This window comes from Rhipicephalus microplus, chromosome 7 (assembly GCF_043290135.1).
Source record: "Rhipicephalus microplus isolate Deutch F79 chromosome 7, USDA_Rmic, whole genome shotgun sequence".
Classification (NCBI taxonomy): domain Eukaryota; kingdom Metazoa; phylum Arthropoda; class Arachnida; order Ixodida; family Ixodidae; genus Rhipicephalus; species Rhipicephalus microplus.
In genome coordinates, this window is record NC_134706.1 from 4464235 (window position 1) to 4536323 (window position 72089).

Here is a 72089-nt window from a genome sequence, read left to right on the forward strand (position 1 = left end):
AAACAGTGCATTTCAAAAACGTTCTCACTGATGACGCTGTTTCCCTCACATTGGGGGAGGAGGATAAGCGCGCGTCGATAAGACCACGAAGCGAAGTATCTAGATGGACGGTCGATAACGGTGAGGGGAACAGTGCCGTCATTGAGGGCATTTTCGAAGGGAATGGTAGATGCGCTGTTTGGTGCGTCAGTTTTGGTTTCACCAGCTAAATTAGCTAGACTTCATCACTTCGAGGTGATTACCAGTGGCCGCCTTCCCAAAATTTAAAGATGACTACAAATTATTTCCAGCAAGAGTTTAAATTTGCCAATTTAACTCAGCCAGAAATTCGCACTGGTTGACTTTGAGTTTGAGTTTGAGTTTATTCAACCACGTGACAAGTACACGAAAATACAATGTATACGTGGTTTGGTGCGAAGGGAAAAAAGTTGCATTTCACAGCTCGACTGGCCCCTTCACCCAGAAAAAAATCTAAACTACAAATATACAAAAAATTACAAACATTACAGGCCGCGGAAAGCGAGAAATGTTAATTGTGCTAATTTCTATAATCGCTACTGTAATTATTGTTTGTACGCACCTGGAAATGAATTCAGCCTCAGGACAGAGAACGTCGCGAGTAGCATGGAGATGCCTGCTTTCTTTAATTTTAAAATAATATTGGCTACGTTTCTTGAATCACCCTGTATGTGCGAACGCTCCGTTTCAGTGCGAGCTCCTCTGTATGGAATTGGGAAGTTCGTGTCGTGTCTGTGACTGCCTGTAGTTTAACTCGAACCCTTGTGCGGTGAGAACCGTCGTAGAAACAACCTGGCCTCTAGTGTGACATGTATCATAATTAAACTGTGGTTTCGACATCATTATTGGTATCCCCCCCTCCCGGTAATGCGAACACCATGGGACTGCGTCCTCATAGACGACAAAGAACTGATCTCAGCAGATAGTTTATTTTTTTATCTGTTTTCTTTTCAAGCGACACGTGTATTGACTGACGTGTGAAGCTGGACGTGTCCCACAAAACCCTTCTCACTCTTACCTTGTCGCACCGAATAAATACTAAAAAAAACAAAGCATATTTTATTTCCGGGCGTTGGGATTTGAGCCATTGGTTGCCGCGGACCGAAGGCGAGCGATTTAAACACTGGGGCACGCGTCCATATTTTCCCAATGAGAAGTTGACTGCTGCATCAGAACGTGCTTTGCCTGACAATGCAAAATAAAAAAACAAAGACAAACACAAACAAAAACAGAAAAAAGCAGTAGGCTACCTCTCGCAGCCTGATTAAATTGTTGGTGGACTGAAAGCCATTACCTGGACAATGCACACGATTCATATTTGCAATTGTGCATCTGAGAAAAATAATTCCTAAACCACATGTGCAAGATGGTCGAAAAAGCGACAACTAGAGCGAGAGATAAAGAGAAAAATGAACAAAGATAGAAATAGCAAGAAAGAGAGTGAAAGAAATAGGAACATAAAGATGTAAAAGTACAGGAATCAGAGGGAAAAAAGGAGAAAAATGAAGAAAAACAAGGAAGGCCCGCAGCTCAGCTTTTCTTACAAGCAATGCATGACTGGTGTGAAATTTCTTTTTGTTTTTTTTGTTTTTTGATTTTTTTTGTAATACGAACACTGAATATATAAAGTGAATGCGAGCAGCGCAATAAGCTTTGCCCAGAAAGTTCCAGGCATAGTTGGCACCTCTCCAATTCTCCTTCTATTGACAGACTCGACTGCTTTCTCTGTTTCCGTTCATGTCTGTTAATGTCGTACGCTCGCTAAGCTTTTCCCGTACTGCACCGAAATATGCGAAATACGGCGGAAAGTGAAGCTGAGAGGAAGTGCCGTCATCTCGCGTGCAAATTTTAAATTGTGAGCGTCGCCTGCAGGAAGCTCTTTTTCGAGCGAATGTATTTTTGCTGTATTTTATCAGCCTTCTCGGAGTTAGAAAGTCATAAATTACGCCCTATATACTCCAGCTACGAGTTCGCATTACACTTTTTTGTCTTTATATTTTTTTATAATTATGCTTTTTTTTCTCTTCTCGTTCACAGCTTCTAAAATTTTATCGCACGCCTTACGCTGCGTTGGTAAGGTGAAAGCCTTATATGGCTTATTGAACGTAATAATAGACCATCGTCAGCGTCCCACGTCATAGGTGTCAACGTGAGTGTTCTCAAAAGTCATCATCACTAAATTCTTTATATTCATATGACATTTGTATTTCATCTTGAAAGCTGCATCCGGTCTATCACTTTTTTTTTGTATCGTCGTCACATTGCTAGTCTTACCTTTACCCTTATTTCATCCCCATATGACGTCCTAGACATATATAGGTAATATAGTGTCATCGACATACGTATTATGACGATATGATGTGACGCAACGTATGACGTGCCTTAATATTTTATGACTTACCATGCGACGATATGTAGGCGCTGATATACGTCACCTTGTGACGTATACCAGCGTAATGTGACTCCACGTATCGGCAAAATTTTAACATTCATAAAGTCGAAAAAGTACAAAGAAGAGCCGTTCGCTTCATATATAACAGTTATGGACGAACCTCGGTAAATGAACTGTTAGTAAGAGCTAACTTACTTTCACTTTCAGAAAGAAACCGCATATCCCGATTGAAATATTTATATCAAATAATTAATGGGCATTACAAGATAGATATTGGAAAAATTATTTCATTTTCTTCAGGTTACGCCACCAGACAACGCCATGATCGTACAATAACTCCCTTTCGTACCCGCAATAACTGCTTCAAGTATTCTTTTTTCCGCAGAACTGTGCAGGATTTGAATAGTTTAAATAACCATCAAGTCACAACACAGTCTTTAGCATCCTTTGCCGCTGGTCTGGAACAACAGAGAAAATAATTTTACTTGTGTGCTAGTTCTGTTTTCGTTTTCTTTTCTTAAAATGAGAGTGATGTGTCATCGGTAAAATTTTGTTATGTTTGTTTACGTTGTAAAACGCAAGTGATAGTTATTAGTTTGCTTTGTGTTATATAGCTGCCTACTATGTGAAATGTGATAGGCTGTTCTATCTGTTTGCCTGGTGTTATATGCTGATGTTTACGTCTTTTGTACCCACCTGCTAAAATCCCTCCAGGGGATTGCAGTACCAATAAATAAATAAATAAATAAATAAATAAATAAATAAATAAATAAATAAATAAATAAATAAATAAATAAATAAATAAATAAATAAATAAATAAATAAATAAATAAATAAATAAATAAATAAATAAATTCGACATTATGATGTCATCAAGAAGTCACTGTAAAGTCCTTTAGCATGACGTTGGAGGGTGACGCCATCAGGTGGCGCCATTACTTGGTCGAGGATAGACTGGCCTGAGAGGCACTGCAAACGCAGGTGAGGACCACAAAGCTTTCGGAGGGGGTCGCGGGAGGATGAACTTGGAAGAAAGGAAGAGTTGTTTCTTTCAGTGTGTGCATGCATACCATACCGAATGGAAAACATATAGGATGGAAAACATATAGCAATATATATGTCTGTATAATTTTGTTGTCTGATATTTGATGTACATTATGTGATGCAGGTCATACACAAGAAGTAATTTTGGTATATATCTTTCTTGGTATTTCTTCATTATTTTTTTTCGCGATAGTGGAGTTATGGTTGTTTGTTTTTTTTGTTGTTTTTTCTTTCTCTTTTTTCCTCACGTTTATGTAACTATCTTTTATGCTGTGTTTAGTGCCAGGATATTTTTGGTAGCAATGTATATATGCGTGTTTTTCTTGCACTGCATTTTGTTATTTTAATGTTAGCTTATGTTACACAACTTTGTCATGGTTGCAACTGCCTTGTATAGAGTTCACTGGCCTCATCAAGCTGTCCATAAACAGCTTTTAGCCATGAACTTCTCCATAAATTGTTTTTTTTTTCTGGGAAATAAAAATGATTTGATTTGATTTGGGGAAAAAAAGGCGACATTTGCCATCGAGTCAATTGAGGAGGATTTATAAGGGACTCCTTGTATTTTTTTTTTGCCTTGGAGTTATTCTTCTAAAATAAAACAAGAACATCTAAGGTTATAAAGAAGTGCCCCGACATTGCAGCTCGTATTATTCGAAGAATTATTCATGCAACTTCGCTCTCACATCAAGAAGAATGAATTTATTCAGGTGCTTCACTGCACTTATGAATATTGATGACCATGTATGCTCATCCGTGAAGTAATGAGTGTTAATGCGACGCTGCTTCCGATAGCTGAAGCTAGCTTACCATTCGTCGCCCCTTACCACCCCCCAAAAAGAAAAAAAAATACTTTCTTTGAAACGTTCCTCAATAAACACATTAACCTATCAGCGAATGCATGCCGGCGAGTTCAATAACGCCCAGAACTACTGCACGATGCGGAAGCTTGAGAAGTGTGCGTAGGAATATCGCAATTTTTATTAAAAGCTAATATAGCTGAACAGCGTTGAAATGAAAACAGCACGCCTTTTTCACAGGAACATTGGTCAAGGATCTGTACAATGACAGCACTTGCTCGTGTTGTTTTGCTTCTGCGTCCGTCTGACGGACTTACGCTGCCTGCATTTCAATATGCCAAACTAAAAAACGCTTCATCTAACCAAGTATATTGATATGCAAAATATTTGACCAACAGTAGAAACAAAAGAAAATCTGTACTCGGCTTTTTGAAACTTTATTGTTTTTCTTTGATAAATGAAAAAATATAAATATATACAACCTCTTGCTACGTACATGTGAAACATCTGGCGTACGAAAAATCCTTCGCTTGTTGTGGAGTGTTCTAGTATCTCGTCAACAATATACGCTATTGTCTTGTTTATTATGCATTACGTCTTTATTACTGCCGTAATATGTAGCACGAACGTACAGTGTTCGTCTTCAATTTCTTCAAACGAAAAAAAAAAAAAGCTGCGACTGGTGAGCGCGGGCTGATTGACAGAATACGTTTTGTTATCACCGTAAACATGCATGAACACCACTGTCGCAACTCTGGTCGACACCGGCCATCTCTGTTGTTTATACGTGAAACGCGTAGCCTTTAGAAAGGCGCAGTCCGAGACGAGGGCGCCGCCTACACAGAGACACGAATTTACACGTATCGGGCTTCCAGCCTAATTGGGTGGTTGTCGTCTCTCTAGTGTTAACGTGGTTGCTTGGGTGAGTTGGTACGACATTGTTCACATACAAAACAGCACCAATAAGGAGAGACAACAAAAGAAGGAGACAGACAGCGGCACTGCTATCTAGTTGTCTAGCCGTTTACGTTGGGGTGCTCTCGTGGTCACCCCATTTACTTGGTGTGAACCAAAATGAACATGAGAGGGTAAGATGCTTTGACGAATACGACGTGCTTGTCAAGACATGACTAATGTCACGATCATGTCACGTACGTCGTCAAACACGTCCCGTCAGACAGTGGCACATACCCACGGGCGTGTATGTGCCGCTGGTATGCGGGTGTGTGCCAGATGTGATTAACACTTGGTGGAACGACGAGAACACACGTAGGCAACTTTAACGCGCGAGTGTCAAGAAATACCCAATGTCGGTAGCATCGACACGACGAGTCCCAGCTGAAATCGAACCCAAGCATTCTGGGTGCCAATGAAGCATTTTACCACAAAGCTACGCCAGGTCTCGGAACTATTTTTCAAATAGACGCCAATCTTCGTGAAACGTTAATATTGGCTGCAGTGCTGCCTACCCAATTTTATAAACATTACATATGTACTATTTTGATACCGCCGTCATGTCAAGTTAACGTCAGATGTGGTTAGTTGCCATGCGCTGAAGTTGATTTATGTAGTTGATTTATCAAGTTGATTTATGTCCGGGGCCAGCATCTTCGCGAGCATCAGCGCTTCATATCAGCCTCTGGTGGGGCTAATGCGCATGTTCCAGTTGACATCGTTGTGCAAGTGGAAACAACTGGTTATAAAAGATCTCCAATTCTTCAGCATAAGTATGTGCGTGCAACATTTGTACATTATTTAGCGTCACTTCATGACGTGTCGCTCAATAAAAAAATTCAACACAGTCACCTTTCCTCCGCATGCTTCGCATAACGTGGATTCCCAGGTACGTGGAATGTGCCAAATTGTTTGTCTACTATTTCATAGCCCGCAATCCCAGAATAACCTGGCACCCAGCAAATAACAATAGAAAGCTTTAGGTTATAGGCTGCATATATTTTATTTAAGAGCTTGTTGAAAGCAATGTTCTTGTTATATTTGCCCCAATAAAGAGCCTTGACAACACTTAAAGAATCTGTGTACACTATAGACTTTTATATATCGTGTTGTGTAATGTTTTGTATAATAAGCAGAATACCATAGGCTTCCACCATGAAAATACTGGTATGTGTATGCATGGTAATGGTGTCGGAGAATGTTCGTGCGTAGGCTGCACAGGATACAAATGTTTGATATTTTTAGCCATCAAAGAAGAATGCAGCTGAACAATCTGTATCTTCAAGAGCCAATAAATGTTGCTCAGTGAACGAACTTGGACTTTTTTTTTTTTTCGTTTTGAGGTCTTTGAAGGCCCAGTCGCAAGTGACCGGACACTGCTGCCAGGCAGCGAAGTCTTCGGCGTGGTCACTTTCCTGTAAATCATCGAAACATATTCGAAGTTTTTCTACTGCAGGTTCAAGTGAAGAAGAAATGATAGAAGGGCGGTTTCGGTATAACTAAGTAGTAAGTGCTTTGTATGGGTGCTGCTTCAGGGACATGATTCCAACTGCATAGACGACTCCTAGATATGTGTGCTGGTAGTCCAGCGACCACTGATCTGACTCTGCATAAAGCCCTTCTGCTCACCTTCACTTCTCACCCCTTGCCGTAATGCAGCAGTTCACCCTCTCCCTTAGCTCCTTGCTTCTTCCTCAACCTCGCTTCTCTTTCCGACCTCTCACTATAGCATGCATGGCTGTACTTGCTGTCTGCTTTTCAATCTCATTTTGTGTACGTTTCTTTCAATCACTTTATTTTTTTGCCGATTCCTTTCTCTTTCTATCTCTCTGTCTTTTTCTTTCCCTTTATTTTTCTCTCGCTCTACGTCTCTTTCTTTCTCTTTCTGTAATTGTTCACTCGCATTCTGTTTTCCCGCCATACAACTTAGCCTACGTGTTGTGGGAACTAAGCAGAAGATGAAGAGGAGAACGAAGAGAACACGTGCTGGTTTCTGATGGAAGATCTTTTAGGCGACAAGACAAGATGGTTTCGGGATTCAGCGCACACATTAAGTCCGGTACAAACAGCTCTGCCGTTGGAAATTAGCAGATCAGCCGCATCTTATTATTACAAGACAGACATGGTAAAACGTCGCATCTTCCTATTTCGCCATGCATTCCGATGCGCACAGTGCGACGTGTGTAGGTTCTTGAAATTGTGATAAGCGTCTGTAACTCTGGGATTCAGGATGACCCACGTTTACAGAACCAAGACACTCCTACCTTCTAATAATTGCTCAGAGTTTAGACTGCCGACGATCGCACTCACCGCTACCACTGCGCCCGACAACCTGGCAACATAATATACAGAACGGCTGATTGTTAAAGGGTGCAGTCGAATAAGCACCTTTCACATAGCCATTTCCTTATTGGCTTGTTGCTTGTGGAATTATTAAGTGTGGTACTAGTCTCTTAAAAGGAGTCAGAACTGACAACCACCAGTAGCCTTATGCAAATATAAGGTAATATAGGTTTTGTGGAGAGCAAAATACTGTAACGCTCACCATGCAAGTGACCCACCTGTACATATCGCGAGCCCCACAAAAGGCACTTTCCGAGGAGGTATTGATAGGCATCGCGCTGTATAACAGGGGCGTCGGCGGAAGTTTAAATGGTCATTTCTCGCTCTGTACGTCATGGTGAAAAAACATTTCAGGGGGTGGGGGTGTGGAGCGTGGGCTTGGTGTGCCACCTTCCGGCTACGTTACTTCGCAGTATGTGGCCCCGGGAACTAAAAAAAAAGGGAGGCTTCGGCACCTCCCAAGATTTCGCAGTACCCTCGTGATCCGTACACCTTTGACCACATGACTATGTCGCTTGATTACATTATGCAGCCTCACGTAGTACGAAGTCATGGTGAGGTCACAATGATGTCGTGGTTACGTCACGTGTCTCGGTGATTTGTGGCGTCACATGATGGGTTGACGTAATCATGTGACAAAGATTGTTTTGCATCACTAGTGGGCACGTCACTGACAGTGAATTTTCGCGGATGATGAGGCGTTGAAGGCTTTTGCCTAAAAAATAGATCAGATTATGACCGCGATCGACGCAAGTATTCCGCCTCAGCTGTTCTTCGTCTTGGCACACACAAGTTCTTCTAATCGAGAGTTCATTGTTTAACGTATACGCTTCGGGTTTCGGTGTTCATCTTCACCGCCACAAGAAGATGACAGTATAACTGGCTCATAAATTTCTCACAGGTCCCGTACAGACGATTCCCGAGGAGCTATTGATAGTCGTCGCGCAGTAGCCCTTGCGTTTACACCAGGCACTGCCCGGCCGGCCACTCTCCGCAACGGAGGCCATTACCACGACGACCTCGTTAGCCAGGTCCGCCGCCTAAATTGTTGGCGACCACTGTGTTTCTCTAGGCTTGACTATACGGGAACCTCTATCTCCCTGACGGTAAGACACCAATTCTCGTATACATAATGTGGCAGAAGAGAAACGGGATGTGGGGAGGGTGAGGGATGTAATTAGGGCTCTTCACGCCGGGAGTTTATGGCGAGGAGGACGCTGATCACCGCGCGAGGGATGGTTGCTTCATCGTGAAATTTCCTCGTCTCCACTCCCTCCTCCCCCTCCTTGTTGCAAGTATCTTATTCTCTGGCCAATGGGGCAACGCAGCGAGCGGCAATTTCGTTGGCAGCGAGTATCGCTTACTATAGCTTTGCCATTTTGTTCCGTGATGGACTGCGCCGCCCGCCGACGAGAAGCGGTCAGTGACGAGAACTGATCCCAATCTACGACTTCATAGTTGATGCAAGGAAACAGCGAACATGCACTGTTTCTAGGATTCGGTGCGACGGGATTTTTTTCGAATGAGAATACAACGAAACGCTTGTAATAGAGAGAGAAAAGGAATATAAGAAAGGCAGGGAGGTTAACTAGACGTACAGTTTGCTACCCAACACGTGGAAAGAGGAGAGTAAAGGAGTAAAAAATGGAGACAGGAAGAGGGGAGAAGATGCACATTGCACACCACACAAACACACTGCAGGGTTTCACAAGTGGTCGCTTAGTGAAGTTGCCTTCAAGACGCTCGTGACAAAAACCCGTATGGGTGTAGCAGTTGGCAAAGAACGAGGCATTTGTTGATTATTGCCAATTTGACGATATGTGGCAAGGAAGTGTTGTCACTACGCCGAGCACATGACGCAACAACTACCACCTCGCTAGGCCCCCAAGGTCATAAGCGCAGTGTAACGTAACACAGAAAGAACACAGAAACAAATCGTATGCGCATAAAAATTCATATATTGCAATTTTTCAATTCCTAACAAAATATCGCATGTAAATAGGAGCGAATGAATACTTGCAAGCATGGAATTCTCCTTGTCAGTTCTTTCTTCTGTGCCTGTTACTGAGGCGCTACCAATTCAATACAACAAGGGGCTGCTTTATAAGAAACCTGCATTGCAACGCATGCACCTTCCGAAGGGGCTTAGCCCCGCTTTCATCATCATCATCATCATCATCATCATCATCATCATCATCATCATCATCAGCCTGACTACGTACACTGCAGGACAAAGGCCTCTCCCATGTTCCGCCAGTCAACCCGGTCCTGTGCTTGCTGTTGCCAATTTATACCCGCAAACTTCTTAATCTCTTCTGCCCATCTAACCTTCCGTCTCCCCATAACTCGCTTGCCTTCTCTGGGAATCCAGTTAGTTACCCTTGATGACCAGCGGTTATCCTGTCTACGCGCTACATGCCCGGCCCATGTCCATTTTCTCTTCTTGATTTCAACTTTGATATCCTTAACCCCCGTTTGTTCCCTAATCCACTCTGCTCTCTTCTTGTCTCTTAAGGTTACACCTACCCTTTTTCTTTCCATTGCTCGCTGCGTTGTCCCTAATTTAGGCTGAGCCCCGCTTTAGTAGAAACAAATTCAGCTCGCTGCACTTGGTGGACACTGGTGAAGGAGCAAAGCTGTTGTGTAAAGAGGCCGTCTTTTGTGACCATCTTCCCGCGCATTTTCAAGCAATAAATTAAGAGAAATGAAGTGGGTTGAATGAAGTTGGAATGAAGTGGCAGTTATATAGCATGGAGTGGGTGACATAGGTTGCATGAAGTGGCGGGAGCAGAAGAGGGAGTAGCGGTGTGTTGTGGCAGGAAACAGAGAGGCGTGGGAGGGGCGGCACATAAATGCAGTGGTAATTACCTATTTTCTGCGGGTAGTCCTAATGAGGGCTAAGCGAAATTGCGATACAAAAGTACCGCGACACTGTTCCAAAGACTGTTTTGAGTGTGTGTATTTCTGTATTGAAGTACGCTTTTAAAACTTATTTGTATGCCAGTGTGAGAGGGCGGATAAATGTTTCACCCTCTCTATCTTTTTTCCCAATACAAACAAAGACGAGCCGGTGGTCGGCGACATGGGAAGACTCGCGATAGTTTCCCCTTACGCACAGATTGGCCCTTGTGGTAAAGCGCGTGACAACGCTGAAAGCAGAATCCCGTAAGCACTGTTCTTGGCCTCTGAAAGACCACTCAAGGCCAGTGCACCCTGCCTAATTTATTCGAGTGGTAAGCCATTAGTTCGTGGTAAGCCATTTTAATTGCAATTTACACATGTAAATGAATAATGACTACCCCTCATGTACTTTGTAAGTGCCCCCTCTGTTACGCCTTGATGACAATGGGCATCATTTAATAAACAAATCAATACACTGCAAGGTTCAATGCTCTGCAACTTTGCCTGCAACATTGTGTTGCACAAATAATGTCCTTGCGGAATATCCTCACCCCAGCGAACCCATCCCCCCCCAAATAAAAATATTGCTGTATATGCATTGCCGTATCTGTATTCTAGAATAATTTTTCCGACATTTCGCGAAAGTGTCTCTGAAGTACCCTCTTACGTCAACGGGAAATGTCTTTCAGTATCTGTGTTTTAGGCTCCCAACTCATGTATTTCTATATCTGCATTACGGAATGCTCTTCCAAGTATATTTGCTCAGCCTTGTTCGACTTGAATCGACGATGTACGATGGTCCTCGGGCCTAGTCCAAGAACAACTTCGCTGTTTTTGTAAATGTTTTTTTTCTTTAAGACGCTCATAAACTTATCAGAAAACCAAGAGAGGACTGGCGCTAGTGAATAACAAAAGAGAGAAAAAAATAAGAAAGAAGACTTCGTAACCTTACTGCTCTGCGCTACAACCAGACCCCGGCGATGTGTAGTACAGGCTGGATCAACGTCCTTGTTCAGTTTATTGGTACAAGTAATCTGCTTCAAGGGCAGGTCTCAATCAGGTGTGCTATCATCAGCCTTGAACTCAGTGTTGTCGTCGAAGGTAATGAGCACGCGACTACCAATCGCGTTGGGACAGGGAGGCATGCTAATCGAGGGCATCTCAATCAAGGCGGACTCACATGAAAGGACCCGATTGATAGGGGAAGTGAGGAACATATGTATGGGAGCCTTGCGAGCAAAGGCTCTGCTAGGGAGATTATGTCATGTGCCGCATTTCACGCTTCCGCAGCGAATGGGTCACCATCGCCGTGGCACTCAATCCGCCGATGAAAAGAGAGAATGCTGAGAGCATAAATTGGTTTTCGCACAGCTACGCCTCTCTTCCCCTGTCTTCTTCTTGTAGTGGACACTTCGTCATTGTTTCCGTACTCGCCTGGCAGATGTGATATGTGCTTGGATTCGATTACATGTTACGGAACGATTTGCGGCACAGCGTGCGCAGATTGGAATAAACGGGATCGCCAAGGCCAAAATGAGCAGAGCGACATGAGACAAACAGGGTTTTCGACAACACACACACACACACACACACACACACACACACACACACACACACACATATATATATATATATATATATATATATATATATATATATATATATATATATATATATATATAGAGAGAGAGAGAGAGAGAGATATGAAAGTAGATGCGCTTTCACATAACAACCGTTTATTGTGCCGACGTTTCGACGGGCATGGTCAGCGTGGGTAATAGCTTCTTGAACATATTCGGTTGGTATATATATATATATATATATATATATATATATATATATATATATATAGGCAGGCATGGTGGTTGAGCGTTGTATATAGTCCAGTAGATCCTCCTAGAGCGGTCACAACGTGGTTTATTTCGACGTTTCGGCCTAGAGTCTGGCCTTCATTAGGATTGGATCCTAATGAAGGCCAGACTCTAGGCCGAAACGTCGAAATAAACCACGTTGTGACCGCTCACGGAGGATATGCTGGACTATATATATATATATATATATATATATATATATATATATATATATATATATATATATATATATATATATACATTCATTGACCATGGCATTCAGCACGCAATGGTTGATACTGTTGATATAATTGTGTTGGCCGTTAGCGTTTTTTTTTTCGCTCTGTTTTCACGTATTATGCCCTTGATGCCGAAATACATTTCCCCATTGACCCAGCCTCTTTCGAGGAGACGACATCGCATATGGAGGTGACGGAAGCGCAAAAAGAGAGTAGGCCGAGATGAATAGCAAGAGTGGAACGGGAGAGGGGGTTGACAAGAAGTGTTCGGGAAGTGCACGTAATTTCGGAGCCGTGCGAGCGGATGTTGGCGAGAAGCAATACCCACGTCGCCCACACCCCACCAATGTATGTGGAGACTTTTACGCACGTTGGCTCCTTCTAGCTACCTGCCTGTCAGCGTGAATGCGCACAAAATAGGTGTGTATGCAAGTGCAAGTCGCTGGAACAAGCAGTAAGGAAAATATACTAGTTGTGTGCCACCATTTGCAAACAAAACAGCACCGCGAAAACAGGAAACTCGGGCATTATTCAGCATTGGAAGCAATATATAAACGTTCAGGAATGCGCGAAGTCAAGAAATGAGAATTATGAACCCCGCACAGTTGCATCCTTGAAAAAGACAAGTCCGTTTGTCGAAACATCAGCTACAGCACACACCCTATGTTTGCTAGTTTTTTTTTTTCGCATGCTCCCATCTTTCCCTTGCCCTGTGAAACACAATGAAGAGGAACCCATCCACAGCTCTCCCTTACTCCCAGAAGACGACGGAATGAGGATATGCGAAGGTACAGTGGCTATATAATTGGAAAGTGTGACGAACAGCGAGCGGCTCCTATATGCGCTGCACCCTGAAGAGGGGGAACCGCGTGGAGGCGCTCGCTACCGCAATCACGTCACTGAAGCTTGTCCACACCGAAACGTGTTCCATTTTTTTTTGTTCAGGGCCATGTGCGTGCGGTTAATTTTAGGGATCTGTGTTTGTAGAACTCGGAGAATCGTTGGATCTCCGTTCCAGCGGACTATGTCGCACGGTATGCAATTACGTGTGCTCTTCCAAACAGTAGCGCGACTGTTGTAGCGCAATCCTTGCTCAACAACGTTGTTCTTCAGCAGAGTGCATCGTGGCAGCTTTTAACCTACCGTAACAGACAGTTTCTTTCTAGCATCATCAATGACATACTGACGTCTTGCTCGCCAAGCAAAGCTAACAACGGCCTACCATCCACAGGCGAATAGCTTGACGGAGCGGATGAACTTAACCATTACCGACATGCTGGCAATTTATGTGTCAGCCGACCACCAAGATTAGGATTCCGCATTGCCTTTTGTCACGTTTGCTTATAACGCATCCCGGGACGAGCTGGCTGGTTATTCGTCTTTCTCTTATTCGGCCGAAATCTAATGTTGCCTATAGACATGATGTGGCCTCCTTCGACACATCCACCAACCGCATATGTTCAAGAAGCTGTCGCCCACGCTGACCATGCATGTCAACTTGCACGAATTCGATTAACTGACTCGAAAATGGGCCAGCAAGCTCGTTACGATAGCCGGCACAGAAACGCCCACTTTCTTCCTGGATCTCTCGTAACATATCTTTTTTTTTATGCGACTCAGAATTGCCCTTAAGGCATCTTTGGTCTCCAGCACGAACGTGTCCGGCTTCCTGAGAGGCACCTGTTCCCATATACCAGACCATATTGTGTGTGCTGTCAAGTGACCGATTTGACGTATGAAATCGAACCGTTTCCTTCTTCCTCGTCGACGCCTCATCGCACCGACATCACTCACGTTGTTCGCCTGAAGCCCTATCGTACACCGGACGTTACCGACGCCAGTGTATAGTCGCCCTTCTTTTTATCGTCTTTGCGCGGATGCACCGAGTCGGTGCTTTTAGCGCCGGAAGGTAATGTAATGGCTCTAACCAGAGGACGAAGGAAAGGAGGACGTATAGTCTATTGTTTGCGCAATTTTGGCTGTTGCTCTCCCAATCACTTTTATTGTGCAAATACTCTAAGCACAACCGTCTTCTCTTGTCTTCCCGTAATATGTATCAGTCGGCCAACAATGAAGTTTAGAGGCAACCATCGTTTACATCAATTACAAAATTCGAATCAACATTGACACGAGAACATTATTAGCTGCTGTCTTATTTAATGCATCCATGCGTTTGAATTACGCCAAAATGACTCTGAAGCACGCGGAAACTTTGGAAGGCAGTAAAATGGCTGCTTAGATCTCTCTGCGATGGCTCAGACATTAATGAGCATGTTATATTACCTTTATACAAAAGTATTTTTGGTGAAGCAAGGGCTTGATAGATAGATAGATAGATAGATAGATTAGATAGATTAGATAGATAGATAGATAGATAGATAGATAGATAGATAGATAGATAGATAGATAGATAGATAGATAGATAGATAGATAGATAGATAGATAGATAGATAGATAGATAGATAGATAGATAGATAGATAGATAGATAGATAGATAGGTAGATAGATAGATAGATAGATAGATCTAAAGTCTATCTATCTAGCCGTTCACTCATGCCAGCTAAAAGCAGCTAAAGATATCCATATCCCAGACCCGCTGTGAACACCCACCTGAGGAGTGCCAGACTTTTTTTTAATTGTTTTAGTATATTTGTTTTCTTTTTTTCATCTTGATATTTGCCGTTTGCTCAACGTTGCAAACATACCGAGATATACAACTTTTTATTGCTTTTCTGGCATCGCAAGTTTTCTTATGACAGCGCAGTAGTATTGCAAATAGTGTATGTATAACTTCAGCACGGATGAAGACTGAATTGTATGTCGAATGGGCGCAAGCGTCTTATTCGATCATTTCTAGACAAAGACAAGAAAAAAGAAACAGAGCTTCCTGCGTTGTCTGCTCAATCATCGGAATGAAAGAATAATATATGACCTGCACTTCGGAAGAAATGAAACATCTGTGGAAGGAACGCACATTGACGGACCAGCGGCTGCGCCAGGCCCAAGATGTCTTTGTAAGCTGCATCTCTAGCCCCACCACTCCCGGTAAAGGTCGTCGATATGGTTCTCAGCAGTGCTCTGCCAGCGTGGGAAACGATGCAGGCTCTGTTCGCCAAGACGGGAGCTCGTATCAACACAGACAGACTAGGGCAGCACTGCAGACACCTACGCAAGCCACGTGGGAGTCTTCCAGGTAAGCTGCACGCCACCTCAGGAGATCATACCTGCACTCAGGGTCGCGCTTTGACTGCTTGCTTAACTATATGCTGAGCCAATGAATGCTCAGAAGGGAGAACAGAGTGCTCGCGTTGAATGACACGAAAGTCTATATCGCTGTTCATTTTCTATCTACTAAAGCAATAAATTAAGTTTATTTTGTTGCGACACTATATTTCTAGCTTTATATATAAGCTTTGTTGCGTATTACTCATTGTCTGAAGTCTTAGAGTGATAGTTATATTTCTCTAGTTAGATAGTTTCACAATGAGATAAATCACGATTCGTCGAAGGGCAAACACAGGACAGTACTCATCCTTGTTTGGTTGCAAACGCATGTGTCACCCTTATATTTATGATTGTTTGAAAGAAATGTATCATCAACTCACCCAATCAACGATATTGACAACTTATATTTATCCTCTAGAGCACTTAATCAGTGAGCCGCTGCGAGTCGAACGTTCTCATTTACCCTGGAAGGCAAACGCAGCGCTAAAGGTCTTGAACACAAGCATGGTAATGAGGATTCGATGTCCACTATGGCGGATCAGTACAAACAGTGTTCGGCTTCTCACTGGAAGGTCGTCGGTTTGATGCCTGCCGCGATGATCACACGTTGATGGAGTTGAAATGAATAGAGTCCCGTGTGCTGGGCAATATAAGTGCACGTGAGGAAACACCAAATGGTGAAAGTTCCTTGAGCCTCGTAATATGGCGTGCCTCGTAATTAAACCAGGGTTTCGGTACGTAAAACCCAAGATGTTATTACTAACTATGGAGCTGATGCAATGCTTAGAACAGTTTTAGGAAACTTTCGCCTTTCGCTTGTTGCACGAAGGAGAAAAATGAACACTTCAGCAGATTGCTTCTTGCGGTTGTCTCTTCAACTTCAAGGCCTTGGTCGTGAAAGCAGTGCAGTTGCTGGTGTGGAATTGTGGAATGTTATCTACCATGCAACGAATCATTCGCGAGCTTTGAAAAATATAAAGCACAAACAATGAAAACGAATCAGCCAGCGCCTAAAAGGAGGCGGGAGGGATATTGTAATGTCAAGAGATGTTAGAAAATACCGCAACAGATGATAAAAGAAAGAAAGAAATGAAAAAAGAAAGAAAGAAAGAAAGAAAGAAAGAAAGAAAGAAAGAAAGAAAGAAAGAAAGAAAGAAAGAAAGAAAGAAAGAAAGAAAGAAAGAAAGAAAAGTAAGTGGTGTGAAATAAAAGTTTTCTTGGGATGCTAAACGACTTGATCTTTGAGATTAGCCTCATTAGCGTTTAAGATATGATTTTCTCGAGTGACTTGGTAGGGGAAAATGAGAGAGATGGGTAGAAGTAAAAACATATGAAATCTTTAACAATCAGTGACTTGATTTGAACTCAGGCCAGAAGGGAGAGAAGACCACAAAAATAAAAAGACTTCGTTTGCTGCGAGTCCATCTTCGACCAGCGGCTCCTTCGTTCAAACGTCCCTCCCCCTTCTCCCTGCTTTCAACCAGACCACGGGCAATCTACTTGCGTTTTTATTGCAGTTTTTTTCTCTGTACTTTTATCGTTCATCACGCACGTGCGTGAGCCAAGCTTCTAGGCTTGTTCCCTGAATGACTACGACCCCGAATCTCCGCTTTAGCCCAATTCACCGTACTCGACTTTTAATTCAAGCAGCGTTGTGTCTTATCATGCGGAATGAACGTAAGGTCTTCACAACGCTACTTTATTGACATTTTTTTAGAGGTGCGTTATCTCCCAATCTCACGACAAGACCTTTATTCACGAGCAGTACAGCAGAAGTGCTACCAGCATGACATCACCCTGGTCCCCGGCGATCATGTTCTTTAATTAGAGTCGATATATTTCGGTGTTTTGCGTTGTCGAAAGAGTATAGACCTAATGATGAAATACCGTCGTTGTCAGGGCTATTTGTGTCTTTGATATAACGGATGTTGTGCGCATCCTGTTTCCCCCAGAACTCATCCCTTGTCCCAAAGCAGCTGACAAATGAAAAAAAAAAAAACACTGGAAATATTATGCTTTGCCTCAGACATTTGAAAACGAAAGCAACCTGCTTCGTTTATTTACAAGTTGTTGTACGAGTCCTGCCAAGCCTCTCCACACTCCCTACTATGGAAACGTTTTTGCACCTAATGTGGTCTTCGACTGACTTCTGGATTGGTTTACCTTCAACCAAACGTCAATGTCATGTGATGACGTCAAAGTGTCGTGTGACATCTTGATGACGTCGCAGTGACGTGATAATGTTTGGCTGTTTGTGACGTCATGGCGTGATAATTGTGCATGTTGCGTGCATTCTTGTCCGTGTCGGCTTCAGACTGTTTCGAACTACAAGTAACGATGTTTTCATTACTCATGTTGACGACGATGGTGAACTTTCTGCGATTTGGTCGGGCAGCTAAGGCTTAGCCTTATTTTGAAGATGTAACTCGATGATGTCGGCGAGAAAATCATTAGTGCTCAATGAAGGCTTAGTAATAATGCCAGAAAACACATGGCGATCCTAATGAACAAATGAAGGAGTGAAAGAAATAATGTGTATTCTCATTTATAAATAAGTATGAGCTTCATTCACTTCAGCCTCATGCCGCGGTACTGCGGAACTGAAGAATTTCGACAGATCGCGTATGTGTCTTCTCTGCCCACGTCCAACCATCTCTTTCTATTACTGCTTCTTAAAATATAACTGCCAGCACACTTGTTCTCAGTGAGCCTGATCCACAGTAAAGACAAAGCTGTTCGTTAATAAGCGCGCTAATCTGTTGTATCCCGCTGGCTCAGTGGCACAGCAGGGATCAATACAACCATGTAATTTGCTGCTGTCATGTTCGTGAGCAGAGGTGGATTAGTAACCCGGAAGTTTAAGCTATGCTTTCATCTCTGCCAAGCAAGAACACTGAAGGAAGTATTCCGCTTGATTGCGTCGCTTCTACATACATCTCATCGCAGCTTGCCATAATTCCACTTTTCTTCTTGAATTCTGTTCCATAAGGATGCTGCAATCTCAATCTTTATATGGGGATCCTTATTGAGCCTCTTTCCTCTTCTTTTAATCTCTTCAGATCAATGGAACCTAATATACCGATCGAGTATTATTAACAAAAAAAAAGGAAGCAAAAGTAAGAGGCGCATTTTCTCGTGGAATGAAGAGGGGCTCTTAGAGAAGCACTTCCCACGATTCTTCATTACGCGTCGCTTATTCTAAGCCAACTAATGAGTTTTTTTAAACAAGTGAAAAGTAAGGAGGGGGGGGGGAGATTTCACTCTTCCGCGAGGGCTGTAGCGTTCACCCAGCTCGATACTTCGGAGGTTCATTAAGAGAAGTGGAGTGAAGTGGAAAAATTTTTCGCGACGCAGGTGGATGATACCGACCGAACCCCGATGAAGAAGGAATGATATGAAGAAGCTTTTATTTAATCAGTTGCTTTATTGAATGAGGACTCCTGAAATAAAAACTGTTCCTGCTTCCTGCGTGGCAACACCTAGTTAACACCTAGATAGCACCTACTAAACACCTAGTTCTTCCTAGGGCGATCGATGAGTGAACTGCAAACATATACAGATATAAAGCCCGAAAAAAAAGTGTCGTGATATTAAGCGTTTTTAGATTTTGCATTCATATCAATGAGCAACAATTTTACTACCTATGCATTGCCACCGAAGTAAGAGTCTGGTGAAAGCAAGTGGCGCGCTGTTCGCATTTAGTCCCATCTCCTCAATACAGTTAAGCTTTGTACGTACGTACGTGTATCTAGAACATACGGCCTATTCAAAAGAAAGAAAACAGCGCAAAACAAGGGAAACATTCTTTTCTGTTACATCCTCGCGTGCGAGGTACCCCGAAAGTCGTGAACCCCGAACTCACCTGGTTCTTGAACTTTCTTAAGTGTTGCCTTGCATCACAAAGGAGTCAATAATAAGGGAATAGAATGTAAATGGTCAACAAAGATATGCCATCAGTAGGAACATATACAATGGCGTCCTTGTAAGTCTGTTTCCTCCCAGTGCACCGTTTTTACTCTGCTTATAGAAGACTTTACAAAAGACAAATGGACGCCACAATTATGAAGTGTTAATAAATGTATTCTTGTATTTCACGAAATATCGAATGCAGCGACCCAATGATTTTCATTCTAATGCGTCTACCACCGCGCTATTTGTTTATTTCTGAAAAATACAGAACAAAAAAGCCAGGCCTACGCGGAACGCCCAGCACAGTCACAACGATACCTAAAAGCGCGGCCTTTAAGAGCATTTTCTAAACACTATTTGGGTAAGTGCTATAGGTACACTTGCTGGGTACCCACTACGTCATAAATAATAATTTTTGTGTAGTAGGTCAGCATTCACTATGCTATCCTTCACCATTCTTTAGAGAAGCGTGGTATCTGCTACATGCTTGCTAGGAATTTTGGGCAATTTTTGATGCAGTGGCTCACGATCGACGATAAAGAATGATGCCTGAAGTGGGTATGCACCACGGTTAATAGGTGATCCCGTATAATCTTCCATCTAACATCAGATGTTCAGTATATGCTGATAAAAGTGTATGGACGTCTGGTCCGTCGTTTTTGGATATACAACAAACTCTAGAAGAGGGATTGGATTATGTAGACCGCTTTCTAAATAAAGAGGTATGGCACTGAGTCTGGCTAAAACATCCATACTTCCGTTTACATTAAAAAGACCTGGAAATTTCCAGATTATTCTGCAAAATCAGCCTATTCAAATGGTTAAAACTCATAAATTCTTGGGAGTAATTTTAGACCGAAGACTAACATGGTCGCCTCATGTCCAGCCCCTGGAACAAAAAGTGAATCAGGCCATTCGAATCCTCCGGCGTCTCTGCGGGGCCAAATGGGGTGGTACTACAAAGTCATTATTAACCCTACATGTTGCCTGGATACGCCCCATCGTAACTTACTCACTGCCTCTGTTGCACGGACTCCCAGCCTCCACCGAAAGGAGACTTCACTTGTTATTGGCAAGGAGCTTGAGGGTATGTCTGGGTTTACCAAGGTCAACTTCCAGTGATTTAGTTTATGTGGAGGCTCGAGAGCCACCTTTGGCAGTACTCCGAACTAAAGAAACATCTCGAAATTTATTTAGAATTTTCACGCAACATGAAAGTCATTTCTTATCTGGTGCACTAACACAAAGGACGGCAACGAGACTACAGGATACTATATCATCATTTTAAGCAGTAGTACCAGAATTTAAACAATGGAAACCTTCAAAACCACCTTGGACGCTGCCACTTCTCAACGTTATCCGTGAAATAGATGGCATAGAGAAGAAAGCAGACATGGCACCTCTAGTAGCGGCACAGTTGGTACTTCATCAGCTTCATGTAATGCATAATGAAAAAACGAAGATATATCCAGACGGATCATGCACAGAAGAAGCGTCAGCCTGTGCGGTCTTTATACCCTAAATTCAGAAAAATAAGAAGTACAAATTATCGCACAAATCTTCATCGACGACAGCAGAATTGGTGGCTATCTTTGAAGCAGTTAAGCTTATCTGCGAGAATCCTGAGCCACGAAAATAGGTCATATGCACTGATAGCAAACCTGCTCTTCAGCTAATCAGAAATGTGAGATCACCTTACAAAAATGGAGAAATAGCACAATGTATCGCAGAAACTGTGGAATATGCCTCATCGCAGGGTCACAACATCGTATTACAATGGATACCCAGCCACATTGGAATAAAGGGAAATGAAGATGCTGATAGTCTCGCGAAGAAAGCATTGAAGGAAGAACGGGATTGCGCAATTCCTATGTCTGGGGCGGATATTCGGCATTTTATATCGCAAGGAGCTAACCATTGTTTGATGGAGAAGTGGTTTGAGAACCCTAAATCAAAGGAAACGGTACTTTATGAAGTTGATCCACACAGAAAATTTTCCATAGCGACAGACCTCCCACGACACCTAGAGACATTGATCCACCGACTTAGATTGGAAGTAGCATACACAAACAGCTTCCTGCACAAGATACATCGATCCAACTCACCGGAATGCCATTGTGGTCATGCAGAAAAAAATGTTCGCCATATTCTTTTGGAGTGCGTTATATACGTGATTGAAAGAGAAAAATTAAAGAACAAATTAGCAAGTTTGGACAGACGGCCCCTCACAATAAAGAAACTACTTGGGCCATGGCCTGAGATGCATCTCCAAAATAAGGCAATAATCTTCCTGACAGACTTTTTAGTGGAGACCGGACTGGACAAGCGCCTATGACTGACAGCCAGAGATTGGTATTATGTAAAGTGTGGTCATGTATATACTGACATTAGAGTAGTAAGGTGTGCGTGTAAGTAGTTTATGACTTGTGAACTGCGTGAAGAAAACTGTGTATTGGCAGGATACTGGAACTGGTTTCAGTTGCTATTGTTTTTTTTCTTTTTTTCTTTCTCTTTCGTATTGTTAATTTTTGGGTACCGTTCTGTATTATTATTTTATTTTTCGCTGCAGAACTTTGTGATATGGAGTAGCCGAGGCAATAGGCACCTCAAGCTCTCCACAGCAAAACAGTTAAAACAGAACAGAACAGTTAAAACAGAAGATTTCTAATGAGTTGGATAATTGGACGTCCACCTCGTTACGCCATTCGCATTGTGTGACGCCTGTTTTTCACTTTGATGTTCTAAAACGCTTTGTTACGAATATTAACGTGATTCTTTTCCCGATATCCAGCCTGTCTGATTTCGTTTAGGAACGATTTCCAAGAGCCGGCATGGCTCAGTCCTTCTGAGCGACGCTCGGAAATCGTTCGGTCGTATGCGCGTGCGAGGACTTTTCTGACGCCACTAAATGGCACCTGCAAGTGAAAAATGTCGCTGACGAAATGCAGCGTTCGCGTTTCGTGACCTAAGCCGAACAAAGTGCCTCGTGTTGTGCCAACGCGTCTCGCAGCCGCCTGACAAACACGAGATATGCTTAACGTAGAAGCAAAGTATGACTTATCTTGAAAAATTACCATCGCTATGATTAAGTACATATAACTGGGTGCTCTCTTTCGTAACTTAGTGAACGGTACTCATTTACACAGCATGTATTCCAGAAGTGCTGCCGGCGACCACTCGGGTGCTTCTCACCGGAAATGCCGAATGGTTGGCGGAACACCACGAGGAATAATTCGGTCATCAACGCCCGGATTCGCAATGAAGAATGTCTGAACGAGTCAGGCTGCTGGAAATAAATTAGAGCCCGTCGTGTGCCTATAGTTTGCTGACAAACGAGTATGACTCCTGTGCTCCGAAGTGTCATCCCGTTCGATCCAGTTTTCTCGGAATGGTTAGGCAAACACGTGGGTCATTCGCCTCATTAGTATGCATCGTGCTAGCCAACCCGGCCAAGTGGTGCTCTGCCATCAGAAGCTCCAACAAGGGGGATCGACTTTGGGCCATCCAGAGAGCCCACGATGCGGCGGTGGTCCGGCTTAGCCTGTCCGTCCCAAATGGGGAGACGCCCACTGCGCGCTAGTCTTCGCGTTTCTTAGCACAACAAATAAAGTTACTCTATCCACCCATCGACTGCTAGATCGAATCCCGGCCGCGGTGACCACCTTTGCGTGGAGGTGAAATGTTAGAGGCCTGTGTTCTTAAATTTAAGCGCGCGTTAAATTGTCGAAGCTGTTCTATTTACCACAGAACTACAGAACGGCGTTCTTCATGATCATATCGCGGTTCGTGAACCAATAATAATAATAATAATAATAATAATAATAATAATAATAATAATAATAATAATAATAATAATAATAATAATAATAATAATAATAATAATAATAATAATAATAATAATAATAATAATAATAATAATAATAATAATAATAATAATAATAATAATAATAATAGTTATTATTATTATTATTATTATTATTATTATTATTATTATTATTATTATTATTATTATTATTATTGATGGAGCTAGAGCAAAACACTCTGACAAGACGGGGGTTCTAATAATCTTTGTTATTTATTTTATTGCGATAGAATTATATGGACACACTCGGCTGGGAGGGGCGGAACGGGTGGGAACATTCTGGTCGCGCACAGTCGTGGTTTCCAGGGCGCTCTGGCGATTTCGATTGGCTTCACTTCTCAATTGTGAATGCGCCCTTCGGTTGTGATAGGAACCGTCACGTTCAGTTGCCGGGCGCAAAAAGATCATTTGGCTCATTGGGCAGGCACCGTTTGCAAAAAGACATCCCTTTTCAAACACGGCGAAGTAACAATTGGGACACTCGTTAGTTCACACTCATATCTGTGCCTGTGATTACATTTTGTGCGTCGTTTTTGTTTAAACATCAGATTAAGCGTCGAGCAGTAAACGTGTTAGTTGGCTCTCGTCCAGTGTGTGTTGTTTTCGTGGATCATTTATGTGTAAGCAGCGTCCTGCATGTTTTGATGCGCTTGCCGTTCTCAACGTCACATTCCAAGTTGCTGCTATCGCAGTCCATTGCTTCGCCCTTGCGGCGTAATTGTTACTTTTTTTTGCTAGTGCTCCTCCTATCGCGATGTCATGAAATAAACTTTCAATTTAAATAAATGTCAGCGTCCTCTGTACCTTAAAGAGCCCCTGTGATTATTGGTACAGAAAACGTAGCAATTCGTACCGTAACCGATATGAGATACCCCGAGTCTACTTGCGGCGGAACCAGCCTTTCCCTTGTGCTCAGGCATACAAGTGGAGTCGTATCCGTGTGTCTTACACAGTTTTTCGTAGAATTTCTGAGAAAACTGTCTTGGACGCCAGATCATGCGTGATTATTACAGCAACGCCAGGTTCCCTAATTACCTTGGGGCTTAAACTACCGTTATGGTCTAATTTTCTCGCTTAAACTACCGTTATGGTCTAATTTTCTCGCGAAGGGCTTTACCAGCCGAGACCCGAGACGTCAGCCTCCCTCAGGTTAATCATTTGCCGCAACTTGGCTATGTGTGCGACTTGTAGCACGCGCATGTTTTTTTTTGTTATGGTGAAGTGCCCATAAGCATCAAATAAAAATGCAAAAAGCGAGAGCTTTATTCTCTACTGACGTTTTCTGTTCTCGCAGTGTGATTTGTGACGTCAGCATTTTGTTTGCGTGACGCCAGTGTGAAGTAACCTCTCGAATGGTCAATTTGCGTGAGATAACTTTAGTGAATTGTTTCGCACTCTGCTTAACCATGTTGTCGCATGCCCTTTCTGCCTTGTATATGATGACCATCGTGTGCGATAAACAAATGCCACACCCTTGCCACTTAATGTTTTGCTTTCGCGACAGCGCAAACAGAGCGTGAAATATTAAAGCGTGAAATTCTAACTGGCTCACTGCGTTGTGGTAGCATTCAACGTGTTTCATGTAGGAATCAGTGGCGAGGAAAAGATAGCGCTTGTAGGAAGGATAGCGAAGGCGAGAATGTGTCCTGGAACACATTTTCCAGTAATCATGGAAATGATTCACCAGAAAAGCGTATTGCCTCACGAATTCAACGCCACAAAAATTTCAATAATTCATCCAGTACGAGCGGAGTTAAAGATTTGTCGCATGCTGCAATCGCATTCGCTCTTCTCTCGTCCTGACGAAAGAGCTGAAAGCTGGGCATGGGGGGTTGAATGGATTGATTGATTGATATGTGGGGTTTTAACGTCCCAAAACTACCATATGATTATGAGAGACGCTGTAGTAGAGGGCACCGGAACTTTCGACCACCTGGGGTTCTTTAACGTGCACCCAAATCTGAGCTCACGGGTCCATAGGAAATGCGGGGTTGAGTGGATGAAAAAACTTTATTAATGTCCAATTGGTCGTTTTAGTGCCCTAGCCCGAAGCGGGCAGCTCTCACGTTGGGACCGAAAGACCTTGTTTTTCAGCCACTTCGTGGGCCCGTTGGACTGCCCATGATTGTGCCTCTAATGTAGTACTGCGCAAAGCTGCGTCCCATCGTTCTTCAGTATTTTTCTTCTTGCTGCCTAACGCGGAGCAAGATCAAAGCATATGAGCAAGATCTATGGTGTCGTGGCATTTATCGCATGTTGTAGGAACACACAACTGCGAATAAATCCTGTTAATTAACAGAGGGTTCAGTAGGTTCGTGTTTGTAATCGCCTGAGTGTAATGGCCTGAGCTCTCTTTAGTTCACTGTGTGGAGGGGGGAAGACTGTGGCATGGGCAAATAAAGCACGTCACGCACGCCTCGTCACCTTGAGCAATTTTTTTTTCTTCAGATGCGCGGCTTTTAGGAGCGAAGCTCCTTACAGCGGCACCCGTTCGTCCCCCGTAGTATGTAACGAGTATAACATTTTGACCTCCAAGGTGGTGCCGGTGAGAGACTTCTTCTGTGCGTTGTTGAACAAAAAAAAAAGTAGTGCTCAATGTACATGTCAATGGCTGCTAATGGGGAATGAGAGACAGGAACATTGGGCTTTTAGTTAGCGCGCAGGCTGCGATAACCATAAGCAGCCATTGGCATGTACATTGAGCACTGTCTGACAAGAAAGGGTTGCTACGTTATACTCGCTGGGTGTAACCTCCTTAGCTTTAGAAAGATTTAGCGAGCGTTGATACGCAGTGCCATGAATACAATGAACTTGTATATACCATGAATGAACTTGAGGTGGTTAAAAATGGGAAGTAGATACGAAGCGCAAGCCGTAAGAAAGTAAAAGCCGAATTGTCTGCCTCTCATTTCCCATTAGCAGCCATTGGCATGTATATTGAGCACTATCTGCCCCGCCGCGGTGGTCTAGTGGCTAAGGTACTCGGCTGCTGACCCGCAGGGCGCGGGTTCGAATCCCGGCTGCGGCGGCTGCATTTCCGATGGAGGCGGAAATGTTGTAGGCCCGTGTGCTCAGATTTGGGTGCACGTTAAAGAACCCCAGGTGGTCTAAATTTCCGGAGCCCTCCACTACGGCGTCTCTCATAATCATATAGTGGTTTTGGGACGTTAAACCCCACATATTGTTACGGTGCATCATCGACAGGAGCAAGCGTGACACTTAGCGAAGATGAAGAAGACGCCTGTGCGTTAGGCGCTTGCACGAGAGGCAACTCAGCCATCTTGTTCGGCTGCCGATTCTCGGTGGACGCTGTCCTGTAAGCCAAGACCTTGCCCCGTCACATTTGGTGGAAGTGCTGGGCAACCGCCTCGCAACGGAACTTCGCAGCGGCCGACGTTTTAAGCGTCATTCCACAACGATGACGGAGAGTACGGCGTCTGCATCTGCTCCTGGCGTTCCTGCGGCCGGAGATGATGCGGTAACTACATCTCCTTCTGCGACCACAACCTTTGTGCTCGAACCCCCGCGGGACCCTGGCACGTTCAGCGGTTGCGGCAATCCAGATGAAGTTGACGTGGAAGATTGGCTGGCAGAGTACGAACGTGTGAGTACTCGATACCGATGGGGCCCGACTCTTATGCTGGCAAACCTGTTATTCTATCTTAGGGGAACCGCCAAATCGTGGTATGAGAACCATGAAACAGAACTTGTGAGTTGGGCAGTGTGCAGGGAGAAAATGCTAGACCTGTTCGGAAAGCCGATTGGAAGAAAAATGGCCGCGAACAAAATGCTCGCGTCTCGGGCGCAGACCTCGACCGAGTCTTACGTCTCCTATATAGAAGATGTGTTGTCGTTGTGTCGCAAAGCCAATGCCGACATGCCAGAGGCTGACAAGGTCGGGCATATTCTTAAGGGGATTGCGGATGACGCATTCAACCTCCTCATCTGCAAAAATTTTTCTACAGTGGACGCCATTATAAAAGAATGTCGGCGCTTTGAGCAAGCGAAGAGCCGGCGAATTAACAGCGTGTTCACCCGCCTTCCGAATACGGCTGCAACATCCTCTTGCGAAGACCGTGCAAGAACACAGCCACCACCTCTAGATTCATCGGATCAGGTGACCCGAATTGTACGGCGTGAACTTGAAGCCATTGCCTCTGCTCCGGCTCACACCGCTGCAAGTGACACCACCCCACTCACTGCTAACATGGTTCAAGCTATCGTCCGCCAAGAACTCGCCAGCATAGGTATTCCCTCGGTGTGCGCTTTGCCCAGCCCGCAGCGAGCTTCATGGCGTCCACCCTCGTCCTATCGCGAGCAGCAGTTCACGGCCCGATCTCGCGACCCTGCGGCGTGGAGAACCGTCGACAATCGACCAATTTGTTTTCATTGCCACCGTATCGGTCATGTCGTCCGTTACTGCAATTACCGCTGGTCCTCGCCACCTCAGACTTCATCTCAACCTCACTACCGACAGGACAGCACCCGCTTCGCGTCTGCCGTGCAGCCTTCTCCGCAAAACAACTACAGAAGGTTCAACAGCCGATCTCCGTCACCGCATGGTCATCAGTCGCGTTCGCCTCCAGGACGTCGCCAGTCGTCTCGCTCACCGCAGACTCGCAGGCCGTCATCTCCATTCAACCCCGCTCCTGCCTACCCGGAAAACTAAACGGTGCAGCGCCCGGAGGTGACGCTGCATCTTCGACTCCCTCCACAAATCCTCTCTTGACGCTTCCGACGAGACAAAATTTGTTAGACGTTGCCGTTGACGGTGTGCCTATTTCTGCCCTTATAGATACTGGAGCGCACATTTCTGTAATGAGCGCGAACCTTCGCCGACGCCTACATAAAGTGCTCACGCCTGCCGCTTCCCACAAACTTCGTGTCGCTGATGGGAGGACCCCTGATGTTCAAGGGATGTGCACGGCCCGTGTGTCCATTGCCGGTCATCCTACATTAGTTCAGTTTGCCGTCATTGAAATGTGTCCTCATGACCTAATACTTGGTTTGGACTTCCTGTCACGCCATTCTGCGCTCATTGATTGTGCCACTGGTGCTCTTCAGCTTGAACTGCCGCAGTTTGCCGATTTTCCAGCAGACTATTCTCCCCGTTTACGCTCTCGTAACCACGTTCGCTTGCCTCCGCAAGCTGCTACATATGTCACTTTGTCGTGCTCATGTCATGTGCCCGACGGTGACTACCTCGTCACTCCTATAGTCGACGTACTGATGGCCCGAGACGTCGCCCTTGCTCACACTGTTGTCGCCGTCGCTAATAATACAGTGGTTATACCACTACTCAACGTGAGTCTCTTGACTCAAGTTATTCCGCAAGACATGTCTTTGGCCACCCTATCTCCACTTGACAGCTGCAACGTTACTTGTTTGGACACCGATACTACATCCCCCTGTCTTGGCCGCAATTACACTCTGCCTGCAGATGACATTAACAAGATGATTGCTCCCGACCTCACTGCAGTGCAAGCTGCCAGCCTCCGTAGTCTGCTAACATCATATAGAGACGTTTTCGACTTTGACCACCGCCCTCTGAGCCAAACAACTGCAGTGACTCACCGGATCAACACTGGTAATGCCAGTCCTATACGGCGGCGTCCATATCGCGTATCTCACAAGGAACGCCAAGTAATTCAAAATGAAGTGGATAAAATGATTACTAAAGACGTAATAGAACCCTCATCCAGCCCCTGGGCCTCCCCAGTCGTGCTCGTTGAGAAGAAAGATGGCAGCTGGCGCTTTTGCGTGGACTATCGCCATTTAAACAAAGTGACCCACAAAGATGTCTACCCTTTGCCTCGGATTGATGACGCCCTCGATTGCCTCCATGGTGCCCAATACTTTTCGTCTATCGACCTTCGATCCGGCTATTGGCAAATTTCCGTCGACCCCATGGATCGTGAAAAAACCGCTTTCGTTACGCCCGACGGCCTCTACCAGTTCAAAGTCATGCCGTTTGGACTGTGTAATGCGCCGGCAACTTTCGAGCGCATGATGGACTCCCTTCTCCGAGGATATAAGTGGTCCATCTGCTTATGTTATTTAGACGATGTCATCGTCTTTTCACCCACCTTTGACAGCCATATAACACGTCTGTCAGCCGTTCTGGATGTTTTTCGAAGAGCTGCTCTCCAGCTCAATTATGCAAAATGCCATTTCGGACGTCGCCAAATCACCATACTCGGCCACCTTGTCAGTGCCGATGGTGTTCAACCAGATCCCGAAAAGGTGCGAGCAGTACAACAATTTACTGAACCACGCTCAACCAAGGACGTCCGAAGTTTTGTAGGGCTATGTTCCTATTTTCGTCGATTTGTCCGCAACTTCGCCGACATAGCTCGACCGCTTACTGATCTCTTAAAAAAGGACGTTCCCTTCGCATGGGGTATAGAGCAAGCGGACGCCTTTTCGGCTCTTATCCATCTGCTGACTACGCCACCAATACTGGCCCATTTCGACCCAGCATCACCTACAGAGCTTCGGACCGATGCCAGTGGCCATGGAATAGGAGCGGTCCTTGGCCAACGACAGCACGGGAAGGACCGCGTGATTGCTTACGCCAGTCGTCTTCTTTCACCTGCCGAACGGAAGTTCTCCATCACTGAGCGTGAATGCCTAGCTTTAGTGTGGGCCGTGGCGAAATTCAGGCCTTACCTGTATGGCCGAACTTTTTCCGTTGTTACGGACCATCACGCTCTTTGCTGGCTGTCATCGCTAAAGGACCCATCTGGACGTCTTGGTCGCTGGGCTCTTCGTCTACAAGAATACTCATTCGTGGTCCACTACAAGTCGGGACGCCTCCACACAGACGCAGACTGTTTGTCACGTTATCCGGTTGAAACGCCCGACTTGACAGACCTTGATTCAGACCCCTGCGTTCTCTCCATCCACGCTTTGGGTGATATCTCCACCGAACAACGACGTGACCCGTCGTTACTCTCCATTATCGAGCGTCTGACCTCTGCTCCAACAGACCCTTCCGTTCGCCTATTCGAACTGCACGACAACATTCTGTACCGTCGCAGCTTCAACGCTGATGGCCCGGAATTACTACTCGTGCTTCCCCATCACCTGCGTACCAGCGTTCTCGAACAACTACATGACGTACCTACAGCCGGTCACCTAGGCGTCTCTCGTACCTACGATCGTGTGCGCCGTCGCTTTTTCTGGCCCGGACTGTATCGTTCTGTGGTTCGCTACGTCACTGCTTGCGACAGCTGCCAACGCCGCAAGCGCCCCTCTGTGCTACCGTCTGGCCTCCTACAGCCCATTGACATACCGACGGAACCATTCTTCCGTGTTGGCCTTGACCTGTTGGGCCCATTTCCTACGTCCACCTCCGGAAATAAATGGGTTGCAGTCGCCACAGACTACGCCACACGCTTTGTCATCACTAAAGCACTGCCGACAAGCTGTTCCACTGACGTCGCTGACTTTCTCTTGTATGAAGTCATTCTTCATCACGGCGCTCCGCGGCAGCTGCTTACTGATCGAGGAAGGTACTTTCTTTCACGTGTTGTGGATGACATTCTCCGCGCCTGCTCCACTGAGCACAAGCTTACCACCGCTTATCATCCACAGACAAATGGATTGACCGAGCGTCTGAACCGAACGCTGACGCAGATGCTGTCAATGTACGTTTCGCCAGATCACCGTGACTGGGACAAAGCACTCCCCTTTGTCACGTTCGCGTACAATTCTTCACGGCACGACACAGCTAGTTATTCGCCGTTTTATTTGCTATTTGGCCGACATCCAGCATTACCATTTGACACGCTCCTTCCTTCGGCTGCCCCCTTGTCTACTGAGTACGCCAGCGATGTCGTTTCTCGAGCCCATGCAGCCCGTCAGCTTGCCCGTGATCGGCTGCACTTGTCGCAAGCGCAGCAAAAAGACCGCTATGACAGTCGCCACCAAAGCGTGCACTTCTCGCCGGGGTCTCTGGTACTTCTCTGGACACCAAACCGCCAAGTCGGCTTATCACAGAAGCTACTATCACACTACCATGGCCCCTACAAAGTGTTACGACAACTTAGTGACGTGAGCTACGAGATCGCACCCCTAAACAATGCATTTTCGACCACCTCACTCCAGACAGACGTTGTACACGTTTCCAGACTGAAACCATATCACCCTTCTCGTTCGTCGCCGCCGTACTAAGCGCCGTGACGGCGCTTCCGCCACAGGGGAGTGATGTTACGGTGCATCATCGACAGGAGCAAGCGTGACACTTAGCGAAGATGAAGAAGACGCCTGTGCGTTAGGCGCTTGCACGAGAGGCAACTCAGCCATCTTGTTCGGCTGCCGATTCTCGGTGGACGCTGTCCTGTAAGCCAAGACCTTGCCCCGTCACAATATCAATCACTATCTGACTGAAAAAGTTTGCTACGTCATACTCGCTGGGCGTAACCTCCTTGGTTTTCGAAAGGTTTAGCGAGCGTTCGGCCGCAGTGCCATGAATACAGTGAACTAGTATATACCATGAACTCGAGGTGGTTGAAGGTGGGAAGTGGACCCGAAGCGCAAGCCGTCAGAAAGTGTGCGTGTGCCACCTCTCGTTTAGTCCTTGGAATGTCCGCTGGATGGCGGTGCTTCTATATGGGGAATATATGATGAAAAGATGCGAGATGGTGGTACTTGGAGTGTTGAATAGATGGACGAACGGACACATAGACAGATGCATGGATGGACGCATGAACGGACGCAGGGGCGGCTGCATGGACGAACGCAGGGAAGGACGCACGAACAGACGCACGCACGGTCACTCTGACGGACGCATGGACGGACGGAAGCAAGAACGAATGGACGGACGAATTCTTCGCCCCACTCTCCATCATTCACTCCGTGGATATGCTGCCATTTTTTTTATGTGATCGCGCTTGCACGTGTGAACACGTCACAGCCTCCCGCGGCAATCCCTGTAACGATTAAGCGCGCCATGTTCAGATCAGCCAATTGCTGATAGAAGGCCTTCTACGAGTGATTTTTTGGGGGTTTCCTCCGTCACTTGTTGAAAGAACAGAAATGAATTTTTAAATGACTTTTTTAATTTATTGTGAATTGCCGGCCCCGTGCTGCGCTATAATGTTTGACTCGCGTGTTCTCGGGCGCCTCTACTACCCATCGGCACCGTCTTCTAACCATGCTCAAAAAGTGTTGCAAGGCCCCTTTAAACTAGACTGGTATAGGGGCCCTCTAAGGTTATAATCTTAGATACCTCGTAAAACGTAAAAACTGACAGTTGTGCAGCAGCGTTGGTATGAAAATGAGGAGCGTAATAATCATCACGTGATGAAGCCCAATATGACGCTAGCATGCCGTCACAGGTTTGTCACGTACCAGATGCCTCTGCCGATGGACATGTGCGAAGGTTCACAATCCTGCCCAACATACGTGCAGTTTCCCACCTTCCGCATTCTCTGCCTCTCGCGTTCTTAAAGAGCTGTGGCAAGTATATGCATGAGTGTGCAGGTGTGGATTAGGTTGTTAAGGTGGGGAGGGAGAGGCACGCTTTGGCGCTTTTTTCACGACGCCTTTATTGACTGTGTATTACCGAGTACCAATGTTTCAAAACGGAAGTCTGAGATGCCTCATTAAACGGGACATTGAACTGTCGGCATTGATTGATCTGCGGCGTCCGAGACGAGGGATGCAAAAAATGCTCCTCTGATAAGCTCATCGTATAGCTCCTCATGACGTCAGCTATCACAATATTTACGGCTTCGTGACGACATAACGAATTCCGTCGTGTCGCCATGTCATGTAACGTCGCATGATGCCGTTAGGGCACTCTTTGCGCGGCGAACAAAATCGGGGAGCACGTGACCTAAATAAAAGAAAATCAAGATGGCGCTTGGCAGTGGCACGTGACGCCATCTTCTGTTTTTTCTGTTGTCTTATTAAATATCATCTGAGAAGAAAAAGGGACCCTGCGACTCTTTTAAGTACTTGTTTATGTCATTTTTGCACGGGAATCCACTGCGTGCGTGTCCTGGTGTACTTAACCCCTTTACCTACCATAAGCATAAATCAGTATCATGGCGGTAGTCATTGAGACGGACATGTGCTGCTAGGTGTCAATTCGGTGTATCCACGTCAAACCATAATGTAGCTGCCGGGGACCAATATACATACTCCAAGCTCTTGTATGTGTATAATATATGCCCTGGTCTACTCATGATTCACTTTCGCGTTGTACCTATTCGTTTGGCGGAAGGATCAACCACGTTTATTTATTTGTTTACTTTTTTTTCTCGTCTGCTCGCGCATGCGATGTGAGGGGCAGACAATTTGTTCCCGCACGTTCCCGGTGCCGAAACGACATTGCGCTTTCCGAGCTCCTTTCTTCCGAACGCACCGCTCGCTGCGCTGCGTCGGCAGGAATCCTTCCCTGCACACGCCGTCTTCGAAACAGAAAGTTGTTGCGAGAGCTACGAACCATTGGCGGTGCAAGTCAGAATAACATAGCATAAGAGAAATAAGGAAAAAAACTATAGAAGCTTACCTACCCCCGTTGAGCCACGTCCGCGTTGCGTTGCTGAACACTATAGTTCGTTTGTTTCATTCGTGGCAACGGCACCTTCATTCTGTCGAGAGCAATACGAAAAGAAAAAGAAAGCAAGTACAGTCAACAAATCAACACGGATAGAACACGGCTGGTACGAAAATATGTCAGAAGCAACGCGGACGCGGCCGGCATTCATATCTTATCACTGCCGACATCGCCGTGCCTGTGTTTCCTTTGTTCCTTCCTTGCGTAAGCCATCACAGCGGCTTACGCAAGGAAGGTGGGGGAATGTAGCACGCTATAAAGAACTTCAAAGAAAATTTCTCTAAGGTCGATATTCTCGTAGAATTTAGACTACTTGGACTCTCGTAAACTCAAGTCTCGGCAATAGCAGATGATGTTATGGTCTGTTGCTACGGGCGCAGGCGGAACCAATGCTGAGAGGGTGGATGGTATGGACTTAAACTTTTTCTAGAAGCGAATTTTACACCTTGAATGTATAACGTGGATTCCTACGAACACGCGTACAAGGGATCAAACCGCTCACAAAATAAAAACTCACACGGTTCAACCACCCAAAAAAATAAACTCACACGTATCTGCCCAAGGAGCTAAAACAGCATTTTCCTTTTCAGTCGATTGTATTGATCTTGCCCCAATTCCTATGGCTGTGCAAAACATGTTCTGCACCGCTTCGGGTACCAGAAGTGTCAGAGGCTTTCGTCACATGGTGCTGCAGTGCCTCCGGAATAGGCTCAGTTTTAACCAAGCTTTGTTGTCGAGTAATGACGTCTAACCAACGTCATGGTGTCTCAATCATATAGTTTCTCAAAATTAACTAGAGGTCACTCTGGCGCTGCGATCGTTCAGCGACCATGGGAATGATGGGTAGTACACACATTTGCCTAGTCTTCATACTTGCGGGCGGCGAATCATACTTGCGGCTTCGTTTATTGCTGTGTTTCGGTTTTGTTTTGAAACTAAGATTGAATGCTTTTGAACTTCGTAAGCATTTTGAAAAGTAAGTCTAAAAAATGAAATGGTGAAGCGCAACCGATGAACATTTGCTAATACTTGTTTCGTAAAAAAACAGCTCCAAGCCACACAAACACTCACGGAGCCAAAGGCAGGCCAGAAGTACGAATATTAGACAAATGTGTGTACTACCCATCATTCCTATGCTCGCTGAAGCGCCGTGCGTTGCAGCTCCCATAGACACTAGCGCCAGAGTTCCCTCTAGTAAGATTTGTGGGAAACTTTATGGTCTCAATCTTCGGCCATTTGTGGCATCTTGATGACGTATTAATCTGTCTAAGGTGCTGCTTTTGCAAGCACTGAACGAGTAATTTTCCCATTTCGTGACGCATTGAAGGTCACCTGAATATCATTGCTACGACTGCGGCATCGTGCGCAAATTACGTTGACTTCCTGATTTCAAAGTCACCACGCATGACGGTTGTCCAGCACTGCGAATCTTTGGCGAAACAGCAAACGTGACTATTCCGTCCAACGTGGCACTTACATTGAAGCGGGCTGCTACACTGTGTTGCGTCCTGCACTGGCTACGCTTATTCGTCACGCTCGCCCATCCGGACCCACGATTACGCGAATGTCGCACCACCGAAGCAGTTGGCTCACTGGCACGTTTGCGCACCGTAGAAGCTGCATCCTTTTTTTATAATTCGTGTCGCGGATGCCGCAATCTGTGAGTTGCACTTTGATGTATGTTGGAGTAGCTTGGCTACTTGTATTTATTTCGCCCCTACCATGCCCATGGTATCACCTATTTCCCACCAGAGTGCTACTCTCCTAAGCGGCTAGTGTGTAATCGAGCCAGCCGAGAGAAGTGGGAGTGCCCCTTCGTGAATGGCCGCTCATCTGTCTCCCTTCTGCGGACAACTTCTGAGGGTGCACTTGCTGGGTGCTTTCAGTCAAAAATTGCCTAGCAGTGAACATTCTTCCTGGAGAATCACACTGGCTGGTCCGTGTTTGCGTGCGGGTATGTTGTGTATGTCTGTTCGCCTGTATGCCTGTCTGTCTCTGAGTGAGCCTGTTCCCGAGCGCACTTGTGAGTACATATAAGCTTGTGTGTGCGTCTTTATGCGTGAGGCTGTCTGTGTAGTTGTTTATGTGTGTGTCTGTCTGCGTCCCTCTCTGATCCCGCACATGTTTGTGTTGGTGTGTGCAGGTTTGTTGTGCGTGTGACTGCGTTGGTGCGTAGTAGGTGTCTGTCTGTCTGTCTGTCTGTCTGTCTGTCTGTCTGTCTGTCTGTCTGTCTGTCTGTCTGTCTGTCTGTCTGTCTGTCTGTCTGTCTGTCTGTCTGTCTGTCTGTCTGTCTGTCTGTCTGTCTGTCTGTCTGCGTGGGCGGGTGTGTGTGTGTGACTTGGTACGCGTGTGCTGTATGTGTCTGTCTACCTTTCAGTGTCTGTCTGTATGGATGGATGGGTGGGTGGGTGGGTGTATGTGATTTGGTGTGCGTGTGCTGTATGTGTCTGTGTACCTTTCAGTGTGTGGGTGGGTGGGTGGGTGGGTGTGTGACTTGGTACGCGTGTGCTGTATGTGTCTTTCAGTCTGCGTTTTTGTGTGTATATTTGTGTGCTCGATCCTGTGTCTTTCTCTGAGATTGTTTGTGCGTTAGTCTATCTGTCTTTCTTTAGGCAACAGGGAAAAAATGAGCTAGTTAGTACTAATTCGTCCTTAAAAAAACTGAAGCATGACAAACACAAGCTCAAGAACGGTGACACATTCAGATTATTTCTGTCTCTCTCTCTGCGTGTTCATCTAGTGCATATCGAGATCAAAGAAGATCTCACTCACTGCGGTTTAAAAGCCTAAAGTGCCTGCTTTTCGAGGCTCTCTCGCTAACGCCGTCAGTTTCCATCGTTTCTTGTAGCTCGAAAGTAGGCTTCTATTTACTTATAGCTCATACGATGCGTATGCAGAAACATCCACTCCGTAAGAAGCCTGCGTGCGTGCGTGCGTGTGTGTGGTGTGTGTGTGTGTGTGTGTGTGTGTGTGTGTGTGTGTGTGTGTGTGTGTGTGTGTGTGTGTGTGTGTGTGTGTGTGTGTGTGTGTGTGTGTGTGTGTGTCATTTTTGCTAATAGCATCCGTGCGCGTGAGTGTGTGCCAACAACTGGTGCATATTTACCGCCAATACAGTGCATATCGAGATCAAAGAAGAGGCTCACTGTGGTTTAAAACCTAAAGTGCCTGCTTCTTGAGGCTTCCTCGCTTCCATTTACGTACAGCTCATACGCCGCGCATGCAGAAACATCCGCTCCGTAAGAAGCCTGCAGAACAGGTTTAAAACTGAGCTGCGTTCTCCTCGAGACGTCAACTTTTCATCTTATTCCTTCGGCTCACTGCACATAAGCGTGTTCAATCCTAAGCACAAATCATGTTCCTCAAACCGTCTTTCATCTGCCAAATGCTTCAAGTAAAAAGATTACGAGCTAACAATGTTTTTAAGTTCGAATTTATAAACAATAGGTAAAAGAAGTTCCATATTCAATCCCTTTTGAAAAAAATGATATAGTCTTTCTTTAGATACTTGAATGCAGATATCTTCGTCTCTCTGTCTATCTGTCACATGATTGATCCACCCGCCCAAAGCTTAAGCACTTGCTTAACGCCCAGCCATACTGTACTGGTGACCACGTTCATACTTGTCAACATTGGCCATCAAAAAGCAAATAATACGCATGTCTCACGCACACTATTAATATGTAGGTGTTAGATGGTGTGTTTCTTTACTAGTGAATTCATAGATATGTAATTTTAAGGAGCCCAATGTTTGTTACGCTTTGCTGAAAATGTGACGTTTTGCACAAAAAGATGGCTGGTAGAAGGCTGTCGTCTTTCGACGACATTTGCAGCCAAGCGCGCAGATATATAAGTAGCCAATTTTTTCATACGCGCTTCATTGATGATTTATATGCCAGGTTTATATGTCACCAAACCGCCATAAGATTGGTGGAGATGTTGTAGTTGAGTGCTCTGCAAATTATGACCACCTGGGGTTCTTTAACTTGTGCCAAAATCTGAGCACATGGGCCGACAACATTTCCGCCTCCTTGAGAAATGCAGCCGCCACAGCCGGGATTTGATCCCGCGACCTGCGGGTCAGCAGCCGAGTACCTTAACCACTAGACCACCGCGGTGGGCACTCATACCTGCTTCGGGCATACTCGTACTTATAAAGTATTTTGGAGGATGTAACGAAAAGAAAGTAAGTGAACGAGGGGAAGGCTTTCGTTGGGTGGAACCCGCGGTGGAACCCCACGAAGTTATCAGATTATAGAAGAAATATTAGGGCTGAGGGCTAGGATGGCTAACCAGAAGCTTATCTGTAGCTACTTTATGCTTATGGATTAAAGTGAATAATAGGAATAATAAAACAGTAAGGGAAACAAACAAAAAAACAGCAATAAATGGGTTAAAGTTGTCAAATGGGTTCACAATGGTCAGCGCGTCCGAAAAAGCACCAATGGCCATTACTGCTTTGTGCACAGATGATCAATGTGGAGGGTGCTTCACCAGCAACTGTACGAAAATCTGGTGGTGGTCCAGACATAAGACGTAATGAAATAAAGAAAACTGTATGGGATTTATTTATAAACATCACAATAAGGAAAGTGAAAAGCTTAAGATAGAACAACTACCGTTCACACAAGAAAAAGCTATTATTATTATTATTATTATTGTTGTTGTTGTTGTTGTTGTTGTTGTTGTTGTTGTCGTTGTTTTTCCGAGACCAAGTACGATTTTAAAGCCAACCTCTAAAAAGCATTCTGTATGTGAGTGTGCACGTGAGGAATCGTGACGCTCGTAATCCCGAAGAAAACAAGCAGGCTTTGCTAGGCACCATTAAGAGAAGCTTGAGAATGCCTAGCAAAGCCTGCCAAACGCGGCTCCGAAAAGCGTGTGTAACTTCGGCACTCGAAGGTGTGGTATGTATTTGTATGAACCGCTTTACAACAATTGATGCTCTCTCGATTGCGGACTTGTCGGCGACGAGGCGTTTCTCATACGGCAATCTGGTCTTTTATCGGGGTTCACTCGTTGCATGTTGCCCCGTTTCTTCGCTAGCCCGATACAAACGCGCAACCGTCGTTGCTGCCTGTGCAACTGAAGTGTTGCGCTGCTAAGCATTGGGGTGAAGGTGGAGTTTCCGTCATCAAGAAACGAAAATTTAGCAGGAATAATTCACAAGACAAAACAAAGAAAGAAAAAGAAAGAAAGGAAAAGGAAAGGGAAAAACAAAGAAAGGAAAAAGGAAGTAGCTCTTCAGCTACAAAAAGTCCAATCTTTATTTTACCCTAATTTTTCGCGATAGCGCATGGACACCTGATTTTTTAACGTAATTCGTAATAAATCGACGCCTATGTTTGACGTCGGCCACTGCTCTTCCATAACTAAGTAGTGTTCGAGTGGCAGAAGGTCAAGGTAGTTGGGAGGAATTCATCGTGGATAAAGTAAGTGGAGGTATGCATACACGCACTCATATCAAAAAAATCTGACAAAATGAATGGCGTTCGTGTTTTGTTCTCTTCTCCCGTGTCCTCGTCTACACGCATTAAAGGGGCCCAGAAAATTTTTTTTTCAGAACCATGGAATGAATTGTCTCATGAATTAAACACCTCAAAAGCTTTAAGAATCCGTCCAGTACGAGTGGCGTTACAATGACTTGTCACAAGCTGCAATCTCATGCTACCTTCTCTTGTCCCGACGAAAGCGCTAGAAGCTAAGCAGGGGGGGGGGATGAAATGGACAAGGAAAATACGTCACACGCTCCTCGTGACTTTGAGCACTATTTTTTTTTCTTCAAATACGCGGCTTTTTTAGGGTGATCATGCGTGCACATGTGGACAAGTCGTGGCCTCCCGCGGCGATCTTTGTAATGTCCGAACGCGCTATGTTCAAATCAGCCAATGGCTGACAGCCTTCTACGAGTGATTTGTTTAGTTTCCGCTGTCATCAGTCGAGAGAAGAGAAAGCAATTTTCAGATGACTTTCATAATTTATTGGGAAGTCTAGGATACGTGCGGCGCTATAATGTTTGACTCGCGTGTTCTCGGAACCTCACTACCGATAAGCAGCGTCTTCAGACCTTGCTCAGAAAGTGTTGCAGAGCCCGTTTAAACAAACCAACAGATACTATAGAAATGTAGTAGATTTCGGTAGAAGGGCTTCGTGAATTCTATAGAAGTAAACAAACTGTCTCGATACTTTTTGACCCAAACCGTGACAAGGCTTTTCCTTTTGCGCTGAACACTTTTATAAGCACGCAAGTGGGCTGATTGTCCGGCAACAGCTGCACACCCATGAGCCGTGACGTAACAATCTCGGTTTTATGAGTGTTGCGCGTAATCAATTCATTTCACATTTGTTCAGGTTTTTAATAAAATTGAACAATTCGTGGGGGCTGAAACGTTGGTAGAAGACGATGGTTCCGCTCCATGCAACACTGAACGTCACAAATGCTATGCATGGCGACATGGCGACATCCTCTGGTGGGTGTGGTTTAGATTTAGCTGGTAGATTCTGACGCTTATTTAGCGCAGCGCTACTATTTTGGAACACATTATTCATACCAGTACTGAGAAAACAGACACTTTATTTGTATTCCTAGCTGGAAAGCCCAATAGTTTCGGTGACTGAACATCCCCTTTAGGATTGCTACTTTTGCGGCATGCGATGTTTGTGGCACCGATGAAAATATCGAACACCTGCTAAGGAGGAGGTGACCTAAACTTCCCGCTCAAGTGTACCAAGTTTGTTATATCCATTTTGTATGCACGTTCCTGCATCTCAATTACCTTCGACAAGCTGAAGTCTTCTTGAAATTTGCGAACATGACAGCATTATGTAGGTGAAGACTGTCATGTATAGAGAAGGCGACACTTAAAGGCAGCACAAATAAATAAGAAGAAAAATGGAAATTCTAACAACTTGATTGAAAATGGCAGCGTACATCTGCTGTTAAGTGCATGATACGGTAACGAGTTTGTCTGCTGCGTTCCATTCACACTCATGGTTGTGAACCGGCGAGAATTGGGAGGCTCCATACCAGCCTCCTGTTTGGTTTGATTGCGCATGCGCTCACTTACGACAGTGGAGCTCATAAGGTTCGACGTACACGCAGGCAGCTGGCAAAATAATAAAGGAGGTGAGCCGGTCTACCTGTCGACGAGAACGTATGCGAACACTGTGCGCTAAGGCAATATGAGCTGGATATTGGATCTAGGAAGTTCCTGTGCCGGACAGATACGTAACATGCAAGGCTTACATGTGCGCTTTAGTTTCTTATGTACATGAAAGAGAGGCCGCATTCCTGACAGAGCTACAGAGGATGTGGCTAGTGCGAAAATCAGGTTACGACAGTGTCCAGCCAGTAAAAGGAAAAAAAGAAAAGAGATGTGAAATAATTCACAGCCATCCAATCTATAGAGCCTGCAGGTACCAAAATGAACCCTGCACAAAGTGTGCAAGAGAAAAAAAAAAGTACCGCAATAGAGCTTCTCTCCTAGGTACGGTTGAATAATTCATAAGGTTGTTTTCTGCAATTTGACATTATTGACACACAAGCAGCTCAAGCCTGACTTGTTGGTCGGAAACCCCTCGGGAAATTTGTACATCCTCATTGCCATTTGTATTTCGTGAAAATTTTTGCAAATAGTTTTGTACCTGATTTAAATTTTTCTACAACACACGTGGGGAACTTGTTCATCATAGTTCAATACAACCCTTTTCAGAATCCGACATTTGGCGAGTATGAGCTGCAATATGAGCTGCGATTTACAGGTTTACGCAACACGAAGAATTCGTGGTGTCTTATTAACGGTTCGTACAAGTTATAAAACTTCTCTGCATCAACTGGCTAAGGCGTTTGTAAAATGTTGTAAACTGATCAGGTACACAGAGTATGTGGTTTCATATTGCGATACTATTTCGCTGCAGTTGACATAAAAGATGTTTCACTTTCACCCCATTGACGATCGTTCAGTGCGAACTACATAATGGATGGGTTATTACACAAACAACATTGTTCTCGCAACGGCGTTCATTGAAGAGCAGCCCATTTTAGAGCACCACATAGGGAGCAGTAGAGTATTCTATCCGCTAAATAATTGTCAAGAGCACTCAGCGCAGGTACTATATAGCTTTTTAGGTAACGGCCGTGGTCAAAGACACAGTGTTATTCATAAAAAAAACAACAGTTTCCACGATACTCAAAGTTTTACGCTCTATAACAACAATATTGTTCTGAGAGATGCCGTCGTATGGGAGTCAGGAAACTTCCACCATCTGGAGTTCTTTACCGGGCACTGACATCTCACATTGCGATGGTTTCTAGCATTTCACCTTTATCCGAAGGCAACCGCCACGTCATTGATCGACACCATGGCTTTGGGGTCAATAACCTGGCAACCTAACCACTGCTTCACAGCGGCGGACCAGACAACAGTTTTGTATAACCGTTCCTTCGGGTGAGGTTCACATATCTCGAACGCAAAACTCTTAGATTAGATTAAAAAAAACTGCCAGAGAGCAGTTTCAGAAAGGATGGTTGAAGGCTTAAATGAATTGTTTGTGTTATTATGTCGATCATGTTCATTTTACGGCTTCGTTCATGCTATAGGTGCCAGAAAAGCGTTATGCTTTTACAATGCACCATTATGGCGTATCCAAAGTTTTCGTTTCTTGACATGACGCCACGAACTGGTACGTGAAACAACAAGACGACCAGCGCCAATGGATCCCGTACACGCCACTGCGTGTCTTAATGCCATATTTTTCCTCAATTCCAGAGCTAGCACCTACACAATGTTACGGGCTTGTTAGTTCATTTCTTCGCGTTTTTCGTATGTCTCCTCGGCGCTAAAGTATGGGTTGCTACGAACTGAAGTTCGGGCACAAAGTGGCACGTTGTATGAGATCCGACTCGTTCTGCTTCATTGTTTTCAATTCGTTCCTGCTTCTTTCTACCTCTTTTTTTCCTCTTCCCCAAGCTTTGCTATCTTTGTTGTTTTATTTTTCTCTTTACGCTGTTTCTTCCCCATGCATTTTACTTTGTTTTTGTCTCTGCTCCTTTATCTCACGAAAAACTTCTCAAAGGCATACTATAATGTGTTTTCTTTATTACTGATTTATTTTTTGCCTGTTTGCCGTCCATCCTTCTATCCATTCATCTATCCAATCCCATCCAATCTATCTGTTCATCCACTCCCTAGCTTTTACTCATTTCTTTTATTTTTTCTTTCAAAGTAGTTGATTCCTACACTTCGCACCTTTGTTACTTCCCTCTATTGCTCGTCTACATTCCTTTATTTCGTCCACTAGTTCTTTCAAACACTTTATCAAATAATTTCAATCTTTATTTTCCTCGTGTTTTCTTCCTCTTTGCACTTTCTCTCCTAGTTGCTACCACTACGTTTTAGAAACGTGACACCTCCACGTTTCACGATGACAGAAACATGGCAGATTTAATTTCTCTCGCTCGCTGAGACCCACGCAATGCCCCCGCCGAGCCCCGAAGCCCACTTGCCGCAGCATGAGCAGCTCGCTCTTCCTCTTCCTTTTTCTCTCCTGTCCTCTTCTTCACCTTGACGACTGCGTTCATCACTCGTCTGTTTTGCGACTGTCGGTGTCTCGATGGTAGACAAGCTGAGGGTCTTCGCATGTGGTCGCCACTCATGCAAACCCATTCGCCTTTGTGGCTCCCCGGTATTCAAGAGCGTGAGTTGTTAGCGAAGGCACTGCAACCACCGTAGCGCTCATGACTTTAGAGGTTGAAACCTTGGATGGTGTCTCTCAAGCAATGCACATTAGGTGACCACATGGGGAGTAGAAAAAAACAAAAACAAAAACAAATGGTTCACTCTTGTAGAATTTCATGGCAGTTTGAGTCCATAAATTCTATGTTTTCAAAGTAGGAAGGTCTGCTTGCGTTACCGATTTATTACCATGCAGTAGAGGAAATACAACCTAGTTGCTTATAATGGTTGAAAGGAAAGTCAACTTGCAAACACTCAAGAATCTAAAGCGGAAGCTCGAGAACATATCGATTGAGAAAAAGCAGCACACTACAAACTATCAGAACTGATAGTTCAGCAAGTTGGAGTGGAGCCAACCAAAAGTGAAAAAAATTACGAAAACAAAACTAACAAATACTAGTAAAGAACCACAAACATGGGCGATGTCTTGCAACAAAACGTTCATTTTTGAACAAAGAAAATATGTATAGAGCCAAAGAGAAAAGATGGCGCCTCGCAGCGGAGAAGATATCGAGATATCATCAGATAAGCGCATTACCAGCTGGAACGAGAAGAAAAGATATATATCTCTCTTTTGAATGAACGAAACTACCAGTTAAACACCTAGTCACTGAATTCCAAGCTCAATGGCTGCCTAGATAGGCTATAACCCCCAGTCCATGCAGCGAAGCGTATGCTGTGTGGTTGCTTCGGCTAGAAAAAGCGAAGTGCATTAAAACAGATGAGAAGCGTTTGAAAAAAAAAAACGATGAAGAGGGCACATTAAAAGCACGGCGACACATGTGCTATCCGTGTTCATCTGAGCTTATGTTTAAGTGCTCCAACTTTTTCTTTTGCATAAAAACAAGGCCGAATGCCCACACCAGTTCAAAACTAGAGTGCTACCACAATGACAAATAGCAAGCGCAAGAAAAATGGCGATACAGACAGCATGGATTTTGCGGTAGTGAATCGGTTGCAAAGGTATTGCCAAGCCGGCAGAGCATGAGTGTGCGTGTTTGACTTCCGACCCAGGCGGCTGTATTTCTATTCAAGCGCTAAAAAATGTTCACAACTACAATGCTTTTAGGCTTATCGAAATAAACAGACACAAGTACATAAGAACTTTTAGACTTTCTGGCTTCCTCTACGTTTAATGCTAATGCATTTGATGTCAGGCCTTAGAGTTTGGTTTAGTAAGGCTAAGAAAACAATCTTGTAAGTGAAAAATAAATAGCGTTTCCTGATATTTGATTGTACCAAATACAGTCATAACCAAACTTTTTGTAATACCAGATTGTTGGCGAGATGTGCTGTGTGCAATCCACAAGCCTGACTCATTCTAAGATCAAGGTACTAGGTTGTCAATAAAACCTATGTGATGTCCCAGCGTGGTAATCCAGTGGATAAAGTACTCGCCTGCTGACTTGCAGGTCGCGGGATTGAATTTCGGCTGCGGCGGCTGCATTTTCGGTGAAGGCGATGTAGGCCCATGTGATCAGATTTGAGTGCACGATAAGGAGCCCCAAGTTGTTGAAATTTCCAGAGCCCTTCAGTATAGTGCCTCTAATAAACATATTCCGCTTTTATGACGTTAAATCCCCCATATCAATCATACATCCTATGTGATTCAACAAATATAATGTCCGGAAAAAAGCCTAAATGTTTTACCAACACATAAAAGGGATCATCAATGACGACGCCCGTGGAACCATCACAACTTAAGAAAATTTCATACCTCACACTACAATACCATCGCATTACGTCATGGCTTAAGCAAAACTAGAGTGATTCAAGGGGGCGATCAATTCAGTCAACTGCGAGACAAATGAAGCAAGTTCTCTTTGCAGATGATTCATCTTGAACAAGTGCGTAAAAAAATATGCGGCTCTTTCTATTAATTTATTTATTCAGTTTGTTTTTTTTCTATCTGCCTCACATATCTGTTATACTTTCAACCAACAGCAAGAGTCTGTAAACCTACATCAATAATAGCATGGTCACTTACACTTTTTATATATACATATATATATATATATTTCAGTGCCTATTATTTCAGTGTGAATCAGCTGATTCATATCAATCAATTTCTCAACAGAGCTTAACACTTCGTTTCAGATTTGCAGATTTGCAGGCAACTACCGCTACAACTTAGCGTAGCGGTACCACGCTTATCAGGCGGATGATGAATGACATAGTGGCATAGTAGGTGCTGTTTCGTCATCGTCATGACGTATAGTGGGTACCTTGCATGTGCTGTGCTGGAATGGTAGAAAGAGAATGTGTGGTGTGGAATGCGCTTATTCATCATCATCATCATCGTTTTAGAGGGACGATGGCTGACATTGCTCCACCCTAAAAACTTCACTCCTAAAAAAACTAGGCTTTGCCGCAAATAGGCTACACGTGCCGTGAAGCACGCTTTACAGTAAATTGTGCACGAATGCGTTTTTGTGGTGAATATCTGAACAAGGAAAGGAGAACATCAAAGTGAGAACAAGCTAAGGCAGAAAACCTAAAAAGAAGCACAAGTGGTTTACTACTCAGCACTTGAGCCGAGACATAAAGACGTAGGCGAGTGCTTTACTGCCTGTGAGTAAATTAAAATAGGCTCAGAATAAACGGAGGAACCTTGTAAATACAAGAAACTACCTCTCAAATATTTCTAAAAGTTGTGATGGTCCCTTTATGTAAATGGGCTACATATATACAAATCTGCTGCACAGTGCACATGCGCATGTGAACACAAAGATGTTGTCATCAGTGTCTGAAGAAAATAACTAATATTTAAAGTTGGTTCTACCAATGAAAGTTTCGTCGGGGCTAGTTTCTGCTCTGGCAATTACAAGTACTTTCAAAGAAAAGTTTTTTTCCTTTAAAATCCTTCGTTTATAACTTTCCAATCCCAATAAGGCTCGATATTCCTCTGGACTTCTCAGCAATGAGCGTGCAGTTGGACCATGCAAGATAACATCGAAACACTAGCTTCAGTTTTATTATTTACGATCATGAACTGGAAAATGATATGAAATTTTTATTCCTAAAAACCTTACTCGAAAAGTAGGAAGAAATAACCTATTATATTCGCGTATTCTCTTGTAGTATGCCTCTCTGTAAGCATGCCCTTTTTGCAGTGAAGCAACGCTGTTTTAGTGTTGACTTATTTGGCGTGTTTTACAGCGATACTCTACAGCTCTTGCCCACGTGATCCCAAAGGAACAGCAGGGGGGGGGGGATGTTGTCAGGTTGGTGTTCTAGAGTTAGAGCACATGTCATCTGACAAGCACCATGTCAGCTCAATGAATCATCCAATAAACTTTGCAATCACCCTGATGAAGTGTTTAACACTCTCAAACTATAAGCTTGATAGGTTAAAACGACGTCTCTGTTACGTGATCAGCCTTTGTGTAAACATATGCTACTGTGCATGAAAAAAAGAACACTTTTTCGGCTTCATCAAATATTTTTTCAGGGATCACAATCAGCCTAGTTAACGAGTGAATGAAAGTAGCGCAATTCTTTCACACAGCTTGAATATAAGTTATGCATAACTAAATCAATAGAAATGACCATTATGTCATGGAGAGCACATAAGACGCTAATTATTACCTTCAATTTTAATATAATAATTGTGTTGTGAAGTGAAACGGATTAAAATAGACCAACGATAACTCTTTTCATATGTCACACCTGAATCTGGAAGTATTTAATAACGCGTCCCATACACTACCATATGACCCCGACTCAATAACTGCAGGGCAACTGACTCGAAGCTACTACACTGCCAGTGGGCGCAGCGTGTCACGTTACGCCCTTTAGCGAAAAGCTAGTTCTGCTCTCGCTTCCTTAGCCACCAGCAATGCTTGCTTACATTCCCTGGAATTACTCATACTAAAACGTCCAACGAGGTGGATGGGAAAGAGGTTTCCATCGCAGCTCCATTAGTGCAGCATCAGAAGCGTGATGTGAAGAGCGTGGGTTCAAAACCTCACCGACTTAACGGACGATGTTTATTTAGTCCGTATCAATTCAGAAGAATTACGTCGCGATTAGCACACCACAGATAAATACAACTTTTAATACTTTCAGTGCTTTTCCTGGCCAATTTATATGTTTGATTTAGTTACGTGTACCCAGCTAATGAATGTCATATGTCAGCTTAGCATAAATGGTGGTGCTTCTTTTTTCTTAAACCTTGGCTGTCTGATTAAGCTTTGCGACCATGCATATTTCTTACCGCTTAGTAATGAACTCCACGCCCCATATATGTGTTGCATAGGTTGATTCCTCACATTCAATCAATAGTATTATAAAAACATTAACACCGGCTAAGGCGGGCGCAATTAGCACGACAAGCCATCAGTGGCAAGCTGTCAAAAAAACACTGCAACGCACTCGCCGAGGCGTGACAGACAGAGGTAAGCCTGTTTTCACTCTCGTCATGGGAGCCGAGCAAGATGTCGTTAGCGCGAACGTCAAGAGGGTTGGACGGTGCAGCTAAGTCCCTTCGGCAACAACCACCGGCATCTTTCCTTCTCAAGAGCTTCTGGGTGGCGCACCCTCTATCCTTCTATGCGTCTAGTAACCATGTTTTTTCGAAGCTGCGGCCTCCCGAAAGGCAGCACGTGCTGTCGCTAAGTATAGTGACCGAGATGTTGTCTGCTTCATAGCAAGAGCAGACGAAAACAACGCATTAAGAGTGATGCTCTTGTGTACTTACCCTTGACAACTGGTGTCGCTTATAAGAACATACCATGTAGCGTATAATATCTTTCCTGTTTGGCTGTTTTGTTTCTTTACTCTGTCTTCATTTTTTTCGGCGCTGTTTACCTCGACCAGCTATGTATATTATGCCTTGTGGTGGTCAGAACGTGATCACTTGCATCCTGATGAGCTCTTCATCCCTTCCGCACGCTTTGCCTAGCTAGGTTAACATAATATAAAATATTGCTTTTTAGTCTAAAGGCACTGCTAGATGCTTTTTCTTGCCGTGTTTCCTGGCAGTATTCATTTACTCATTTACTAGGTCACCATCATTCTTGTCATTTTTGACAAGAATGATGGTGACCTCATCATTATGATGGTGACCTAATCAATGATGGTGACCTCAAAAAATGACAACATCCTTGTCATTTTTTACGCCACTGCTGGAATGCTCTCGCTTGGCATGGACCGTCCACATGAAGGGAGCGACGTAATAGGAAAGAGAGAGAGAGTGAAAGAACTGGCAGATAGAGTGAAACTAATAGAAGGCAGGGAACGACTACAGAGACATATAGAGAGAAAAGACCTGGTAGCATGCTTAGCGCTCTACGAAAACAAATCGACAGCAACACCGGCAGCAACTTCGGCCGTTCTTGAAAGATTCCCCCGCATCGCTGAATAACCGTGTCATTCAACCGCATTTTTGATGGAGGTGAAAATTCTGTATGCCCGTGTGCTCAGCTTTTGGTGGACGCCAAAGTACCCCTGGTGGTCCGAATTTCCGGAGCCCTCCACTACGACGCTTCTCATAATCATATGGTGGTTTTGGAACGTTAAACCCCACATATCTATCAGTGTCGTTCAACCGATGCGAGTACTCACATAAGCTATGTTTGCCCTAACCCCGTTTGCAACGACACACTAGAACCGTGGGCCGGTTTATATAATGTTAATGCCCATCCAATCATTCAGGATGCAGCCGCATTTCAAGAGAAATAAACACAGCGCCGCAGAAGACGACTCGGGCGGCGAGGATGGAACGGAAGGAAGAACAAACGAACGAATAGGAAGGGTGCTTTTGAGGAAGGCAAATGGTTTTCTTTATTGCGGCAGCCGAGTGCTGATTCTTTCATTTATGTATGTATGTATGTATGTATGTATGTATGTATGTATGTATGTATGTATGTATGTATGTATGTATGTATGTATGTATGTATGTATGTATGTATGTATGTATGTATGTATGTATGTATGTATGTATGTATGTATGTATGTATGTATGTATGTATGTATGTATGTATGTATGTATGTATGTATGTATGTATGTATGTATGTATGTATGTATGTATGTATGTATGTATGTATGTATGTATGTATGTATGTATGTATGTATGTATGTATGATATTGTGTTTCCTCGTCTCGTCATGTCTGGTATCGTCTCGTCTCTGTGAGGAATGTACGGTCACGCTCAATATAAGTCCAGCACACTGGCTGTGGTTAAACTGACTCCAAGCCTCAACAATGACACCAAGAAACGTTAATTTAGATTAGAAAGTCCCGTACTCGAGTGAGTTTCATTCACTATTTTTTTCATTAAATATAGGTGCCAAGTTGCAATGTTTGCGCCATTTATCGTACAAACAGTGCGTTGCAACTTATATTGAGTGTGACTGTACGTGTGCATGTATGGAGGTGAAGAATAAAAAAAAAGATAGGAAAGGATGGCCGTAAAGTGGCGTTGTGCCGCCTTGCGTCTATAGGCATGTTGGAACATACGCAGCTTCACTTTTCAAACTCACTTCGACGCAATGCAAAGGACTGATTACACCTAATCTGATGCCCATTACAATTCCTTCGTGAATGAACCATGATTCAAGCACCCAAAACGCTGTTACGAAACTCGAAATCTCAACTGGCTTGCGTGTGGGCTCCATTTCACTGCATACGAATAAAGTTCGCTCATACATTTCAGGCACTACACACAATCGTGCGTAGGCGACAGTGGAAACTGACTCCTCGTAAAAAGCAGAACTGTGCACCGTCTTGGAGTTTCCTGTCGCAATTACTCGTGGAACGTCCGGATGATTCCGCTCTTTTGTTTGACTTCGTCTCGGTTCAATTTACGTAGGCTTCTAACGCGATTCTCCGGAGAGTTTCGAGTACGTTAACCCTTTGTTTGCTGTCTCATGACGATGAAAGAACGAATTCGCGCACGCGGCACAGCTTCACTTTTGAGGACTGGATAAAAACCTGACCAAAAGTATGGAGTATAGTGGAAGTTGCACTGTAAGAGACTTCGATCTCATTTATACTCAGCTTTTATTGCTCTGACAAAACTTTTTGTAGTTGTAGCTGCGGCTGGAAACGTTATCAGGCCTTGCATAAATATCATTACACTCAATGCGAAGGGATCAGCTCACCTGTTTCTCTATCAGCATTTGTTGCACAATAACATTTGTACTACGCAAGAACATTGAGAGAACCGAATGGGTGTTGCCACTAGCATTGTTTTGCCTGTTTATAAAGTGCAGATGTGCAAGCGGGCATTTTTCGTGGTATTTCTTTTGCATTTTGAGGGCGCCTGCAGTTAGCCCCAAAACACCACGTATTAGTCGATCGATACACAGTCAGAATATGTGTAATCCTAGGATCGGCATACCGATTTAATTTTTAATAGGAATTTCTGTTGCCCAGTTTTCCTACTTTTAAAGTTTTGTTAATTAATCTTTATAATGAGCTGCTTAGGTAAATCGCTACAAAATTATGGCAGCTTTGCACTATAGATGCCAAGCCTTCAGATATATTTGCGCTGGGTGGCCTATTTATTTCTTGTTCTTTTAATCTTTATTTCTGTTTCTTCCGATTTTCTCTTTTTTTTAGTCTTCATTGCTTCCTTTCTCTCCCTCTTCTCCTTTCTCTCTTTTTCATTGTTTCAGTCTCTAGGTCTGTTGTTTGCTATTTGTGTCTTTCTCTTTGCATGTCTCTGCATGTCTCTGCATGTCTCTGCATGTCTTTGCATGTCTTTGAATGTCTTTTTATGCCTTCATTTCCTTCATTTGCTTTTATTTATTTTTTCACTTTTTTCTATCTCTTTCTTCCTTTAACCTGTATCACGCGCTTCACTTTGCCGACCAGATTTTTCACTTTATGCTCGCACCTGCAGTACTCCGTAGTGGCGCCTGGCCGATTTCTGTAGCACATACCTACTTGAGGAGTACGCACGACGTGGACCTAATTAGCGATTTCTTAAACAGCGTCGCTATTATTAAAGTCACTGCGTGCAGCAGTATGTATAGTACGCATTTGGTGTCGTAATCATACACTGCGTCCCCCTATTTTTAAATCCTGAACTTAATTTGGACAAACTATACACCAGTCGCAGTTTCATCAGCGAGTCTGTTTCGCGTTGGTTTATGCATAAACTACGCCCACGTTCACTCTGAACACACAGAGCTTCAATAACGACATAGTTTACAGCAAAGAATGAACATGGCGCAAGTTTTCATTACGCGTGCGTGCTCCCCAGTTTCAACACCATGCGGTGTTCTCCTATTTTATCCCATCCCACAATGCAAACCGTGTTGGCCAACTACGGCGCAAGAGGGCTGCTTTTTATATTCAGTTTGTCTCGTGTTATACGGGAACGTAACGTTGGCAACGTCGTCATCCACAAACTGATCGTGATAGCCCTACTCTGAGGACTGACAGAACTCTTTTGGAAGCACATAAACTTGAGCAGGACGGAAATGAGAGAACTTTGGGGTATCCCGGCTTTTTTCTTAATGTGCATAGACTAATTTGCGCATAGGTTACGGTGCCGTAGTGTTGGGCCATTTACTTTGTTGTTCCGTAGCTTTCGCCTCCACTTCTCTCTTCCGTAAATGTGCATCTGTCTCCCTGTGCTGACGTTTCACAGTCGCTTCATTGGCAAGGACAGATGAGCTAGGCCTCCGGTAACGCTGCCGTTTACGGGAAAACACATTCTCCAGACGTGCTGCCTGATCGGCTATTGCATGTCGAACATAGGACCTGCATGACATCAACGACAGACATATTATTAATAAGTGGAGTTTTACATACCAAAATCACGATGCGATTATGAAGGACACTGTATAGTGAAAGGCTCCCAAGTTGTTTCGATGGACTAGTGTCTTTTAATGGACATCGGCAACGTACAGTACACGGGCCGCCGGCATTTTGCTTCCATCTAGTATTGACCGCAAAATAGTCACGGGATTGAACCTGCGACCTTCGTTTTGGCAGCCGAGTACCGTAAATACTACACCAACGCGGCGGACAACGCGAGACGTGAGACGCTGACAGGGCACTCCTTTAAACTGCTTCGCAGTGAAAAAAAAATAGCAGGCCTGCGTGGAACGCGCAGCACATTCACATCGGAAGCTAGAAGAGCAGCCTGTAAGAGCCTTTTTTGAAACACTATTTGGGTAACTGCTACAATCACACTTGCCGGGTACCCACTGTAACATAAATTGTCATAATTTTAGAGTAATAAAAAGGCATTCACTTTGTCATTTCAGAGACAAGCATGGTATTCACTGCACACTTGCAAGCAATTTCGTTCTATTTTTTTTGGTGCTGTGGCTGAATACCATGAAGAATTATGCGTGTACCTTTTTTGATTGGGAGAGGAAGAGTTCATCATGCAATGACCCACTCGTTACGCTACTGGCATTACGTGGCGCCTGGATTTTCCTTTGCTGCACTAAAATGCCTTAATACTCATATTTAAGCGATTGCTATCCCGACATCAAGCCTAAGTCTAGTTTGCAATAAACTTTCAAGACCGGGCGTGGCACTGTCGACTAGAATAGTGATTCTTGCATCAGTCTATGACCGCAAACTTGATTTATCTGTACTACAGCAAACGCAGTTTATAAACCCCAGCAAAAATTAGTTTCACGTTCACGTTTCAAACACACGTCAAGTAAAAAAAGGGATATTCGATTTTTTATCTCAGTGGGTGCGTACACTCCAGTTTTTTCTTAGTAAAGAGAAGTCATGAATAGTCACAAACGACTAGCCTTGCAGGTTGTTATGGACTCCCCTTACGCAGCAAGGCTCTGCTGAACTCACAGGAGGCACTCTACGGACGTACGCATCACATGACTGTCTGGGAAAGATCAAGCCATACAAACCTTTCAGAAAAGTATTAGATCAAGGGCTTGGATTAGTCCATTCGTACATAAGACAACTTGTCAATCGTTTTCTTTTTCTGCGTGATGTAGATGAACCCCCCCCCCCCCTTTTTTTTCTTTCAGAACTGCTATAGAAATAAGGGTGCCCAGAGTGCTGGCGAGATTTCTCATGCCGTCAGGAAATGTGCAAGGATCAACACAGGGGTACCTAAAGGAAGTTTTGTCGTCCTTCTACTTTCTGTCAGTAATATTTTCGTAATATGGCACTTGACTGAAATATCACTTGAGAAATTGTATAAAGACCTCTTCGATGTTTACCGCCTGTACCATTGTACCTCCAAATATGCTTTGCATGCCCAGGGCAGGATGTTCTCAAACATGAGAGAAGAATGTGTGTAGCGCCAGAGGTCAAACTATTTTACTTTAAATTTTTCTATTTTCTTTAATTGCACTGCGTGATAACTGGGACGAACTGTATAAGTTTGCTCGTTTGAAATGAATTGTTGGTTTTGGTTTAGCGCAATGTTTTGTGTTTTTTTTCTATGTCACCATCTGGGTGCACTGTAAGCATTTCAAGGTTGCAATACCAACTATAATAACTCTAAGGGTTTAACTTCCCGAAACCACGCTATTACCAGAGACGCCATACAGTAGCGGGATCCAGGAATTGGGACCCCCTGCAGTTATTTAATGTGCACCTAAACATAAGTGTACGTGCTGCAATAACAACCATCCCTCCAAGCCATCCCCGTGCACCTTTGTCGATTACTTACAGCACAGTATTGGTGCCACAGAGTAGAGAGTCGAACGCTGCCACTACAGCTTCTCGGCCATGCTCCCGAAACACACCGTTCTCCGAAAGCGCTGTGGACGTCCGTGTGGCCGCATGGCGTCCTCACCTCAAGGCCCGCAAACTTAGTTTCCTTCCTTTGTGTTCGAAAATTGCGAATGGGAAAAGCCAAATGGCGTTTCGCGCACAGGCGGCCACGCCACCTAATGGAAAGAACATCTACGCAATCAAGCTTTCCCCAGACTCGAAAGACGCGGTAGGAAGCATTGCTGTTATGCTCTCTTTATTTTGTTATATTTTTATCACGGCAGGACGCAACTTTTTGCCGCAAATTCTCGTTAGAAGCCATGAGTTACGATGCGGGCTTGTTGGTATGTAAATTCCACTTAGTAATATTAGCAGCACTATGATTCGTTTAATGAATTGTTCTGGAAATACAATAGCAATGTTAACAATGTGGGGGCTGTAAATTTTTCTGTTTGCCGTAGCTGCCACACAAATCTTGATAAAACTGCGATCTTGGGTAAAATTAGAGGTCAAGTGACATGGTTGGTCATGGTTGGTCTGGTGACGCGTGAGTTAGGAATTTTCCGATGGCCTTCGCAGGAAAATACACTCGTTATCATTGTATGAGGTGAAGTTTGGTTAGCTCAATACGTTGGTTTACGGTACAGACGTTTTCAGTTGTACTTTCTGTCGGGAAATGCTCTTTTTTTAACATTATAGCTTTAAGACTTTTTCGCGGCGTATTCATACGTTTTATTATTTTTAATCGATCGATATGAGGAGTTTAACGTCCCCAAACCACCGTATGCTAACGAAAGATGCCGTAGTGGAGGGCTTCGGAAATTTCTACCACCTTGAGGTTTTTGTTTTTTTTAATATAATGTATTTGGTAAAATGTACAAAAAAACGGCTAAATGGCGGTGTTTCTTGCGATACTCGTTGACGTGAGCACTGAAAAAACAGGTGAAAGCGTTTCGTAAAGTTTCACATTATGAGAGTTGCTGCGGATGTATCTGCGAGAATAAGAGAATTGTAAACGTGACCTTGCCATACGTATACTAGAACTTGGACGTAATATCGACATAGGTGAAACTAACCAAAAAGAATAAAAATCAAGAAAGGAACCGAAACCAGTCACACATTAGAGAAAGCTATACGAACGGCAAAGCGTTGATTCCCATTTGTTTCCCTTGCGTTTATTTGCTACTTTCTAATATTTTGTTATTATTTTGTGTTTATATGTTCCTTTTTGTTCTTGACTATTCTATAGTCTGATTATGTTACATTTTATATCAATTTCTTTTTTTTTTGTTCTGAGCAATTTCTATTACGATTACCTAAGTTCAGTCCTATCTTTTTTTTTTCTGATGTTTTGCTATTATTTGTCACTCCGAGCGCAGTGCATATAATTCGCGACGCTGGCGTTTCGCTGACCATGAGTACGCAAACTCACACTCATGAGTGGACTCACTCGACCTCGAATCAGGCCATGAGTCTGAGCTCAAGTGAATCCGTTTGAGAAAAAACTTATGTGAGGCTAAGTCTAACAGTTCGACACTTGAGGAAAATATTTAGTCATTAGTCCTTACAGTAAAATGCATATTTTGAGTGAGCCCGAAGTAACTCCTTTTGCCGACTTATGCTTTCGTCTCGGACCGAATAAGTTCTTAGATGACGCTGGCGCACGTGGGTAAACGTGCTCCGACGTTCCAAACATGTGGCCTGCTCAGATGATGTGTGTATCACGCGCGGGACCTGCTGGATCTCAATGCGAAACAAGAGACTACGGTACAACAGAGCGAGGCGAGACGGCGACATGGTGGGCTCTGAAACTGCTCCGCAGGTAATATAAAAAGCGCCGGCTGCGAGTTATGAAATAAACGGTAAAACGTGTCCGTAGAATGGCTTTCCGTTTCGTGTCGACGCAAACCATCGACGTTACCAAAAAGTGTATTCAAGCATTTCACCCAGCTGAATGGTGCTACTGAATACGCAGTCGATTTCACCGCGGGGCAACTATCTCGCGGCTTCTTTTCACATCGTGCGCCACATGAATTATGTATAAAAGCACTGAAAGAATCATCGTGCAAGGACTTTCCTTTTTCTGACACCGATTCTGTAAGAACCCTGGCTGGCTTTATTTCTTACTTCGTCTTTCTTCAATTCCTCACGGATCGTTTTTCTCTGAGATCCTTCTAGCAGACAAATAAGCAGAAAACAAGGTATTGCAAAAGCTAACTTGCCACTAGATATCGCCACAATCGACTTCCACCCGCGGAAACATTGATGACAACCAGAAAGGAAAATTGGTGGAAAATGTGGTCTTTCGGCAAAAAAAAATCGCTGAATTATACATGCGGTGTGCTTGGAACAACACAGAACCAACAACGTGGACGCCTGGCGACTTAAAGAAGCCGCAGTTGGTAGCACTCAGCTATTTCCCAAGTTTACAGCATGCTTGCTTACTAACGTTTTTCTTGCGTCTTTGTCTAATTGTTTTTTTTTTCTTTTTCAAGCTACATCCCATGCACATGTACCTTATAGTATTGGCTAACGTAGTGAACTGTTTCTATCTCATAGAACGTAACCACCAGTGCGAAGGCATAGCAAGTGTTGTACTGATTTTTTGTCCAGATGCTCAAGTCCAGATGCGGCACTCACCAGTGACGAATCGGGCGACCAGCTTCGGGCCCTCCGGCAAGCCGAAGATGCCGCCAGGGTTCAGGAACTTCAAGCCGTCGCCGCAGGCACAACCATCATCGACGGAGGGTGGGACAGACAGCGGTTAATTCTCTGCCCCCCCCCCCTCCTTCATCGATGATTCTTCGCCTGAAGGAAACTATCTTATTCTAAATAAAGTTGATTCGTTCATTCAATCATTAGTCCTTGCAATTCTATCTGACATCAACGGATAGTCACCGACTACAAGTTTGTTTCAGCATACCGGGGCATAACTAAAAATATTTCATTTTTTCAAAGGGGTGGCGAGAAGGTGGGCTGGACTTACTCATGATTTATGTATGTTTCTACGTGCGTTCGGTTGTGCGCGCATATAGATACCTACGCAAAAATTGCCTTGAAAATGGGGGATGCACAATTCTGCCCCTTCCCTGAAAATGGGGGGTTGCACAGTTCTGCCCCTTCCCTCCCTCTTCACCCTATCACTTCTCCCTGACAACGTAGGGGCTGTATATTGGTCAGTGACTATGCTACCGTGCCATCAATATATTTATTTTCCATATCTGTTGTCAATTATGTTTACTTATTATTGAAGATAATTTCGTGTTGTTTTTATTTCTGATAGTTTTCGATCTATTGGCTCATCTCAGTCGAATCCAAGAAAAAAATTGCGAACTTTTAGCGCGTTGGCAAGATAACCGCCGGTATTTAAAGGTGACAGGCAGTGACAGGACAAAAGGAAAATGAGATGGAGAGCAAGAAAGCTGGGTCGGCAAATGAGATTAATACATTTGCAGAGATAACGTGGTAGCAGGAAGCATTGGACCGAGTTTGTTGGTGAGAATGGGAGATGCATTTTTACAGCAATGGATGCACTCAGGTTGTTGCTGCTGATGATGATACTGGTATTGACCACTTAGTAAATGTAAGTGAACTGGCCTCTGCAATTATAAATAACGATTTTTTTCCAGTCCCTCTTAATTATATTTTAACTATGCATTTTTAAACATTTATGCGTATAGTCTTATCCTTAATGATAGATGTTTCAGGATGTAATAGTTTCCATTTTCGATATAACAAAAGAAGTTTGTCAATGAAGATAGAAAATTAAGCACTGAGCAATTTTCGGTAGCCGGCTGACAAAGCCTTCTGGGTTCATTAATTTTGGGAGTGTCGGAAGTTGTTTCGCTCGTTAATTTGTCATATTGATCGTAATTCTTACATGGTGGCGCATTTTGGCGATAATTAAATATTTTTTTGTGTGTGTACATCCACTCCTTCGATAATGAAGCGAGATCTGGCCCCGCAATTACAATTTCTCATGATCTTACAACTATTCTTTGCCTCCACGTTAATTGCTCGAAACCATCCGGCCGGTCTTTTATTCGACATGTCATTCGTTATTGTCACAAGCATTCTTTGCTTGAAAACGTCTTTGTATATTCATTAAAAATGTTTTATTTGATGATCCTACAGCAGTTAAAAACAGCATGTTGGAACAAACTTCGTTTGTGCTCGTCACGTTTCCGGCTAAACCACAAGTTTAAGCTGGATCACCCTATTGCAATATAAATTTCCTGGTCTTTCAAAGGGCTGTTGGAAGTGGGGTTATCACATTAAGTTTCTTTTGCGGATGAAAATCAATTGCAGCTGCAGTAATCTATATCAATATTGTTGCAATAACAAACAACTCTTAGTCTATGGTATTGTGGACGCCTGCATCAAATAATAAAAAAATTAGCAGATCCCACATAACGGAGTCGATGTTATGCGAAGCATGTTAATGAAAAGTGGCTGTGCTGCAATTTTTTATTGAGCAAGACGCTACGAAGTGGCGCTATAAACATGTACACGTGTACGCATATGCATACTTTCAACAGCTGCAAATGTTTTACATAACTAGTTGTCTACGATTGCGTAATTATTCCAACACCAACATGGATATTAGCAACACTATAAGAGGAAAGCTGATATGAAACTCCGGGGCTCGCGAGGATTGTAGCCCTGGACACTTTCTACATAGAATAGCTTCAGTGGATGGTGCCCAACTACAACCAAGGTTAGCCCGATGTGACGGTTGCACCATAGGAGTACATATGTAGTGTTTATGAAATCGGACAGGCACCACGGCAACCACAGTTGTCGTTTCCCGAACAATATGGTGTATTTGAAAAATAGTTAAATAACCTCGCGTGGATCTGTAGCCGATTACTTGATTTCCACGCAAAATGCTGGGTTTGATTCCTGCTGAAACATTTATTTTTGTAATTCGTCAGGTCAGCGCATCCTATGTCAGCTTTTTCTTCTGAACGCTCTTGCGTTAAAATTACCCAAGTCTGTACGCGTTGTCGCTGAGTAGATATAAACTCCTTATCACCTGTGGCACATGCCCGAATACTCTTAGCACACCCGCCCTTGGCATACAGGTATGTGTCAGACTCGTCTGTCGGCCATGGTTTGACGACGTATGGAACGAGATTGCGACACTACTCAAATCATGATCAGTGAGTCATATTTGTCAAACCATCTTACCCTCCCATACTGATTTTGGTTTAGGCCAACCTAAAGGAGTGATAACGTGAGCACTTAGACGTAGATAGATAGATAGATTAGATATAAATAGATAGATTAGATATAAATAGATAGATTAGATATAGGTAGATAGATAGCTTAGATATAGATAGATTATATATATGTAGATAGATACATTAGATATAGATAGATAGATAAATAGATACATTAGATATAGATAGATAGATAAATAGATAGATTAGATATAGATTAGAGATAGATAGATAGATAGATTAGATATAGATTAGAGATAGATAGATAGATAGATAGATAGATAGAGAGATAGAGAGATAGAGAGATAGATAGATAGATAGATAGATAGATAGATAGATAGATAGATAGATAGATAGATAGATAGATAGATAGATAGATAGATAGATAGATAGATAGATAGATAGATAGATAGATAGATAGATAGATAGATAGATAGATAGATAGATAGATAGATAGATAGATAGATAGATAGATAGATAGATAGATAGATAGATAGATAGATAGATAGATAGATAGATAGATAGATAGATAGATAGATAGATAGATAGATAGATAGATAGATGACGTTATCAATTGACGTCATTACTTGGTCAAATGGGGGGAGGGCTGATCCCGAAGGCAATGCAAACCAAAAGACGCACACGAACTATGGAATTGTCATGAGTGCCATCCAGGAGGCAGTGCGAAACCACGTTAGGTGCAGAAAGCTTTCGGAGACTCGGTGGGGTTGGGGATGAGTACTTAGACTGAGGCTGTGTTACGATTCTAGACAGCATAATAAACATTCGGCTCTGACAACTTAGAAGGCAGCATCGTACCCATGTTGTCCGCGAAATGGAACACGTTTGGATGACGTCTACGCCACGATACACCAACTTCCATCGAGAAGAGAAGGCTAATATAAATAAACACAACTGTTACCTTTTAAAACTTATTTCGTGTTCAAAGCTAAGCAAAATTGAACTGTACTCACATTGGGCTTCCGGGGATGCGTCTTCAAAAGACTTGACTGCTGGTTCAGTTGGCGCTTTGACATGGAAAGCGTCGTGAGGGCACAACTAAACACAACACACTGGAAGAAACACATGAGGGCAGGCGAGGACAGGCGCTCATCTGTTTCTTCCTGTGTGTTGTCTTTAGTTGCGCCCTCACGATGGTTTCTATAGAGAAGCGTCTGCTTGTGTGTAGACGACCGTTCTGGTGAGATCCAAGCTATCTGGGCGATTCGCTGAGTCACCATTTTGTTTGAAGAGCCAAGTAGCCTGCATCGTTTTTGTCTATGATGCCGTGCTCTCGAAGCTGTCTATCTTGCCGGCTACGTGAGAATCGGAATGGAGCTTAAGATGGCTTAGCTGTCTTTTAGTCGCCTATAGTTAGTATTGGAACACACTCTGAGAATAAATAGTGGGAGAAAAGCAGACGTCTACGAGTCATTTGGGTGAGGGTGCGAGTAATCTTGTCAGTTTTTATGGAATAATTTTCAGAGCTTTCCTTGTATGCTATAAATGCGTCATTAAGCGGGCCGTTGAATGCTATGTTACAGAGCCGTCTTGATGGTGTAGAGCAAAACGCTTATGTTAATGCGTGAACGTTACCCACCGGGATACCCGTGCACGCGCATAAAACCTCAATTGCGTGCACTCCGAGTTTTTATAGCTCCCAGCAGTGCGTCCTTGAGTTGCCACTGTGGAAAGTGCCCTCTGGCTAAGGTGCAAACCGGAAGATACTCGCAGACAGAGCTCAAGACTAAACGTGAAAGTATTTTCAGATAAGAGATTGTGTTTACCGACGCTAATGAACTTCGGCAGATGCATTAATCAGTGGGGACTAGGGCATACTTTTCAATCAACCCTCGTGAAATGGGGAGTACACACTGCATGTAAACAGAAAATGGGCTCTTTCAATTTTTGTGCAATTTTCTTCCTCTCTTTAGCAAATTCGTGTGGTCGGTAAACGCGTACACAATGTTCTCTTTTTTCAAATACAGCACACAAAAATAGCATGATATCAGAGCCTGCTTGCACCGCCTCAGGTTAGCCGGGTGCACTAATAGAATCACGGAAGATGTCTGGAAACTCAACTTAATTTCCAGTGCATGTCGAGTATTTTTCGCTCTCTCACATCGTCCGTAATTGTTGAGGCTGCAATATGTGCCGGAATGGTCAGCGTAATGATCTTCTTGTCTCATAAGAAACAAGAAAGGACAAAAGAGCAGAGTGGGTCAGGGAACGAACGGTTGTTAAAAACTTATTTACCTCCTTCGGTTCAGAAGAGTTAGGGATGCGAGTTAGTGGAGAGTACCTAAGTAACCTGTCATTTTTTTGATAACATCGCATTGATGAGTAACTTTGGAGATGAACTGCAGCTCGTAATTGCTGAATTAGACAAGGAAATCAGAATGGCAAGTGTGGAAATTAGCATGCAGAATACTAAAGTGTTACAGTCTTGGAAGAGCACAGCACCTTGGTAAAGGAAGCCGTCAACTTAGGACATTGGACTGTCGAGTCAAATCATGAAATTGAAGTAACAAAAATGATAATAAATGGGTTGGAAGACATTCGCCAGACATTCTCAAACCATGAACTGCACTTTACCATCATCACTCAAAAGAAAGCCTGTGAAACAGACACATCTTACCGGTACTTATATACGGAGCAAAAAGCTGAATGCTTACAAAGATAGTTGAATTTAAGTTGAGGACAAGCAGCGAACAATAGAAAGAAAAATGAAAGGTATAACCTGGTGTAACCTAAGGAGACAGGAAAACAGGTGGTCAGGTTACATGCAGTTTTTAATCACATTTCAGTCCAAACCCAAATAATACATGGGCACAGACAGTACATGTACAGCGCGTAGGTGAGATTGTATCTGCTGGTAAGAGTAACCGACAGTATTCCAAAAAAGTACAAGCGCACGAGGAGGGGGCAGACGAGATTGAGAGAACGACTACGACCACCGCATTTGCCCTGCAATGAGCTCAGTCATGATGATGATGATAATGATGGCGAGGATGATAATTATGATGAGTAATAGTGTGGTATTTGCAAAACTTAGATACACGACAACAAATCACCATTGCAGCGGGCGTGCTGCAACTAGACCTACCTAATGAATAACGATGTCGCTTATCCAGTTTCTCTAAAAAAATAGTCTGGGAGTTCACACCAAGTTGCACAAAGAGTGGCACTGCTAGGTACGGGTTCGTCGCCATTCATACTTCCCGTTAATCGACGCGTGTAGCCTCGAGAGTGCATATTCCCCTAGGACTCCCCTAGACGCTGAGGACAAGATCGGGGAAGTCCAGGCTCCGCACTTCGGAGCGCAGGTTGCGTCCAATGTTTTCGTCGCCGGGCATGGCTTATCTACTACGCATGCGCAGCTTGGTCAATTAGGGCGCTGGCACGGCCAAGTGGTGCGTCGCTATACGATGCTATGCTTGCTTCCTCTTTTTGGGGTGAAGCTCCTGAAGGTCGAGGCTTGTCCGTTGAAGCTGGCTTTCTTTGCCGTGTGCGAGCGCATGCAAGGTACCCACTTTTCGCCATGATGATGACGATGATGCTGTCGATGAAGATGACGACAATGATGACGTACAGCGTGTGGCTTGTGCAATGTATGATGCCTCGATATGCTCTACGATGCCCTCAGTATGAGGAAGAACAACCAACAACCACCAGGTGTACTGCTTCGCGCAATCATCATCATTAGCTTTGTGGATATGCCAAATTTTCCCTTTTTTTTTTCTCGCTGTCTACTCTCTATTTGGTTGATGTTCTGTCTCTCCAACCTTTTTCTACATTTTCTCTAGTTTGCTCTTTTTATTTCTTTCTGTGCTATGCTTTACTCGCTCCCCTTTTTCTCACTATCACATCTCTGCTCCTCACGCTCACTTCCCGTTCTCACACATTTTTCTTCATTGTACTGTACAAGGTCATCCTATGCTCTTCTAATACGACTGGTTAAATCAGTGGTAATGACGCTTAATTTAGATCTACGGTGTGCGGGCTCGAACCCTGCTACGTGAAGAATTTTTTTTGTCAGAATTATTCTCGTTCTTTATATTTTTCATTGCATCTATCTATCTATCTATCTATCTATCTATCTATCTATCTATCTATCTATCTATCTATCTATCTATCTATCTATCTATCTATCTATCTATCTATCTATCTATCTATCTATCTGTCTGTCTGTCTGTCTGTCTGTCTGTCTGTCTGTCTGTCTGTCTGTCTGTCTGTCTGTCTGTCTGTCTGTACCTACCTACGTACCCACCTACCTACCTACGTACCCACCTACGTACCCACCCACCTACCTACGTACCCACCCACCTACCTACGTACCCACCCACCTACCTACGTACCCACCCACCTACCTACGTACCCACCCACCTACCTACGTACCCACCCACCTACCTACCTACGTACCCACCCACCCACCCACCCACCCACCCACCCACCTACCCACCTACCTACCTACCTACCTACCTACCTACCTACCTACCTACCTACCTACCTACCTACCTACCTACCTACCTACCTACCTACCTACCTACCTACTTACCTACCTACCTACCTACCTACCTACCTACCTACCTACCTACCTACCTACCTACCTACCTACCTACCTACCTACCTACCTACCTACCTACCTGTCTATCTATCTATCTATCTGTATTAACACAGTATCTCATTCGCTCTTGTCTAAGTCGTAGTGCACGAGTGATATCAATATAGCGAATACGTGCACGTGTTTCTATTTGGAATGTATGCATCTAAGTACAATATTCTCATGATATTTAATCAAATATCATCTAGTAGTTCTGAAAGGGTTGCTCAAAACATGGCGCTCGAAGAACCAAGCCTTGAAATGACCTTGCACGATCGATTCATTCATATATGCTGGCCTAATAACCGCAACTTTCTTATATTTACAAAGCGCACAAACAATAGACTTATGTGGACACGCGATTACAAAATGTGCCACCTTTCACCACGAGTCACATCTTCCATAACGCTGCACGCTACTACGGATACTGAACACCCGCAACGGCTTCCTTGCAAGGCACCTCATTGCAACTCAAGCAGCTCACCCACGTTCCACTTTTTTTTTTTTCATACGTCGCTGCGTCGTCGTGGAGCCGTCTACGTTGCAACCATTGAAACTGGAGCCAAGCACACAATCTGCTGCAGAAAAGAAGACGTCTCCTATAACGAGCTTCAGGAATCCACTAACGGAAACAAGTCGCGCGTTCAGACTACCTTTCATGAATAGACTCGCGAAAACGGAATTCAGGAGGAAGATACAAGCTACGAGCAGCCTCCTTTAAAAGCCGAGATGGGCATCTTTCTGAATGCCAACTTCCCTTTATTTGTGTGGCCTCATATGTCAAATTAAGACTGTATGACTGCAAAGCCGACACCGCATTGCGGCAGATATGCAGATGGGATAGATTCCTCCTCACAAATACCCTCAGCACCCTCACCTCACAATAATTCCGTCCCTGGTAAACTGGTAATGTAGAACGAAAAAAAAATGGTTAGGACTAACAGTCCTAAAACATGAAACCGAATGTAGTTGCAACAAAGGAGCATAACAAGTTGACCGGATTAGGCAGAATGACTAAAGCTGTGTGTGTGTGTGTGCGTGTGCGTGTGCGTGTGCGTGTGTGTGTGTGCGTGTGCGTGTGTGCGTGTGTGCGTGTGTGCGTGTGCGTGTGCGTGCGTGTGCGTGTGCGTGTGCGTGTGCGCGCGCGCGCGTGTGTGTGTGCGTGTGTGTGTGTGTGTGTGTTCGGTCTGTGTGCCGTCTCCAGCAGGCCTATGTGCCCGGCAGCGAGCGAGCGCTGGATCACTGTGACGTGTGCTAGCGTGACGCGAGGGGGTGGCGTTGTCCGGGCAAGTTCAGTTCGGACACACGTCACCGTGGAGAAAAAACCGACGCATGGCTCGCACTGAACAATTTACCCGACCCTTGAGCCGCACAGGGTCAGGGCTTACGCTAGCAGGGAAGCGAGGCGCCAAAAGGGAGGACGCGCTCCATTCCCACAACCTCTGATACCTGTAATTTTCACTGCAAGGCGTGGTGGCTCATGCGCATGCGCTTTTTTCGTGATGGGACTGTTTGTACGTTTTGTGATTTCACAGGGAAGCTTGCTTTGAAGTTACAGAGTGCACAAAGAAAGATCAGGTCACTCGCTGCTGCGGCCGCGTCTGCCAAAGCAGCACGCTGCTCAAAGAAATACCATCTGTGGTAGTTGTTAGTTCCTGCTCGTGCTGAGTACACAGGTGCACTCGTTTTCTGCGTCTTTTCTTGTGTGTGTGTTTGAGCATCTCGCTTAAAGGGTTGTGCTGTGACAGTAGTTTCCAATCATTCAGTGCGTGTTCTTTTTGAGCGTCCTTTGTCCTTGAGCAGCGCGCTATAAATTTCGAGACGTCTCCTCTTCTTCGCCTGACATTCCATTTGGTATCAATTTCGTTCATTGCTTCACACTTTCGGCAAAGCTGGAACTTTATTTCATCTACTAAATTGCAAATTTACTAGAGCTTAAGACTCTCCCTGTTTTGGCGTTAGTCTGAGGTACTTGCCAGATCGTTAGAACACTTCTTCGTAGAAAGCTACCCAAAATGAAGTATTATCAGCAAATATTATAAGGCTTATCATTCCAAACTGCGAGGTTTTTCGAGGCAATAAATTTTGCTGATAACGTTTAGGACGTAGTCGTAGGAAACCGGAGCAATTCTGCACTGCTTCGCTTAATCCCACGAGAAAATCCGAACCTGGAATGAACTAAAGCTGGGGCTGTCTTAGGCCCATTTGCTTCTGAGAACCATTTTCGCGAGCTTCGTTCACTCCACCTCTTGAGAACGATAACTGGATACGTTCCGAATTGGCCCGAGGCATTTGGTCAGTCGTTTTTGGCATTCCGGAATAGCCCGCATATAAACCTTATGGGACCGATTTCTTCGGCGTATTTTTCACTATCAGTCATTGTATATTGTAAGACGAAGTCATTATTATATCTCTAACGTGACTGTGACCTTAAATAAAATCCAGTGTTAGTGAAATCAAGCATTACTTTAAAAGAATAGAACGCGATCTACACGATCACTTCATGTTTTCTCGTTCGGGTGGCTAAAATGATGAATAGTGACGTTCGCTTGATTAGAAATTAAAATTACGAATATCACGTGACAACGTGAGCTGAGCTTTCTCAGCGCCACTGCGCCGTTTTTATTACTAAGAAACAAAAGACAGCCAACTCCATTCTATGGAAGCTGTCGAAACAGCCAAAATGAGGTCAGCCGACCCCCTCGTCAAAGCTGCTGCTTTTTTTTTATCGAAACGTCATGGTATCCCAGAAAGCGCGAGTAGCCTTGGTCATCCTGGAAAAGCGAACGTCGCAGTGAACGGGCACCCGCCTTAATACTCTCTTTAACAGCCTACTTTTATAAGACAGCTGCGTTCTGACACACCCTCCCATTCTCGCAGACATGTCCACCCTGACGTGCTTTTAGCCTAGTATTACCGTCGCTACTTCACACGCACCTATCATTGACGCAGATTTTCCACGGAGCAGCAGCCGCGACACTCCAGACGTGCCTTCCATTGGCTCAATTTCTCTTCCGACGCGAATTACTTACCGCAAGATAAAACACAGCACACGAGAAAGACGCACATCGAACTAGCGATTTCTCATGTGGTGTGTTTTCATTGCCCTAACTAATTCTCAAGACTCTGCACCAACTAGGCCATTGAAAAGTCCTCGTAAGGCATACTCTTCTAGATATTCGCCACTTGAGGTGCGCCTCCCATTGAATTACCCTTTCCATTGACCGTCGTCCTCGCCCATATTTAGGCTAGATACCACATTTGCCTGTCCACCTGGCTTCACTGCCACCTCTCTTTAGTTATGGCATGGCCCTCTCCCAAATGCGCGTAACCCTCGTCGCAACGCAAGAACTAGCTGCCAGCCAGCGCTTAGCGCGCGAGCATCGGCGGAAGGAGAATAATCAACTAAGAACAGCTTCGATGCTCTCATGTGCGGCGTTCGCATGTTATCAAATGCGAGGTTCCACAGCCCTACCCATTGGCGTAGCTAGGCGGTGGCACGCCGGGCCCGCGCTCCTCCCCAAACTTTTTTGCACCATAGTATACGAAGCCCATAGTGACAATCGACCTAATCTGCCAGCTTGGGATCCACCAGTGATCAAAGTGCCCCCCCCCCCCTTCTACGCGAAAAAAAAAACCTGCTTACGCGATCGAAACCACACTGGCAGTGTCTAGCGTTCGAAAGGTCTTATGCGAATGCAGAATGAATCCTGCAGGTATTTATCTATCGGCATTCACCATACGACAACTCGGCTTGGTTCTTCTGCGCCCGAATTCCCAATGCTCGTCTGTAAACGATCTTTTCCAGTGTTTCGATCGATACCGACGAGGTGCGTGTGCATCCCACCGTGGTGGTGGTCTAGTGGTTATAATGGCGCTCGAGTGCTAACCCGAAGGTCGCAAGACTACCTTGGCTGCATCGGTCGCATTTTCGAAGGAAGCGAGAATATTCTAGACCTGTGTGCTTAGATTTAGGAGAACGAGAGAAACGAGAAAAAAAAAAGGAAGGCAGAAAGGTTAACCAGAAGCTAGTAAGTTTTAGGAGAAAGTTAAAAATGCCCAGATGGGCTAAATCTCCAGAGCCATTTACGGTGGCGTCTATAGTAATCATATCGTGGTTCTGGCACGTAAAATTTTCAAAAAGAGAAAGATGAACTTGGCTTTTGTCGATCGGTCATTACGGTCATTGCCTAATCAGGTTTGCAGAAGCTTAAACGTGGGACACGAAAAGCGATGACTCCTGCCCAGCCCTCAAGGATTAGACCACAAATTGGGCCACACATGCTGTCTTCAAGGATTAGGGCCCAAATTGTGTCGTATGTCCATAAGCTCTTGCACAATTTAAAGAATGCCGCGGGTAGGCACGGCGTACTGATGGTGTTTTAGGCACCTGGAAAAATTGGGAAATTGTACCAACGCATTTGCAATAGCAAAAAGCGTGGCTGCGATAAGCATGAAAGGACCTTTGTGAAATGTTCCACGGGGGCCTTGTACTCGATACCCTTGTCCGGCGGCAAAGTGATCGTCGGCGGAACGGAAACATGTAATAATGACCGGTTAGGGAAACACACCCGAAAATTAACAAAGCGAGATGACAAGTATGCGCACCTGGTTGCGCATGTCAGTTCTGGTGCACGGTTCTCTGAGGCAAAAATTCTACACAGAAGCGCAAGAAAACTGCACGTAAAGTGTTGGATGCCCACTTCATAGAAAAAAAAAATCACGCCATATCCACAAAATGAATGATGCTAAATGGGCGAAGCTCTAGAGGGTAGATCATCGGTAAACCCTAACTCTCTCGTGAAAGTTAGCCCATTACATCATTAGAAAGACGCATGATTGTACGTATATTACACAAATGAGCTTTTTATTTGTCCTTGTTCTTTTTTGCAAAGGTGCTTTATGCTCAATGGTGGATCGGGGATAGGACATAGTCGAGTGTTTCCAAGGACGACGTAGAGGTCAGTTTGCAAAGGTGGTTATGAACCGGTCCCAGAGGAAGGGGAAGCCGATGGCTTTAGGAGCTTCACCCCTAATGATGATCGCTGCGTAAGCGTCCCTTCACTATCTTTGTTCCCAAGTGAATCCCAGCTTGTCGGTTCTAGGCTGTGAGAGGATGAACTGTATGTCTTGGTAGTGTATGCATTTAGCCTTCTATGATGATAATGCGCGCACGTGCCACATGTATACATTCAAGCCATCGTGGTATGAATAAATCAGTTGGAAGTGAGCGCAGCGCGGGTTCGATGCCTGGGTGAGTGTGTTGCGTGAATGTGTCGCGTGTTTGCGCTCATAATAGTGTTTTGAAATGGTAACTTTCATATTTAGATACATATATTTATTTATTTATTTAGTAACTAGTCATTCCTCTTTCTTTCTCATTTCTGTTTTCAATGTTCAGTCTACTATTACATCACCTGTGCAAGGTGGTTGCAGCAACGATGGCACCCGTTAACAACGCCCAATGAACATCGCACGAAAAATTGCTCCACAATAGGGGTGCACACGTCGTCTACATCCTGCAATGTTTCACTAATTCCTTAATGGTAAACCTCTCTACCTCTTTGTGAATCAGCTTCGGTCTCTAGCAGCGAGGGCTGGTGCAACATCTCTTCCTCTTCTCACCCTCCTACCCTACAAACACATAATTTCTGTTTCTTAACCCAAGTACAAGAGAACATTTGGGTAGCATGGATATGTTCTATTCAAGTGAGGTCAGGGTTAAGGACAAAAGTACGCAATGTGGTGCTGTACAACAAGCCAAACGACGCCCAGCCCTTTCATATGACAACAGACCGCCTCAAAAAATGAAGAAAAGGGACAGCCTCGTAAAAGTTAATGGCGAGACCTTTAGTCCACTTTTCCCTCCGGGCAACCTTTCTGCGAGAAAACAAACGCCTGTCACGTTCGCGTTGTCAGGCAGCAATGTCACCCTCATCCGGAACCATGCAGCGCGTGTTGCTCAAATCTTTGCACTTGTCTCTTCACACCCTGCCGCAATCTGTCACCACGGGCGCGTTGCCAACGGCACCAGCTGTACGAAAAATTGTCGCTGACAATGTAGAAGAGGACAACAGTGAAGATATGCGGTTTTGCTTAGTTTAGGAGAGCTTAGAACATAAATGCAATAAAATTTACTGGGATATAAGTAGCTGTCGGGACAAGAACCATAGTACAATTAATACAAGGAAAGTATAACGGACGTCATGTGCAGTACTTACCATACAAACGTGAAGAAAGTGAAGTGGATGAAAAGTCAACTTGCCGCCAGCAGAGACCAAACCTGCACGCTTCAAATAACGCATGCGATGCTATACCAGCATAGCTATACAGCCGTGGTCACCCCTCCGTCCACATTATATGTGATATTAGTGCATTATGAACGTGAAAGTCTAAGTCAGCGCAGTTCATGGCCATGACGTTGACTGCTCAATCCTCTGGTTTTGCCTGATGTCGTCACGTAGCACATAATCTTTTTACGAGTGCAGCAAGGTTGTGTCTAAAGAATCAACGGACAGCTTCATACTATCAGTGCCGAGCATGTAGGAATGAGTGTGGAGCTCCGCAGCTTTCTTTGTTTTTCTTAGACTTTTTTATCTTTCTCAGTTTATTTTTCTTTTTTCTTTTACATTTCTTTTTTTGTAGTTTTGTCTTAAGTTTACTTTTATGTATTTCTATTTGCTCTGTCTTTCTCTTTCTCGCTTCCTGTATTTTTTTTCTATTTTTATACCTGGTTTTGCCTGCGCTATGCTAAGTGACGACAGCCCATGGCATCCCAGGCCCCTGAAGTGCTCCCCATTTGATGTCGTCATCAAGACGCTCGAAGAACCAGACCCCAGGTGGTCAAAATTTCCGGAGCCCTCCACTACGGCGTCTCTCATAATCAGAAGTGGTTTTGAGACGTTAAACCCCACAAATCAATCAAATCGAAGAACCAGAGAAAGTGCACTTATCGGCGTGATCACGTGACCAATATGCTGCAGGTGGCTACGATATACGGGGTTTTGTGAGCGTTACGCGGTGTGTGAGAAACGATGACAGCGTACGACAGCCTAGCCACTAAAGCGCTGCGCACTGGAAAGAAAAAAACAATAAATTAAGAATTTTACTCCCCGTTCTGCCATTCATGTATACGGACAAGTAGTTGTACATAGTAGCTTCGTGACATGCACGTGTTGTCCGAAGGTCGTCCGGCAAACCGAGTAACAAAAGGCACATGGCGCGTAACCGCTCTGTTTTTTATTATTCGCGGAAGCTGCTTTTCTGCATAAGTAGCGTCGCCATTGCAACAAAATAATCAAGATGGCAGTTGGTGGGGACAATCGAACAGCGAAATCGTGTCGTGGAAGTATAGCCACACGAGCGATTAACCAAACGGCTTTTCTTGTTGTTGTATTGCACCTTCAAGACACGAATTTTACACAGCGCTAACTCCAAGACTGAGAGCGCCAGTGCATGTAATTCGTCGGCAACAATATAAAATGCGTTTTCATGCAGGGCAGCACTCTGCGTAAAAACAACAGGTGACATTTCATGATTACACTCGCAAATACCATCGGCTTGGCCATGGCAGTATAAATTGCCTTTTTTTTCTTTCTGTCTGTTGTAACATCTGTTTTCTAATATCTTCTAATTCCCCTTTTTACCTCACGGGGCTGGTGGGGTGAATTTCATGAAGAGCGAAAGCTGAAATAAATTGCCTCTTTTGCCAATTGCTTATTCACAGAAGCTCTCGGTGTCATGTTCAAGACAGCTGCCAAATTTGCATAGAA